The sequence below is a fragment of the Choloepus didactylus genome, chromosome 6 (genome assembly GCF_015220235.1).
Source record: "Choloepus didactylus isolate mChoDid1 chromosome 6, mChoDid1.pri, whole genome shotgun sequence".
NCBI classification, from domain to species: Eukaryota; Metazoa; Chordata; class Mammalia; order Pilosa; family Megalonychidae; genus Choloepus; species Choloepus didactylus.
Window position 1 is genome coordinate 27,641,438 of NC_051312.1, and position 72,089 is coordinate 27,713,526.

Genomic DNA, 72,089 nt, shown 5'->3' on the forward strand with positions numbered 1-72,089 from the left:
CTATTTCATAATACTCAAAGACAAAAATGTTTTCATGAAGGTGTACTCAAAAAAGTCTTCTCTTTAAGCATTCTTTAATGAAAAGACAGCTAGATTAGAGATTTATGAGAAACTCTCTGCCTAATTCAATTCCTCCTTTACAATTCTCTCTCCTCTAATGTGTGAGAATATTTAATTAACCTTGAGGAAAAAATGAAAACCACCATCAAGCTCCCCTAAATATCATTCATATCCATTATTAAATAACCAGAGTTTAGTCCAACCAACCTACCTGTGGAACAGGCATTACTTTCCATGTTTTTGAAGATTCTGTGTTGGAAAATGTTGCAAGATTTATGTATTTTTGTGTGTCCCTATGTTCCATGTTCCTTTAGGTTTCTTAAACAACCATTTATTTCTGTGGCATAGCAAAAAGTTATCAAAAAAATTACCCTATCTTGGGACAGAAGAAATTATTGATATCTATGCAATATGAACAGGGATAAAAATCTATGAGATAGGGTAACATCATCAATATGGCAATGTAAATAGCTACTGAAACTTCCCCCAGAGATTCAACAAAAAAAGGACAATTATGAGTTGTTCAGAATACTGAAGAAAGATATAGACTGGAGAAGGACCCTGGAAATGCTGAGTTGAAGAAAGAGAAGAAATAATCATGTAGGAATCTTCTGTCCCTGACCAGCTGGAATTCTGCCTTCCCTCTCACTCAATCTCAGCATAGGAAAGGCACAGAAACAGCAGACAGGACCCCTCCCACTGGGGATACAGACTATAAAATCTCTCACAGCAGTGAGACAGACCCCTACTATTTGAAGACACAGGTGATGGGGGAGGCAATTTCATGCACCAGGCCAGTGAAGGACAAAGTGTCTGAGAAAATGTAGACAGAGACTGTGTTTCCAGCCCTGGGTCTAAAATTATTTTACCCACCCTTGAGGGAAGCTGAAGCAAGTGGCTGTTTCCTTGCCTGGGGGATGGCTGGAGGACTGGGTCATCTGGGGGAGTCCTCTGATACAAGTGGAGCCCCACATCAAATCAGATTTTGCCTGGCAAAGGGAAGGCATAGAATCCCACAGATTCAGCTCAACTGTGCAAACACAGCCTGTGCTCAGAAGCAAAGCAACTCCTGAGGATGAGTATGTTACCAAACAGCACCATCTGCTTGATGTACTGGAATGTGCAACAGAATTGAAACACTTTTTAAAAGATGCTGCAGACTATTTCTTAGGTTGAGAGGAGATGGTCTACATGGACTGCATGCAAACCTGACCATGTTTTGGCTGAGAAATACAGATGATCCAGCTGTTAAAGCAAGCTGTAAAACAAACCCAGGACTTGCTGGCCAGTGGAAAACATAGCACCACTGGAAGCATGCAGTTTTTTAACACAAAAAGTGAACTTGCCACAGTGCCTAGTGTCTACATCCAACTCCTGTGGCAGGCCACTGTGGGCACCTGATTTTGGGGGAAGACTGTGGTGCAGAGCCAAACTAACAACTGGCCTGTGAGAGAACCAAAAAACAGATAGAGAACAAAGATGACCGATAAGAAAATCCTAGGCAAAAGATATAAAATGACCTCCAAAATAAACTAATACAGAACATCAGATTCCTAGACAGGAAAAAATCATAAGTCATATCAGGAAACAAGAATATATGGCCCAATCAAAGGAATTAACACATTAAATGAGATTCAGGAGATGAAACAAGTAATCAAGATATTCAGACAAATCTTCTAAATCAAGTCAAAGAATTAAAAGAAAATGTGGCAAAAGAGATATAAAGAAGACACAGGGTTTCCATATAGAAGAACTCAAAAGCTTGAAAAACAAATTGCAGAACTTATGGGAATGAAATAGAAGAGATCAAAAAAAAAAACAAAAAACAATGCAGGCATAGAACAGCAGATTTGAAGAGGCAGAAGAAAGGATTAGAGAGCTAGAGAACAGGACATCTGAAATACTACACACAAAAGAACAGGGAAAAGAATGAAAAAATACAAGTAGGGTCTCAGGGAACTGAATGACAACTTGAAGCACATGAATATATGTGTCATGGTGTCTGAGGAGGAGGAGAGAAGGGAAAAGGGGGCAGAAAGAATAATAGATAAAATAATCAATGAAAAAGTCCTAACTCTCATGAAAACCATAAAATTACAGGTCCAAGAAGCACATAGTACCTCAAATAGAATTCTTCCAAATGTACCTACTCCAAAAAACTTACTAATCAGATTTCCAAATGTCAAAGACAAAGAGAATTCTTAAAACAGCTAGAGAAAAGCAATCCACTCCATATAAGGGAACTTTATAAGACTAAATGAAAATATCTCAGCGGAAACCATTGAGGCAAGACGACAGTGGTATGACATATTCAAGACACTGAAAGAGAAAACTACCAACCAAGAATCATAAATCCAGGAAAACTGTCCTTCAAAAATGAGCAAGTGTTCAAAATATGTACCAATAAGGAGACACTGAGAGAGTTAATGAATGGGAGACCTACTCTACAAGAAATACTAAAGAGAGTGCTGCAGACAGATAGGAAAAAAAAAAAAAAAAAAAAAAAAAAAACAGGAGAGAGAAGATTGGAGAGAGTACAGACATGAAGATTAGCAGTAAAGGTAGCTAAAAGGGTAGAAAGGAAAAAAAAAAAAAAAAGATAAGACATATAAAATCCAACAGGAAAAATGGTTTAAGAAAGTAATGCCTTTGCAGTAATCACATTAAATGGTAATGGACTAAACTCCCCAATCAAAAGACATAGATCGTCAGAGTGGATTTAAAAAAACAGGATCCATTTATATGCTGTCTACAAGAAACTCACTTAAGACCCAAGGACAAAAACAGGTTGAAAATGAAAGGTTGGGAAAAGATATTTCATGAAAGCAACAGCCAGAAAAGAGTGGGGGTAGCTATGCTAATTAATATCAGACAAAGTAGATTTCAAATGTAAAACTGTTAAAAGAGACAAAGTAAGACACTATATATTAATAAAAGGGAGAATCCATCAAGAAGACATAGTAATCATAAATATCTATGCACTGAGCCATAGTGTCACAAAATACATGAGACAAACACTGACAAAACAGAAGTGAGAAGTAGACACTTCTACAATAGTAGTTGCAGACTTCATTATACCACTTTCATCAAAGGATAGGGCATCTAGACAGAAGATCAATAAGGAAACAGAGACACTGAATAAAATGATTAATGAACTAGATTTAACAGTTCAATAGAACATTACACAAAACAACAGCAAGATATACATATTTTTCAAGTGCTCATGGATCATTCTCCATAATAGACCACATGTTGGATCACAAAGGAAGTCTTAATAAACTTAAAAAGAGCAAAATTTTACAAAACAATTTCTCAGATCATGATGGAATGAAGTTAGAGCTCAATAACAGGCAGAAGACAGGAAAATTCACAAGTATAAGGAGGTTAAACAGCACACTCCTAAACAACCCTTGGGTCATGGAAGAAATTGTAAGAGAAATTGGTAAGTATCTTGAGGCAAATGAAAATGAGAACACAACATATCAAAACTTATAGAATGCAGCAAAGGCAATGCTGAGAGGGAAATTTATCACCCTTATTGCCTATATTAAAAATGATGAAAGAGCAAAAATTGAGGACTTAACATCTTCCCTGGAAGAACTTAAGAAAGAACAGCAAACTCACCCAGAAGCAAAGAGAAGGAAAAAATCACAAAAATTAGTGCTGAAATAAGTAATATTGAGAACACAAATCAATAGAGAAAATCAACAAAACCAGGAGTTGGCTCTTTGAGAAAATCAATAAAATAGGTGGGCCCTTAGCCAGGCTGACAAAGAAAAAAAAAGGAAAGGATGCAATAAATAAAATCATAAATGGGAGGGGACACATAACTAAAGACTCACAGAAATAAAGGAGATAATGAGAAGGTACTATGGACAACTATACACTAACAAACTAGGCAACTTGGACAAAATGGACAACTTCCTAGAAAAGCATGAACAACAAACAGTGACACAAGAAGAAACAGAAGGAAGATACAGGGGCAAGATGGCAGCATAGAGAGGTGTGGAATTTAGTTAGTCCCCTAGAGCAACTAATAAACAACCAGGAAAACTAGTGAATAATCTGGAACAACTGCTGGGACACAACTGTGACTATCCACACATGGTACACCAAAATGGATTGGGTGGAATGGCTGAGATCTCAGCATAAAAGCTGTAAGTAAAAACTGCAGAACCATGCTGGGAGCACCCTCCCCCATGACAAGCTGAGCTGCAGGACCTTCCTGTGGTAGAAACAAGCATTCCCACATCAAGTGACTATATCCCAGCCCAGCTCCAGCTGGGGTTGTAATTGACAAATGTGGACAGCAGAATACAAGCTACAAACATAGTCAAACCCCATAACAAGCAGCAAAGTGCCCAGAGGTTGTTCCCAGTGGAAAGGAGTTGGGGCTGATGGAAAAAAAAAATGAAGAAAAATGCAGAGGGTTTTAGAGACTGACCTTAGCCATAAAATGCCTGTGCCCTGGGAAAGGGAGCACAGAAGACCAGGGGCTCTCTCTGACCAAAGGGCAAAACTGGGGGGTAGGGGGGCATGGACTGGCTCTGAAAGGGTGTTTTCTTTTTTTTCTCTCTCTCAACCTGAGTGGCTTAGTGGAGAGAGCCTCAGTCATTTTCAGTATGCAGTTCTCTGACCCAGACAGGGGTGGAGTTAACACAGTCAGAGAGGACAAAGGAGTATTTCAAATGCAGAAGATAGCTCCCTAGCAGGTGTATCTTCCTCAAGAGGAAGGAGGCAGGGCTCCCCTCTAGTGCCAGCCCTCCCTACAGAAAACAGACCCCAGGGCCTAGGTGAAAACTGTCAAAACAGAAACAACCTAAGCTAAGAATTAAAGGGACCACAAATCCTTAATACCAGTTGGGAGTGACAGGCTGACAGGTGCCACCTACTGGGCAGGTTAGGAAAAGCAGAGCAGCTAGAGGCCTTACAGGAAACTGTCAAACTTCTAAGATGCACATTCAGAGAAATTTGACAATGAATACAGCCCCATTCTCAGACCTGAACCCATTCTGTCCTGAGAAAATCTGATTGGGGTGAACAAGGAAACCCGATGCTTAGACGACAGAAAACTTCAAATTACGTTAGGAAAAAGGAAGACATGGCCCAGTCAAAGGAACAAACTTACATCTCAATTAAGATACAGTTGAGATATTGTTTCACTTTAATGAAACAATCAATTAAAGATTTTCAAAGAAATATGCTAAATCAACTCAAAAACCAAGTCAATGAGTTCAGGGGAAATATGGCAAAAGAAATGAAGGATATAAAGAAAACACTGGGTGAAAATAAGGTAGAAATTGAAAGTTTGAAAAACACTACTGGCAGAATATATGGAAATGAAAGTCACAACAGAAGAAATAAATAATCATAATGGAGACATACTACAGCAGATTTCAAGAGGCAGAAGAAAGCACTCAGGAACTGGAGAACAAGATAACTGAAATCCTACACACAAAAGAACAGATAGGAAAATGAATGGAAAAATATGAGCAATGTCTCAGAAAATTGACAACATGAAGCCCATGAATGTACATGTCTTAGGTGCCCCAGAAGGAGAAGAGAAGGGAAAAAGGGGCAGAAGCAATAATAGGAAAAATAATCAATGACAATTTCCCATCTCCTATTGAAGACATATAATTACAGATCCAAGAAGTGCAGCATACCCCAAACAAAATAGATCTGAATATACCTATGCCAAGACACTTATTATCAGATTATCAAACATTAAAGACAAAGAGAGAATACTGAAAGCAGCAAGAGAAAAGTGATCCATCACATACAAAGGAAACCTGATAAGACTATGTGCAGATTTCTCAGTAGAAACCATGGAGGCAAGAAGGAAGTGGTGTGATATATTCAAGATGCTGTAAGAGAAAAACCATCAAACAGGAATCCTATATCTGGCAAAACTATCCTTCAAATATGAGTGAGAGTTTAAAACATTCTCTTACAAACAGACAATGAGATTTTGTGAACAAGATACTGCTTTACAGGAAATTCTAAAGAGAACACTATAGCAGACAGGAAATGACAGGAGTGAGAGGTTTGGAACACAATCGTGGGTGATGGTAACACAAAAATATAAGTAAACCGAACAAAGATGACTGTGAGTACAGATGAAAGAGGAAGGTTAGGAGCATATGGGACACCAGAAGGAAAGAGGAAAGATAAAGACTGGGACTGTATAACTCAGTGAAACCTAGAGTGCTCAACAATTGTGATAAAATGTACAAATATGTTTTTACATGAGGGAGGACCAATGAATGTCAACCTTGAAAGGTGTTAAAAAGGGGGTTTTATTGGGGAAAATACAATCAATTCAAACTAGAAGCTAGAATTAACAGAAACATTGTATTATGCTTCCTTTAATGTCACAAAGGCAATATACCAAAGCTAAATGCCTATAAGTGGGGGATATAATGGAGGGGTATGGGACTCTTGGCATTGGTGATGTTGGTCTGACTCTTTTATTGTACGTTAGTTTAATTCTATTTTTCCTTTTGTTGCTTTTTAGCTGTCATTTTTTTCTTTTTCTTTTGTCTTTCTACTTTTTTTGACTCTTCCTCCTTCTTTGTGGAAGAAATGGAGATGACCTTGTACAGATAGTGTTGATGGTGGTGAGTGCATAAATACATGATTATACAGGGAACCATCAATTGTTTACTGAAGACAGAATGTATGGTGGGTGAACAAAACCATCTTTAAAAAAAAAAAAATCATGTTGATGAAGAAACCTTGATGGCACTATGTTGAGTGAAATATATCAGACACAAAGGAACCAATATTGTATGGTCTCCCTGATATGAACTAATTATAATATGTGAATTCATAGACATGAAATATAAGTTACCAGGATATAGAACAAGGCTAAAGAATGGGGAGTGGTTGCTTGCTATGTTCAGAATGTTTAACAAGGTTGAATTTAAGTGTTTCAAAATGGACAGAAGTGACAGCAGCACATTATTGTGAGAATAACTAACAGTGTTGAAAGGTGTGTGAATGTGGTAGAAAGGGGAAGCTTGGAGTCAGAAGGAAAGTTGGAGGTTAAAATATGGGAATGTATAAAACAATGAAACTTGTGTTGGACAATGTCCATGATTAACTGTACAAGTATTAGAAATCTCTTTCATGAACTATAACAAATGTATGACACTGTAACTAGAAGATAATAATAGAGGGGTATATGGGGGAAATATACCTATTGCAAAGTATGTACTACAGTTAGTAGTATTTGAACATTCTTTCATCAACAGTAACACATGTTCTGTACCAATACTATGAGTCAGAAATGGAGCAGGGATGGTTAGGGGTATGAGAGGATTTGAATTTTCTTTTTTGTTTTTATTTCTTCTCTGGAGTAATGACAATGGTCTAAAAATTGAAAACAATATTAATTGTGGTGATGAATGCACACCAGTATGATAGTACTGTGGACAACTGATTGTGCAATTTAGATGATTGTATGGTATGTGAACAATCTCAATAAAATTGAATTTAAGAAAAAGGAAGTATAGAAGACCTCAATAAATGAATCACAATTAAAAAAAATTTGAATCAGTCATTAAAAAACTCCCAGAAAAGAGAAGTCCAGGACCAGATGATTTCACATATGAATTCTACCAAGCATTCAAGAAAGAATTAGTACCAATCCTGCTCAAACTCTTCAAAAATTTTGAAGACAAGGTTAAGCTACCCAACTCATTCTCTGAAGTCAACTTCACCTTAATACCAAAGCCAGACAAATCTACTATAAGAAAAGAAATTAACAGACCAAGTTCCTTAATGAATATGAATGCAAAATCCTAAACAAAATAATTCCAAATTGAATCCAGCAGCACATTAAAAAAATTATATACCATGACCAAGTAAGTTTTATTCTAGGTATGCAAGTCTGGTTCAGCACAAGAAAATCAATTAATATAATACACCCTATCAGTAAATTAAAGAGGAAAATCCACATGATCATCTTAATTGATGCAAAAAGGCATTTGACAAAATTCAGCATCCTTTCTTGATGAAAACACTCAAAAGGATAGGAACAGAAGGAGACTTCCTCAACATGATAAAGGGAATATATGAAAAACCACAGCCAACACCATACTCAATGTGGAAAGAATGAATACTTTCCCTTTAAGATCAGGAACAAGACAAGGATGCCCATGGTCACCATTGTTATTGCACATTGTGCTGGAAATTCTAGCTAGAACAATTTGAAAAGATAACAAAATAAAAGTCATCCAAATTTTACAGGAAGATGGAAAACCTTTACCGTCTGCAGATGACCTGATCCTACATGTAGAAAATTCTGAAAAATTTACAATAAAGCTACAAGAGCTAATAAACAAGTACAGCAAAGTGGGAGAACACAAGTTCAACACACAAAAATCAGTAGTGTTCCTATACACTAATAAGGAGCAATCTGAGGTGGAAATGTAGAAAAAAATACATTTACAATAGCAACAAAAATAATCAAATGTTTAGGAATAAGTTTAATGATGGGCAGAAAAGATCTAAACACAGAAAACAACAAAAGAAATTGGAAAAAAAATCCAGGAAGACCTAAATAAATGGAAGGACATACTGTGTACATGGATTGGAAGACAAAATATGGTTAAGATGTCAATTCTCCCCAAACTGATTTACAGAGTAAGTGCAATACCAATTAAAATCCCAGCACCCTACTTTGCAGAAATAGAAAAAACAATAACCAAATTTATTTGGAAGGGCAGGGTGTTCTGAATAATTAAAAATATCTTGAGAAACAGAAATGAAGTGGAAGGTCTCACACTTCCTGACTTTAAAGCTTATTATGGCTACAGTGGTCAAAACAGCATGGTACTGGCATAAACATAGTTATACTGACTGAAAGAATTGAATTGTGTGTTCAGAAATAAATCCTCTTATCTATTGACAATGGATCCTCAATAAGGTGCTCAAGTTGACTCAACAGGGACAGAGCAGCCTCTTCAACAAATGGTGCTTGAAGAAGATATTCACATCCAGAAGAACAAAACAGGACCCCTGTCTCACACTTTGTACAAAAATTAAGTCAAATGGGTCAAAGACCTAAACATTAGAGATAAGACCATAAAACTTTTAGAGGATAATGCAGGGATATATCTTAAAGATCTTGTGATATGAGGTGGTTTCCTATAAATTATACCCATAGCATGAGCAATAAAAGAAGAAATAGATTAGATCTCCTCAAAATTGAAAACTTCTGTGCATCAGAGGACTTTGTCAAGAAAGTAAAACAGCAGCCTACACAATGAGAGACAATATTTGGAAAGCACATATCAGATAAAGGTTTTATATCCAGAATATACAAAGAGATCCTGCAACACAAGAACAAAAAGTTAACCAGCCCAATTTAAAAATGGGCAAAAGACATGGACAGACATTTTTCCAAAGAGGAGATACAAATGTCTCAAAAACATAATAGAAGGTGTTTAACTTCATAAGCTACTAGGGAAACATAAACTAAAATCACAATGATATATCATCTCACATCTACTAGATTGGCCATTATCAAAAAAACAGAATCTACTAGTGTTGGTGGGAATGCAGAATAGTGCAACCACTCTGGAAAGCAGTTAGGTGGTTCCTCAGGAAGCTAAGTATAGAATTGCCATATGATCCAGCAATCTCATTATTAGGTATATACTTGGAGGAACTGAAGGCTAGAATATGAATGGACATTTGTAAACCACTGTTTAGGGTGGCATTATTCACAATTGCAAAGTGATGGAAACAGCACAAATGCCCATAAACAGACAAGCAGATATACAAGCTGTGGTGTGAGCATACAATGGAATATTATGGAGCTGTAAGACTAAATAAAGTCATGAAACATATAACAATGTGGATGAATGTTGAGGATATTATGTTGAAGGAAATTACCCAGAAACAGAAGGACAAATACTGTATGGTCACACTAATATGAACCAGCTATAATGAACAAACTTTGACAGTTCAAATTAAGAAAATGGGTTATCAGCAAGTAGAAAGAGGTTAAAGGTTGGGCCTTTGAAGGGGTACAGAATGTTCAACAGGATTGAGTGTAAAGATCCAGAAATGGATAGCACAGTATATGTGATGGGAGCACAATATTGGAAGTATAATGAAAAAAGCTGAGTGAGTATGGTTGAAAGAGTAAAGCTAGGGGCATGCATGTCATAAGAAAAGATAAAGGATAAAACTGGGACTGTATAACTTAGCAAAAACTAGAATGGACAATGATGGTGATTAAATGGAGAAATATAAGAAAGTTTTTATATGATGAAGAACAAGTGAATGTAAACATTGCAAGGTGTTGAAAATGGATGGTATATGGGAAAAAAATACAATCAATGAAAACTAGGGTCTATAGTTAACAATTATATTGTGATATTCTTCCATTAATTCTAGGAAAGGCAATACACCAAAGCTATTGTCAACAGAGGGGGATATAAAGGAGGGGTGAGATTCTTGTTTCTCTGTTTTATTTTATTTTACTTTTTACTTTATTCTCTTTTATTCTTTATTCTTTTATCTTTTTTTGCTGAAGAAATGGAATTGTTCTCATTTAGATTGTGGTTGTGAAAGAAAAATTATGTGATTATATTGGGAACTACTGATTGGCCACTCAGGATGGATTGCATGGTGTGTGAACAAAGCTGTTGAAAAGTAAATGAAAATACACTAGTGCTGTGAAAGATAAGAGAGATATACCTATTCACTGATGGTAGGGAAGTAGAATGGTGAAAATGGTGAAGTTCCCATGGAGGGCAGTGTGGTGGTTCCCCAGAGGGCTAAGTACGGGGTTGCCATATGACACTGCAACCCAGTTATTTGGTATATACTTGGAAGAAATGAAAGCAGGGACATGAATACACATTTATACACTGGTGCTTATGGTTGCACTATTCACAATTTGCAATAAACGCAAGTGGCCTAAGGGTTCATTGGTGGGTGAATGAAAGTACAAACTGGGGTATACATACAATGGAATATCAAATGGCTGCAAGAAGGAAAGAAGTCTGAGGCATCCAATTAGGTGAATGAAACTTGAGAACGTTATGTTGAGTGAAATAAGCCAGAAAGGAAGGGACAAATATTGCAAGACATCACTAATATAAAATTACTATAATGAGCAAATGTTGAGAATTGAATTTGAAAGCACAGGTACCAGGGGATAGAATGTGGACAGAGATTAGGCAATTGATGTTGCAGGAGTGTGGAGCTTCAGTGAGGCTTGTAAAGATACAGAGTAGGCAAAAATAGCCTTGGGTTAAAATGGAATAAATTGTTCATGGGGCTAACTTCCCATTTCAATGAGCACCGGGATGCCAAAGTGCAAAGTTCATCAGTGGGAAAGATTCGGGCCTTGACCTCATCCATCAATAGTTTTGGAGCTAGGTAGCTGGAATCTCAGGGGTTCTTCTCTGCAGAACTATGGTACTGGGGTTGGACGGGCCTAGGTCACCCATTCCTGATTCTATAAGTGGTCCCAGGGGCTGGGGCACCACAGGAGTTGCTGCTGCCTCTGCAGAGTTGGGTACCATGACCAACAAGCTGTCCCACCTTGCCTTCATGCTGGCAGCTGCCCTGGACTGGAATGACGTGGGTTTCCATGGCTTTAGCATCCACATGCCACAACTGGACATGCTGGTGGGTGCTCCTGGACAATTACTACACACAGTCGCTGTGCGCACCATCACTGAGCCAGCTGCTCACCGACAGGTACCAGATCCATATGGGTTGAGTTTGCAGCACCAAATAATCTGGCCTTTTCAGCATAGCTGTGTTTCTCTGGATGAAAAACTCATGCCCCAGCTTCTGAAAGAAGCAGGCTACATCACACACATGATCTGAAATTGGCACTTGGGACTGTACCGGAAAAAATGCCTTCTAACCCATTGAGGATTTGGTACCTACTTTGGATATCTCCTGGGTAGTGAAGATTAATATTCCTGTGAGCCGTTGTGCATTAATCAAGGCCCTGAATCTCATATGATGTGCTCTTGATTTTCAAGATGGTGAAGAAGTTGCAACAGGATATAAAAATATGTATTTAACAAACATTTACTGAAAGGTCTGCAGCCCTAATAGCCAGTCATTCACCAGAGAAACGTGTATTTCTCTACATTGCTCTCAGGTCTGTGCATGAGCCTCTTAAGGTTCCTGAGGAATACTTGAAGCCATACAACTTTATCCAAGATAAGAACAGGCACAGTATGCAGTAATGATGTCCCTTATGGATGAAGCAGCGGGAAATGTTACTGCAGCTTTAAAAAGCCTTGGGCTCTGGAACAACATGGTGCTCATCTTCTCCACAGAATGCAGCTTGAGGGAGGTTGAAGAGGGAAAGGGAGACTTTTCTGACTACTCCAAAGAAAAACCAAACTTGCTTGATATGGTGTTATATAGCCTTCTTCCTTGGTGTCAGAAGGAAATATGAGAAAGAAAGTTGTTACCATGATAACAAATAGGATTATGGGATCCTCGATCAACATATTATCAAATGTTTAAAATGTATAACATATTTTCTTTGGAATTTTAATTATTGGCATTTATATAGGTCAAAGATATTCTCAAGGCTAATGTATCTATTTTCAGGATTCTTTTTTAAGATTGTAAAAACTTTTCTGTGAGAAGTTCACTATTACTGAATTATTTCTCCATAAAGTAGAAATAATCTGTTCCCAAAAGGAGGTCTTTTAAAATTTATAAATATATTTTAAATACACCCTGTTGTCAACCAAAAACAAAAAAGAAAATCTACAAGATATAGTATTGGAACACAATACAATTCTTTCCAGAGTTCATGATGAATTGCAGAAGAGCATTGTAAGCCAGTGTTCACATTGCCATTATGAAATATGTAAATATGTCTCACAATGTTGCCAATCTCATATTCCAAAGCTCATAAATTCCTATAGGAAGTAGTGTCTGAAGTCACACCAGAGTTCCACCAAATACCAGAAAGGTGTGGGAACAATAACTGTACTTTTGTAAAAATAACAATATTTTATTATTATTTAATTATTATTAATTAAAATTAATAATAATTGCTCCCATTAATGAGCACTTTCTGTGTGTTATATTCTGTTCTAAATACAAGAATTGACTCACTTCTTCCTTGTAAGTGTTTTGGTTTGCTAAATCTGCCAGAATTCAATATACCAGAAATGGGTTGGATTTTACAATGAGGGTTTATTAGGTTACAAATTTACAGTTCTAAAGTCACGAAAATGTCCAAATTAAGACATAAACAGGAGAATACCTTCTCTGAAGAAAGGCTGCTGGCATCTGAATTCCAGTAAGGGATTAAAATCCGTATTGAATTGGTTGGGTCACATCTTAATTAAAACAACCTAATCAAAAGATACCACTAATAATAGGTTTACGCCACAGGAGTAGACTAAAAGAACATGGTCTTTTCTGGCATATATGACACCTTCAAGCCAGCTCAATAAGAATAAGTGAAATAAATGTTTTTTTGTTTGTTTTATGTTTTTCATATCCCCTTTATAAACAAGATGACAGAGGCACAGGCAGATGTGAATTGCACAGAATCATTCAAGAAATCATTGGTAGGAAGAGTCCACCTGCTGCTTTCTGGTTTGTAACACCCATATGACTGCATGAAGAGCAGAGGGACAGAAGGGAGCTGGGGTAACATATTCCTACTGGGAATTTTCAATACAAGGGGCCCTTAAATTGGAATGCTTCAAAGATCTCTCCCAGGTCTGGTCCTTTGATGACATATGCTGTCTACCTAAAACAGTAGTGTTCACATCACAGTCTGTGTGCCCTGGATGTACCAAACAGTTCAAGAATTTCATGGACATAGGTATAGGTAGAACTATGTCCAAATTCTTAACAAAAATATATGTATTTTCCTGAAATCAATTTTAGAATGTCCTAAGTTGGGGAGTGTTTTGGTTTCTCCTTTTCTATCTAGCACATTTTATAAATCCTCTTCTCTAAATTTATGAAATAAAGATATTCTTCATATCCATTCACATGGATAAGATGTGAATTGCCTCATGAGAAAAGTATACAACAGAAATAAAATTCTGACAGTCAAAGCAGAAATGTTTTCATTCTGAAATTCTCTTTAATTAAAGCATCCCAAATCATTTGATGACTTCCTGTTTCTTCCTGGCTTTTTTTAAAAATTTCTTTCTATTGGGGATTGAATCATGTCCCCCCAAAAAGGCATGTTCATGTCCCAACATATGGTCCTGTGTGGGTGAACCCACTTGTGAACAGGAACTTTGAAGATCTTATTAGTTAAGGCATGACCCAAGTGAATGAGTGTTGTCCTTATCCAATATGACTGAAGTCCTTAAAAGCAAAAGAAATTGGACACAGAGGAGAAAGCCAACATGAAAGCTAAAGACCAGAGATTGCTGGCAGCCAGCCCAGAATCCTGCAGTCTTCAGGAAGAGGACATTTCCTTACTGACATCTGGGTTTTGGACTTCGCCTATCCTCAACAGCCAATTTTGAGGTATATATCACAGCGTCTAACAATTTTAGAATTAGATACACATGTTTTATTCCCTTTTGGTTGCAGTTAACAGATCATGTGCTTTCCAAATTGCCCCGTGAGCATGCAAAACAGCAAAAGCTTACCTCCAGTTTGTGTACACGGTGACTCTCTGTACTGCACTCAGCTGTAGGGCTTTTGGGAGGGCAACTAATTCCACCCTTTCTGCTGAAGTTCCAGATGGAAGAGGATTTGCCTCCAGCATCTCTGTGAGAGTGTCTATTGAGTATCCTGCCTTCCATTTACACTGGTCCATGTAACTACTCCCATCAGTGAATGTTTCCAGGTTTTGCCACTGATCATATGCTCCCTCCAAAAGGCTGTACTTGTTCTTCTAAGGCGATGCCATGCCTTTCATGGATGACTAGGTCAAACTCTTTCATGGGTTCAGGAAGCACCAAGGCTGAATCTGACATCAATGCGTCCTCCAAATTTTAAATGCAACCATGCATTCCAGTGTCTCATCTAAAGAATCTTTCTCAATTTCCAAAATTGGGTATCCACAGTTGACAGCAGCCAGTCATACCCAAAAACCTTCTTAGTTCCATTTTGTTCTTTGGTGTGGTTACTCACCATAGGGTCTCCTTTCTTCTAGGCAGCAAAGCACTTTGTCCTTTAGACCGTTAGATACCTACTTTGAATCCTGGGTATTAGGTTTGTGTAATCTAAACCTTTTTCTCAGATACCTCATATCCTTTCTTGGCTAGCCTGCTCAGCGTTGTTATAGTATTAGTGTCTGAGGCTTCTCAAGTTTTGCTAGCTATATGGATATCATCTACATATTGGAGAAAAAGTCCCTCATGAGTGAGCTTTACTCCTTGGATATCTCTGGACAAGGCTTGTCCAAAAAGTCAAGGCATTTTCGAAACCTTGAGGCAATACAGTCCAACAATATTGCTGTTTCATTCCTGTGTTGGGTTCCTCCCACATGAAGTTAAAAAGTTTTCAAGAGTCCTTATCTAATGGGATGCAATAGAAGACATCCTTTAAGTCTAAAACTGTAAACCAAGTATATGTATCAGAAATATTGATGAGGAAATTATACAGGTTAGACAATACTGGATGTATATCTTCCACTTTTTGATTTATAACTCTAAATCTTGGACAAATCTGTAATCTTGAATCCCTGGTTTTAGCACTGGGCAAAATTCCAAAAGCCAACACATTAACATTGGGAATGTGTTAGTCTGGCTCCTAGGATGAGGTGGTAAATGTGGGAGTACTTTAAGGTAAACACAGACCCTGTGAGATAGTGGCCACCTACCAGCACATTCTTTCTCCTTTTGTGCTAAGCATATGTAAACCTTAACTGGAGACAGGCTGGCTAAAGTGTGTAAGTTTTATGATACCCAGGTCACCTCTGCTGGTATATCTGTTCCACAGGGATGGCACTTTGATAAAAGAAATCTGTAAAGACTATCTCCCTGCACATGCTGCACATTGAGACCTGCAGGCCATGCAGGATTGAAGCCCACTATTGGAATTGACCCTATGTTGCCTCTTCTCTGTATGAGTAAGCATTGTCCCATACAGTACCTGGATTAGTTGTGCTTTTGCAGGTGGCCTTGACTCCTGCAAATCACAGAGTATGTTGGGACAGCTTCTCTGGGTGCCAGGCACAGTTATGCTCTTTGCTACCATCCATGCAATGAGTCCCCTCCCCTGGAGGTGGTAATAGGTTTTTCTCTCTCTGCCTGACAGTTTGAAGCAGCAAGTAGAGTGCAGAAAAAATGCAAATAACCTAACTTAAAAATGACCAAAGGGATGAATAGATATTTCTGCAACTAAGATATGCAACTGACCAATAAGCACATAAAATGATTCCCAACATTATTAACCACCTGGGAAATGCAAATCAAGCCACAATGCCACCTGTTACCTCCTAAGAGGAATAGAATTAAAAACAGAGGTATTAACAAGTGTTTGTGGGACTGTGGATAAATCAAGACCCTCATAGACTGCTGGTGAAAATGTAAATTAGCTTGGCCACTTTAGAAAACAGACTGGCAGTTCTTACAAAAATTAAACATAGAGTGACCGTATACTGCATTAATTCTACTCCTGGGTATATGCCCATGAGAAATGAAAACATATGTTCACACAAATGTGTCTACAAATATTCATAGTGGCATTAGTTACATTAGTCATAAAATGGAAACAACTCAAACTCCCATCAACTGACTAGTGAATAAACAAAATGTGATATACTCATACAATGGAATATTATTTGGAAAAATATGGAGTTGGATACTTGCTATCACATGGTTGAAACCTGGAAATATCAGCTAAGTGAAAGAAGCCAGTCATAAAGGACCAAATTTTCTGATTCCATTTATATTAAATGTCCAGAATGGGCAAATCCATAGAGAAAAAAGAATAGATTATTTGTTGCCTAGGTTTGGTGGAGGAAATTGAGGAGAAATGAGGAGAGGCTGCTAATGAGGATAAGGTTTCTTTATGGGTCAATGAAAATGTTCTAGAATTTGTTGTGGTGGTGGTTGTACAACTCTTTGAATATACTAAAAGCCATTGAATTTTATACTATAAATGGGTTAATTGCATGGTCTTTGAATTATTCCTCAATAAATATGTTATAAAAAATAGAACTAACAAAAGGAAAAATGTCAATTTATCTGGCTATTTCTAAACCTGATATCAAGAGATTAATCCTGCAAGAGACAGGAACCATTTTTATTCAAGCAGGTATTATATTTCTTTATGGCAAGAAAAAAAAGAAAATTTACCAAATTTGCAAGAAATAAAACCCTCAAAAAATCCTTGTATCACTATAATTTTAAATCAATTATTTGAAAAATAAGCTCACAAGTTATATGGAATCAATGATGGACGTGATTACCAAGGAATTCTATGATAAGGTGAGTTTTAAAAATACCAGAATTTTCTATGATAGAATTAAAAATTCTATCATAGAATTTTTAGAATGAATTCATAGAATGAATTTTTGTTTTACCTGCTCTATGGTTCACAGTTTATATTGGTCTGAATGATAAACCAATAGTTTTAATTTTGAATTATATAAATAGAATATACATCTGTACTTACATTTTGCTATATGTATTATTTCACAAATGTTGGTGGGGTTGGAGAATATATCATAAAAATATTTTAATCCTTTTCATCAGGTAAGACTGTGTAAATACCATGTAAACTTCTGCTCATATATGACACAACAGTAATGGAAGAAACACCACAGGATATTGGGAAGAGCATGTCCCTCAGAGCTCCAGAGTTTGCCATTCACATACACAGGAGATTAAAGTTTCTCCTGTTTTATTTTTTTATTGTGGTAACATGTATGCAACATAAAATTAACCATTTTAACTACTTTCAAATGTGCAATTCAATTGTGTTAATTGCATTTACAATATGTGTTACCCTCAACACTACCCATTACCAAATTTCTTCCATCACCCTGAGATCTGTTTACCTCCTAGCATTCCTGTTCATCTTTCCCCTTGTTTACTCACTCTCCAGGAAATACAGGGATGCATGTATTACAAATCTGTCATTTCCCTTATCTTCCTTTTCCTCAGCATTTCCTTTCCCCAATTAAGAAATCATTTGTAGGTAAATTTGCCACTTGAGATTATGAAAACTATTGTGGATGATTAGATATTTTCTTGAGTTATACTAAATTATTTTAAAGATAAATTTTATCTTGCAATCTCAAGCTTCCCATTAGTATTTCTGCTCTCTCTTTTTTCCCTGTCTTGTTTTCAGGAATTCCATCAATGACAAATTATATAGACGGACTAGAGATATTTATTGTCTTGTAGTTATGTATATCTCTGAGCAGTATGGTTTTCCATTTTTTTTTTTCTCTCTAAGCACTGTGATGTCAGATTTTGGATTTTGCATGAATCATGGCAATATTCAACATATTGGTTCAAGGGAGAGCATTTCTTTTCTTTAAGGGAAAGAGTCTCGTAGTGGGGCTAGTGTGACAGATGACTTTCATTGTTTAAGTGCTCAGAGTTCCCTTAAATTAATCTCTAAATGGTTGTAATTCACATAACAACATTTTAGATCCAGGAAGCAGAAATTGATGGGAAGAAATACTCTACTTACAGACCTCTCTTTGTTTAAATACATTTTTATTGTGACATTTAACATATATACAGAATAGCAATAACTTTCAAACTATGATTTAACAGGTAGTTAGGGAGCAAATTTCAGAGAATGTTATGGGTTACCATTCCACAATTTTAGTTATTTCCTTAATGTGATACATAAAATTAATACAGACTGGGACTGCACATACATAAATATTAAAGACCCATAGAACACTACTACCACTGTCAGGTGGGACCCACAGGTGGAGATCTGTGTCTGACCTCAGCACAGTGGATATTGAGAATGGCTACAAGAATGAGCAGGTAATATGCAAGAACAATTAAAAGGGTTGAAATCAAATCAAAAGCTGCTAAGATAAGAATTATCAATTCATTTTCTTGTGTATTTGAGCACAGCAGAGAAAATAAGGGCAGACATCACAGAAGAAATGACTGACAACATTGTAGCCACAGAAGCACAAATTAAAAATCTTGATGGTAACCAGAAGGTAAATAAATGCACTGTAGATATAGGGGATTTCCACCAGGACCCAACATAACCTTTGTGACATGCTGGCTGAGTAGAGCAGAGGGTTACACATGGCCACATAGTGGTTGTAGGCCATTGCTGAGAGAATGAAAAGTTCACTAATGATGAACATGATGAAAAATGCTAGCTGTGTGGCACCAAGATAATAGGAGATTGTATTTTCATCCACTACAAAATTTACTAATATTTTGGGTCTCATGGTCACTGAATAACCAAAATCATTGAAAGCCAGGAATACAAATAGGACATGGGTGTATGTAGCCTGGAGCCCATCTTGGTGAGGATGATCATGACCAAGATGCCCACTACTGAGATCATGTAGATGATGAGGAATAGCCCAAAGAGTGGAGCCTGCAGCTCAGGGTTGACTGCATTCTCGAGTCAGAATGAATTTACTCAACACTGTTCCATTTTGTTTTTCCAACAAGTTTTATCAGGAAAAAAATATGGAATGCTGCACCAATTTGCAAGTTATCTCTGGAGAGGGGCCATGTAACCTCTGTATAATTCCAATTTGATTACATGTGCTGCTAAAGAACCACCATCTCAATACATTTTGTTCTCTTTTTCATTTATCATTTGAAGGTTGCTGATAAAAGAAAACAAGATATTTCTTAGAAAATAAGATAATGGATTATGCTTAGTCTCAATTTGTTTTGTCAAATCCAAACATTATTACATTTCACCTTCTTTTGTTATAAGTCATAAGTATTTCCTGATGATTTTTGGGAAAACTTGCATGCAAAAAAATATAAGAAAATTTTCAAGATTTTTATTCTCAGCAGCCTCCATTAATTAATATTAACATTTTAAGTCACCATTTAACAATTGTAATATTTATCCTCACATGTCAATATAAATATACTGTTTTCTTTATCTCACTGAATTTTTATTCAAATTTCATTGGCTACACAGAGGATTTTATTTCATGACAGAGGAATAAACAAAACGTCCAACATCTATATGATACAAATAGAATCATTTGAACACCAAAACAAATGAAAATAAGCAAAAAATGCACATTGGATTTTAGGTAGCAATATGGAACAACTACATCCAGAAGACAAGACAACCATATAAATTGTTACAAAACCATGAGATTATCTCCTTTTGCTTACTTCAAGGAAGATAATCAAATCAATGCAGTCAAACAATGGATCCTAGTCAAAATATACTGTATTATTAATATGAACCAGTTTTGAGAAAAATTAGCCTCATGAAAAAGGAAGAATGCTACTTCACAATGGAGCAGACAGTTACACTTGGAAATCTCTATCACTGATGCAAGAAATTTATGTTAATTGGTGTATCATCTGGTATAGACAAAACTGGTTTATTTAGACAAAATCAGATGCTACTGGAACCTGTAGATGACTGATTACAAAGTCTGTTGAATCTGAAATTAAGCACACTAATGAGAAGAGAGTGGATTCCCAGGTTTGGAATAGGGGCATTTGAGAAAATCCAGATGACTGAGTACTTCAAATCAACACACCTCCTAGCAAACACAGTCAAGTCCAACTCTAAGACACCCCAAGGGAGAATACAAAGGCTACAAAAGGAACAAAGTGTTTACACAAACATGTACATTCACATACACATGCAAGAACACTGCAACATTTATTCTAAAGTGGGTAAATAAGTGAGTAAAATGGAGTTCTTGTAACTGCCCTGTGTACATAATATTGTTCCCCCTTCCACTCAGCATACTCAACTCTCTTTGCTATTTTTTGTTTTGTTTTTAGATTTTACAGTATTCTATTTTATCACAAAATTTATTATATTTACAAACCATCTGTCCCCTGCAAGGAAGACAATTATTTTACTGCTTTGCTCATTAATTTATTTACAGCATTTGGAAGAGGGCTGGTACATAAAAAGCCACCTGTAAATATGTGTTGAACTTATTTGTGCTTGCTATTCCATCTGTAGGCACACAAAATAAGGCTTAAAGTCCATAACTTAATTAATAGGTGCCATATTCTACAGGGAATATTAAGTAAAGATATCATATGCTTTTTCCCAGCTCCTATGTAGGGCATATTTTACATCTTTGTTTCTCAAGTTATAGATCAAGGGATTCAACATGGGGATAACCAGAGTGTAAAATATGGAAGCCAGTTTATCAGTGTCAAAGGAATGACTGGACTGGGGCTGGATGTACATAAAAATTGAAGTCCCAGAGAACACTACTACCACAGTCAGGTGGGAGCCACATGTGGAGAAGGCCTTGTGCCTGCCCTCAGCAGGGTGCATCCTGAGAATGGCTATAAGAATAAGCAGGTGAGACACAAGAACTATTAAAAGGGATGAAATTGAATTAAAAACTGAGAATATCTGAATTATGAATTCAATTTCTTGTGTGTTTGAGCAAAGCAGGGATAACAAGGGGAGACTCTCACAGTAGAAATGACTGATTACATTTTGGCTACAGAAGGATAAATTAAAAATCTTTATAGTAACAAGAAGGGAAATAAATGTGCTGTATAGATAGCACAAAGTACCCAACATACCCTTTGAGACATGATGGTTGTGTAAAGCAGAAGTTTACAGATGGCTACATAGCAGTCATAGGCCATTGCTGAGAGAATGAAAAGTTCACTAATGATGAACATGATGAAAAATGTTAGCTGTGTGGCACAAAAATGATAGGAGATTGTGTTTTCATCTGCTACAAAATTTACCAACATTTTGGGTCCCACAGTTGAATAACCAAGATCAGTGAAAGCCAGGTATCTTAGGAAAAAGTTCATGGGTGTTTGTAGCCTGGAGTCCATCTTGGTGAGGATGATCATGCCCTAGTTGCCCACCACTGAGATCATGTAGATGACTAAGAAAAGCCCAAAGAATGGAGCCTGCAGCTCAGGGTGGTCTGTGATTCCCATCAGAGTGAATTCATTCAGAACTGTTTGATTGTGTTTGTCCAACAGGATCTATCAGAAAGCCTATTCTGGACAGAGACATCAACATTATAGCCTTCATTTATTATCACCCAGGAGATATTTTTGTATACAAAGCTAGTATGAATAAATTAAATTCAAAATTTCCAGTTTTAGGATATTTGAAGATAAACTCAGTTCTCACAAATAAACCATACAGATATAGAGATAGAGATAGAAATAGGTAGAGAGGATTGGGGGAGTTGGAAATAGAGAAAAAATTGTTGTTGGGTATGTATGATTATAATAAACTTTTGTTTTTCATTTATGTAATGACAATTACATGATGATATTTAGGGAATTACAATTACAAAATATGCATGACACTATTGTCAATGAAATAATGAAAAAATAATACACAAAATTCCAAAAAAAAAAAAATCATGGAAACATTTAGAACCCCTTGATATGTACATAGTCTTACATACAGGCTGAAACAATACACACAATAGGTATATGACAGGTGCATGTATAAGATAAGGAAACTCCCACGGATCAGAGTGAGGATCATTTGGAAATATACAGGAGATGTAAGATAGATGGATAGACAAACAGATAGATAGATAGATAAAATTTCTATATACCACCATTTCTGCCATATAAAAATGAGTGCTTTGGGCATATGATGGAAGTTTTCTGTATCTCTTTAACTACATCTGCAAAATCAACACTTTCTTGCAGGGCTGTTGGGAAAGACAAGTGAGGATTAAATGTTTCCCTGTGTCTGTTGTTACCTGGAAGTAGCTCTCAAATATCAGCATTTTTATTGTGTTTTGTTTTCATTTTTTTTAAAATGGTGACATTAAGTCACTTAAAAAGGCATTTATTTTATTTCTGTTTATGAAATTTTCTGGTGTGACTTGACTTAATTTTCAGGGTTATGATGCCAATAGGGTTGAGAAGGGTGTTATCCATGTAACTGACTACAGCAGCTCTCCTCCATCCCTGATTCATGACCAAAAGTCAGACCATCTCAGTGTCATTCTTTATATTATTTTTTTTACTTTACTGATAATATTTTAATATAACTTTATTTAAATATAAATTGAAAATAGTTTAATAGTTAAAATAGTTCCTCCTCCTTTAATCATTTTCATTATAATGGATATATGGAAATTTGTTTGTATAAATCAAATACACTTTATCATGGAAGAACCTTGGATAAAAATGAAGAGATTTGAGGAAATTGGGAGAAAGTGAGGACATTGGCATTGGTTTTATATAATGACATTTCATAAAAATTACCTTTGATAAAAGAAATTCTCTATTGGTAAAAAATAGGTTAAAATTTGCTATATTACCCCAGAGCAAAAGGGAAAAATAAAGTACACTGAGGATGAGGTATTCATGGATTACTTGTTATTTTAAATCTTTTTCCACATTAAGATCACATAGAATTTTTCCATAAAGAATTCCTCTGCGTTATAATGCAGATGAACATAAATATCATCAAATAAAATGTAACTATAACCCTAATAAATCCCAAATTGAAAACTGAAATGACAAGATGAGGACAACAGATGAAGGTAAAAGAATTATTGGTTTAAGAAATTTTGACCATTAATACTTCCTTTAAAAAAATTAAAAATGAGAATGTTCCTGGTTATAAAGAAAATAACAGTGCCAGCAGATTTTAAGTAATCTCCAGGCAATCAAATACAAAAATACAATTTACACGAGTAAAGTATAAAAATGATTCATGGATAGCACACTAATCTCACATAAAACATTGCTTTAAGTTTCTGACTTTCTTATATCCTATCCTGTCCCCATGCACACACTTTTCTTATGTCAAAAATATCAAATTGAGCATCAGTAGATACTGCACTTAGAAAAATTACTGCCAGTAACTACCATAAGAAGCATCAAAAATCTTGTTTGGTTGCAATGATGAAACATTTAAGAAAAAAAATATTATATTGGTAAGTATTGATTTTCCTTTAAGGTAAGGGAAGATAACAAGCTTTATCTCACCAGCATTGGAATTTTATGGAAAGCACCAAATTAATTTTTTATGGTTTGCTATCTTTGTTGAGTATTTAATTCTTATTTTCATACATCTTCTTACATTTATTTCAATATACATTATTAAATTAATTTTGAGAGGGATGTTGAAGTGCTTAAAGCCATTAAATGACAAAAAAAATTTGGAGGGATCAAAATGAAGGATAGAATGCCTAAAACATTAGGATTCTGTGATAATTATTATTAATTATGCTTTATTTGCTCTCAGTTTTTACTTCCATTATTATAACTTTTTACATAAAGCATAAATATTATTTAAACAATATAATGATGATGTTTTAAAGATGCTTATGAGAATGTAGCCTCCACAACCAATGTGAAAGTGTTGAAAAATTAATATGAAGAGAAAAGGAAAGAGCTGCTATTTCTCTCTGGCATGACTGAGTAGTAGAATGAACACAGAAATGAATCAAAATCCTGATATTTTACCATGAATTTGCCATCAAATAAAAATGGGACCTTGCAAATGTCACTGAAACATTGTAGATAATGGTAAAGTATGACATCAGATGAAATACTGTATGTTTTTACCTGCAATGAATCCTCTGTATTTACTCCCCCATGTGCTTCTTAATATGGTACAGTGAGAACAATTTATGGATTTTTTCATCCTTTTAGATTCTCCCTTAGGAGAAGTTAAGCAATTTGTTGATTATCCTTGAAGCATTTGAATGTTTCACAAAATGCCCTGGGGTGTCTACTAACTGTTCAGGGCAATTTGTTCTCACCAGGGAGCAAATATTTATTTATTTATATATTTATGTATTTATTAATTTATTTATCCCATGAGTTCCTATTTTTTCTTTTGGTTAACTTTCCCTCTTAACTCAAAATATCATATTTATAATGCTGGCTAGTCAATATTCCCTAATTTCTACAATAGTCTCCTCAAATAGATGACACAATGGAGAAGTGTTTAAATGCTTCCTTATTGAATTATTTAGAATATAAATACAGTAGAAAAGTATTTTTAAAAATTTTTAATTACTGTTCTTACTTTTTCTTTAACAGAAATTCATTATTCCTACTTTGCGTTTCATAGCATGTGGCCGCCACCATCTGTCTGTTTAGGACTTCTCTTTTATTATATTTTTCTTTCTTACATTTCAATATTTCATGTTTTCAGTTCTATCCAATCCCTATTCCAATTGTAAAATGTAAGATTTTATATGTATATATTTTACTATGCATATGTTTTTGTGCTGTAGATCTTATTGCTTTATTTAAATTGCTTTAATTACTTGAAAAGTATACATTATGTTCCATAACATACATCTAACGAAGTTCAAATCTACCATTAACAAAGTTAAGGCTAGATTTTCTCCAACTCTCCCACTCTCAGCTATAGCCAACAATACACCAATGCATAGCTATAATGAACAGTCTGGTGCTTATCCCCTTAAAATATTGTGAACCAAATTCCCTGTGATATATTCATCCCATTTTTTCTTGTGTGTGTGCATGTTCACAAATATACCATCCTTTTCAGTTTTCTGGAAAAGTTTTTAGAGAATCTGTTGTTTTTCCTCAATGTTTAGCAGTTTCCAATAAAGTCACTGGAAATGATTTTGTTTTGGGGGAGGGAATATTCTATAAATAGATGTTTTTATTTTGATTTTTTTCTTTACCCTTGAATTTTTATTAGTGTGCTTCTTAGTCCCTACATACATGGAAATATACAGTGCTTATCTTTTAAGGGTCTCAACATAAAACATAGACTGAATTTATTTTGCATAAGCACACACTTTGTGTTCCAGTTTGCTAATGCTGCCATTATGCAAAACACCAGAAATGAATTGGCTTTTATAAAGGGGGTTTATTTGGTTACAAAATTACAGTCCTAAGGCCATAAAGTATCCAAGTTAAGGCATCAACAATAGAGTACCTTCACTGGAGAAAGACAATTGGCACCTGGAAAACCTCTGTTAGCTGGGAAGGCACATGGCTGGTGCCTGCTAACTCCCAGGTTGCATTTCAAAATGGCATTCTCCAAAATGTCAGGGTCAGCTTTCACTGGCCATCTTTGAAATGTCAGTCTAAGCTGCAGCTGTGAGCCCCTTCTGTCTGAGCTTTAAAGCGCTCCAGTGACTAAATCATGACCCATGCCAAATTGGTAGGGCAACACCTCCAGGGAAACAATCCATTTTCCCATAGTTACCCAGAGTTTGGTGGGTCACATCTCCATGGATACTACCCAATACAAATATTCCAAATCAATCAACACTAATATGTCAGCCCCTACAAGATTGCATTAAGGCACATGGCATTTTGGGGGACATAATGCAACCAAACAAACTGGCATACTTAGTGTGCCTAAAGTTTTATTTTACCTTTACTTATTCTAGATTTTTATTTATCTTTCTGACTCATTAACCTATATTAGATTATACTGATTTTCTTTTATTATTAAAAGCTTTATCAAAAATTTTTTAAAAAGACATTTCAAACAAAAGAAAACAAAGGAATAAGAAAAACAAATATCCTAAAATAACTACATTGCCTCCAATATTCTTCTACCATACCCCAAGAAAATTAAAGAACCAAAGTCATTCCTGAGCATTCCCATATCATTAATATTTCCCTCAATATCTTATCTGTTCTTATTAGATTTTCATTCCCCATTCATTAGTTGCTGTCTATTTCTAGGTTCTGTATATTCTACAATAAAAGACACTTGTTTTAGGATTTTCACAAAGTTCACATTTGTGGTGTTATACAATATATCTCCTTTTATATCTGACTTATTTCACTCAACATTATGTCCTTAAGGTTCATCCATGTTCTCATACGCTTCACAACCTCATTCTTTCTCACTGCTGCATAGTATCCCATCGTATGTATGCACCAGTTTACCTATCCACTCATCTGATACAGGACATTTAGGTTGTTTCCATCTCTTGGCAATTGTGAACAATGCCACTATCAACATTGTTGTGTCACTGCTTTCAGGTTATCTGGGTAAATACTGAGAAGTGAAATTTCTGGATCATAGGATTACTCAATACCTAGTTTTTTGATGAACACCAAACTGTCTTCCAGAGTGGGTGAATCACTATACAGTCCTACCAGCAATGAAGAAATTTTCCACAACCTCTCCAACATTTGTAGTTTCATGTTTGCTTAATGGCAGCCATTCTTATTGGTGCGAGATAATAACTCATTGTAGTCTTGATTTGCATCTCCCTAATAACTAGTTAAGATGAACATTTTTTCATGTGCTTTTTACCCATTTGTATTTCCTGTTTGGGGAAATGTCTTTTCATATCTTTTGCCTATTTTATAATTGACTATTTATACTAATGTTGTTGTGTTGTAAGATTTCTTTATATATGCAAGATATTAGTCTCATCAGAGAGATAGTTTCCAAATATTTTCTCCCATTGAGTTAGCTGTCTATTTATATTGTTGAAAAATTCCTTTGAGATACAGAAGGTTTTAATTCTGAGGAGTTCCCATTTATCTATTTTTTTTTTTTCTTTTGTTGCTTCTGCATTAGGTGTAAGGTCTAAGAAGCAACCTCCTAATACTAGGTCTTGAAGATGTTTCCCTACATCCTCAGTACAATATATTGATTTTCAATATATTCTATAAAATCACTTATGTACCAGTTTCTGACTTTTTAATTTTCTTTATATTCTACAAAGTTATTAAAATTTTGTGATATACCTTATATGTCTACCTAATAATGACATAGAAAGACTGACTTTCCATTTATATGATTAAAACTTTTACTTCTCAGTATGTTGTTCTCTTCTTTGTTCATATGTTAAAAACAATAAGAAGACAAAATAAGATACTATTTTTAAGTAGTGGTAATTGGGCAATATTTATAACCATTTTTTCACAAATTTAGATATTAGAATATTTTTTATTCTTTCCTTAAAAAAGTTATAAATATTCACTGAAGAAAATTTGGGGTGGCCATATAAGCGAAAAAGGAAAAAAAGTTAAAAGAAACCTAAGAAATTTCCATAATTTCAGCTACCACCAGTAACTAATGTTAATATTTCCCTGAAGCTCTCTCCAAATTACATTTTTCCTTGGGAAAAAAATTATATTTCTTGTATTCATATTACCCTAGCATATATTTATATTTATATTTATATATATATATATATATGTATTTATTTATTTATTTATATATGATTTATGTAATTTTATCTTAATTTTCTAAAAATTAGCTTTATGAAATATTTAGTAATATTTATGGCATCACAACAATGTATTATACACTTTCATTTATTCAAATGAGTTACATTAATTCAACATTTATTGACTATGCAGATAATTTTATTCCATGATGGTGGACCAAGAAAACAGTCCAGATTCCAAATCATGTAAATGAATTCTTATGAATATTAAACAGATTATACTAAACAAAAAGTACATGGGGAAATTTATGGAGGCAAATGGAGAAACTATATCCAATGGATGACAAGTTATTAAATGGTACATATTATAACCTACTCTCACTAGAAATACACCATAATCTAAACCATGGAATTATCTCCTTTCACTTCCCCCAAGTAAGATTATCAAATAAACGGTAACCAAGTATCCTAATCAAAATATGGTACATATTCTTGTGAACCCAATTTGAAAAAATTGAAAAAATCACATGAAGAAAGGCAAGAAACACAATTCATCATAAAATAGAACTGTTGCACAAAAATATAATAACCAATTAGAAAAAGACATTTAAAAAATATATTGTTTACCAGACAGATAATGAATGGTAAAAATACATGCTACCACCAGGTAGACAGGGACCAAAATCATATTGAAAGAAAAAAATTGAAATGTAAAACCTTGGATCATTCTATCACTGATCTCAATAAATTGTCCTTAATTGGTTTATCCACTGATACAGATAAAATTGTTTGATGGTGTGTGTGTGTGTGTGTGTGTGTGTGTATGAGAGAGAGAGAGAGAGAGAGGGAGAAAGAGTATTGTGGATTACAGAATTGCAAAGTACTTTGAGTTAACAGATTCTCTTGGTGTCATATATAAAATTAAAGGCATATATAAGGAAAGAGTGGGACCCTAAGGCTTGGAATAGGGTCAGCTGATTATGCTCAAGTGACTGAATACTTCAAATACTCATGCTTTACTGAACTTCCTCGCAACCACATTTTAGTTTGATTCTAACACATCCCAGGATAGCTTTCAATTTGAAAATATGGAAGGAATTTCTCTATCTTTATGCTTCTACTTAATTAATTCTTTCTCATCCACTTGGAGACAGAAAAAAAAAGTTTAAAGGATGACTGATATAGGATATATTGCCTATTATATAACTTATTACTTCCATATTATACTGAATTTTAATATTACATGTGCACACACTTTCAGGTTTTATGTACAACATTTTTCACCTCTTTGTTCCTCAAACTGTAGATCATGGGATGCAGAATGGGAATTACCAATGTGAAAAGTACAGATGCCATTTTATCAGTATCAAAGGAATGACTAGATTTGGGTAGCAACTACATAAAAAATAGAGTTCCATAGAAGACAGCCACCACCGTCAAGTGAGATCCAGAAGGAGAAGTCTTTGTGCCTGCTCTGTAGAATTCATACTAATTATAGCCATAAGGATCCACATGTAGGACATGAGGACTTTGAGAAGAGATGACACAAAATTAAAAGTTGAAAAAATCAGTACTATCAATTTAATTTCATGTGTGTTTGAGAAGAACAAAGATATCAAGGACAGACTATCACAGTAGAACTACCCGATGACATTATAGACACAAAATGAAGAAAAGAAAATTTTATACTGTTCAGAAAAGACAAAATGAGACTGTAGGGACTGTAGAGATAAAGAATCACCACCAGCAAGTGACATGCTTTTTGTGACATGGTGACTGTACAGAGCAAAGGGTGACAGATGGCCACATAGTGGTCATAGTCCAAAATGAAAAAAAATCACTTGTGATAAACTTTCTGAAGAAAGTGATTTGAGTAACACACCAATTAAAGGATATTGTTGATCTGCAAGAAAATTAAATAACATTTTGAGTTCCAGAGCTGTTGAATAACCAAGATCAGTGAAAGCCAGATCCAGATGTCTGAGAAAAAAGTACATGTATGTTTGTAGCTTGGAAATATCATTGTGAGGCAAATCAAGCCCAATGTATTAGTCAGGGTTCTCTAGGGAAACAGAACCAACAGGAACTATTTATACTTACATCTGTAAATAATCTGAAAATTTTATGAGAATTTTCTTACACACCATGGGGATGAATGGGCAAGTGCAAATTTTGTAAGACAGGCTGCAAGCTGCGAAATCTGATGAAGGCTTTCAATGAATTCTCCAGGGGAAGCAGTTGGCTGAAATAGAGATGAAATTCTCTCTTCTAACTGCTGATTTGCCACTTCTCCTTTTAAGGCCTTCAACTGATTAGATGAATTTTTTCTCATTGTTGACTGCAATCACCTCAAGTGATTATAGATGTAATCAGCCATAGATGCAATCAACATAATGATTATTTAAGTCCATGAAATATCCTCACAGTAACAATTAGGCCAATGCTTCCTTGACCAGACAGCTGGACACCATAACCTGGCCAAGATGACACACAAACTTAAGAATCACACCAAGTTACCCACTATTGAGACCATGTAAACAATAATGAGGAGCCCAAAATAGGCAGCCTGCAGTTCAGGGCCAACCGTGATTCCCATTAGAAGGAACTCATTTCACATTGTTAAATTTGTTTGTCCATTCAGTCCACTCTGAAACCTATACTGAGAATAGACATCAGAATTATTATTTACTCATTATATATAGATAATATTATATATAATGTAGTATAATACATATATTTGCATAAAATATCTTCAATTTCAGAGTTTTTTACAAAACTCCCTCCTCCAATATTGAATGTAGGGAAAATAGCAACTTTTTGTAAACTTATAACATCATCAAACTAAATTACACATCAGTTTGCAATATTACATAAGTAATATATAAGTAAACAATATATTTGAATGAAGTACATTGATAGTGTAACATACGCTGATATAAGTACATCATAAATAGAATAAAATCTAAGGCCAGCTATAACTGAAAACACATCATGAATTTCAACCAATAATTTTACTGTTTGTGAGGGAAATTTAGTTGGAATATGAAAATCATATTGTGTGACAGGCTTATCCCAAAACTTTTTGCTAGTTACAAAATAAAAATCATACTTTTAAGGAGATATTCCTATTAGAATACTAAACAAGGGGTTAACTTATATAAAACAGCCAGCTATCCTGTCCCTCCTGGTGAAATAGTGATTACCCAGCATAATTATGAAATGTTATTGACAAAGATTTTTATTCTGGATTTAATTAGCACTTTATACTTTACTTTCAGTTTAAAGTCAATACAGTACATAAGGAAACAAGGTAAATATCACTAGAAATAATGCCAAAACATTTGAAGATAAACAAGCTTTATTACTGCAAACATTTAATAGTATAAATAGTGTAAATCCCCCTGGCAACATGGAACATGACTCCCAGGGATGACCCTGGACACAGCATTGTGGAAATCAGAAAATCCTTTTGACCAAAAGGGGGAAGAGAAACGAAACAAAATAAAGTTTCAGTGGCTGAGAGGTTTCAAATGGAGTCAAGAGGTCAACAAAGATGTCCCTTTTTAGCTTTTAGTGTGTTGGAATGGCTAGAAGGAAATACCTAAAGCTGTCAAACTGCAACCCAGTAGCCTTGATTCTTAAAGGTGATTATATAACCATTTAGTTTACATGGTGTGACTATGAGGTTGTGAAAACCTTGTGGCTCACACTCCCTTTATCCAGTATATGGACAGAGGAGTAGAAAAATGGGACACAAATTAAATGAAAAATAGGGTGGAATGGGAGGAATGGAATGTTTTAGATGTTCTCTTTACTCATTTTTATTTTTATTTATTTATTTATTTTTTATTTTTTGGAGTAAGGAAAATGTTCAAAAATTGATCTGGTGATGAATAAACAACTATATGTATGTACTATGGGCAATTGATTGTACACTGTGGATGATTGCAGGGTATGTGAATATATCTTAATAAAACTATATTTAAAAATGAAGCAATCAGAGCAGAAGAGTATTTATAGGTTTTAGTCTTGTATCCTTTAGGTGACAAATGATTACAGACCCTTGAGTGGGGAAGCCCTGGACCAGGAGATAGGTGCTCTGAATTTCAGTCTGAAACTCTGGTAAATCACTGAATTTATTTGGAGCTTAGATTTATTTGAATATAGAAAATCAGGAGGGAAAGCAGAGGATTTTCATAGTTCTCTTAGCTCTGAAATTCTCTAATTCTAAGTTGTTACTCACCCACATACCTGTGCTCTCTTGTTCATTTGCTGGTTATTGCATTGCCTGAATCTCTGGAAGAACTGCTATTTGCCTAAAGGAAAAGAAAACCAAATGTTAGCTGTATCATCGACTAGTTCTTCAATTCAAAAATAAAGTTTGTTGGAGGGGATGGCAAGATGGTGGCATAGAAAGGAGTGGGCTTTATTTAGTTCCCTGGAAGAACTAATGAAAAACCAGGAACAACTAATAGTTTAGAATAACTGCTGGGGGACAGCCATGGCTATCCACACATCATACACCAACCTGGATTGGGAGGAATGCCTGAGATCACAGCACAAAATCTGTTAAGGAAAAACTGCAGAATTGTGCCAGGAGCCCCCTACCCCCATGGCAGGCTTAGTCACAAAATCTCACTGAGGTAGAGAGCAGCACTCTCCTAGCAAGCTAATATAGCTCAACTGAGCTCCAACTGGGGTTTTAATTAGCAAATGTGAACAGCTGAATACAACTACAAATGCCCAACCAGCAGAGATTATATAAGCCACTAAATAGTTGGGTGTTTCTTGCATTATATTGATAAATTTTCATGACCAATTTTAGACCCTACTCCCCTTGCTTTTACTTTGAATTGAACTATCTCACTTTTGAATGGGCTTATCTCCAACAGTTAAAATGGTTCTAGACTAAGAAAATATTTTATAGCCATCATATTAAGTAAAGTGATTCATTTGAGAATGAAACTGGAAAAGCTAACATGATCCATTCTTAACCTATTTGTACTTTCTTCAGTTACTCAGAATACCTATCACTTATAAACATGGGAGAATAAAATAATTACAAATAAATACCATATAATGATAATTAAAATGTAAAAGGATATATGGAACCAAATACTATCCCAACATTTAATGATATCAGAGCATAAAAAGCCCTGAATAATTTAAGTTTATAATAATGTAAAAGACAATTCTATAAATAGGGATAAAATATCAAGAAAATCCTACATAACCAAAATTAGATGGATAGGCATCAGAAAGATAGGAAAAATAGTCACAGAAATCAGAAATAAGCTAGAAATGAAACAAACAGAAATCTACAATAATTTAATAAAATTAGAGAGTATTCACCATAGAAATCATAATTAGGGAAGAAAAAATGAAAAGGACAAATATTAAGAAAAATAATTTGAAATGAGGTAAAGATTTAATAATTTGAGAGAAGCTGACAGAAAGAAAATGCCAAGCTGTAACTTTTAAAATATTAAAAACTTAACTAGTAATTATAAAGTGAGCACATGGAAAATTTTATTTGCCGTTATGGTAATAAGAGATTCTTTAAGATTATGAGACTGATTCAAACATTTAAGTAACAGATTTATAGAATTCATTTTAAAAGATATTACAAAATAAGATTTTACTTGAAGTTTTTATTACATATTTTATGTATATAGATAAATATATGTGTCATAAGCGTACATGAATTTTCATGAACTGAAAATTATCCTGTAAAAAGGAACAGGAAAAGGAAGCAGCATAATATCATCACTTATGCTTCCTTTTACTCAGGATTGAAAACCTGTGAACAATCTATAAAAAATCCTTTTATCTGATGACTTGGATCCCCTTGATTCTCAGGAAAAAATTGAGAATTTTGTATGAGAAGATGCACTGCCTGGCTGGATAGATAGGGGCAGAGACAGGACAGAATAAAGAAAAGGTGACTTAAGGGCAGAACCATGGAATCAGAGGTCTCCACTGAGGAAATCTCAGGTCAAGAGAGAAGAGTTTTTACCAATTTTTTGAGTAGAGCAGGATTTCTGACCCAGGGCATAGATATGGTGGTAGAACATGGCCCAGGTTTTCAGGGAAAATTTAGCTGTCACCCAAATGCAGGTGAGAGGATTCTATTCCTGAGCCTTCACACTGAGTCTGTCCACATTGTAATCATCAGAGAGGGTGGGGCCATGACTTATTGTTTGCAAATAGCAGGACAACTGTCCAGGTGCATGGAAAGGATGGGGCTGCCACACCAGCAGGCCCGGAGGACAAAGTATTGATATACACATGACTCTCACTCCTTAAAATACAATAGAATTTGCCGTGTTGTATTTCAAACTTGCTTGAGAAATTTAATCCCTTTTTCCCTCTAATTTCTGTCTTCTGGAGTGAGAATATCTTCCCTAAACCTGTCTCACTATTGTATTTTGGTATCAGGTAACTTGTTTACTAGATTTCATAGATCCACAGACTAGAGACGAATTTTGCTGCAGGATGGACCCCAAATGATTTTGATGAGATTTCAGACTAGAATTCTTACTGAATAATTTAAGGATATTGGAAAGCATGAATGTACTTTTCATATGGGAAGAACATGTTTCTTGGTGTTCCCCAGGGCAGACTCTGATAGGTTGAATTATATATTCCAATTTAGAATTAGTCTTAATCCTAATCCTTATTCTTGAGGGCATAAATCCTTTTGTAAGTAGGACCTCTTGAATACATTATTTTCATTTAAGGTATGTCATAAATGAATGAATTTGGGTCTTAATTGATATTTCTGGAGACTTTATGAAGAGAAGACACTGAAGGCAAGAGATTGGAGAAGGCCACACAGGAAGAGGCTGGAAATACATGGGAACATGTAGAGCAGGCACAAGGAAAGAAAGAGAGAGATCTCTGTGTGAAAGGAAGCAGAGATGCATGCCTAGGATAGCAGCAAGCCAGCACCAGAATGCTGCAGAATTTGGGAAGAAAGGAAGCCTTGTTAATATCTTGAATTTAGACATGTAGCCTTTATACCATGAGCCAATATATTCCTGTTGTTTACCCAACCCATTGTATGGTATTTCTAATAGAAGTCCTAGCAATCTAAGAGTGTTCTTACAGAACTGACATGATATGTTATAGGAATTGGTTGATAAGTGTTTGTGGGACTTGCCAAGTCTGTATTCCAGAGGGAAGACTGTGAGTTGAAAGTGAAGTTGAACTTTGCAGTAGAAGATAGATGGCTAAAATAGAAGCAGAATTTCTTTCTATCTTTTGAAGTCCTCAGTTCTGGCTTTTAAGACCTAATTCAGATTAACTGAGGTGACTCCCCACGTTGTAGTTGACAATTTCTTTCATTGATTATATATGCAGTGTGCTGTCAATGCAATCAACAGATTATAGATGCAGTTTCATCTATGAAATACCCTCACACTGAAAATGAGTTCCATGTTAGCTTGACCAAAGAGAACAAGGCACCATAATCTGCCTAAGTTGAAACATGAAGTTAACCATTACATTCTGATGCTCACCAACTTGGCACTAATACACATCTACTTAAACTATATGTAATCCCCAAATAAAGACAATTACATATTCTTACTTTTGTTTAGGATGATATAACTGTCCCACATGCAATGGAAAATGCAGGAAAACCCAGAAGAGGGTGCTAGTCCTTGAATGATACTCTTATATTTTAATTTTAATACTATGACATATAATTAATATCAGTTACATTTTATGATAAGGAGGCAATAGAGGGAAGGAAACAACAAAATTTACTTCCTAGGTTAATATATATGCATACATATATATAAGTATATATGTATGTATATATATTCAAAAGAAAAGAAAATACTCAACAATTACAGTAATTTTTTTCTACAACTGGCCACAGAGCTATGCCTAATATTTATGGCATGGCATTATATATTTATACCTTCATCCACAGACCATTCTGTATATACTTTACTCTAAGCAAGTTCCTCATGATCATGGTCCTTTGCTGGGTGGGGAGACCCAAACCTTCATTTCTGAGGGAACTAGACCATTAGTAGTCCTATCTGGCTTGGGCTGATGAAATATTCCATTGACTTTAATAACAGGGCAAGGCATTACTGACAGATGCACTAAAGCATCTCCTATATTCCAGACATACTCTTCATTACATCCATTAGCACTGCAACTTCTCCTTGGTAAGCAGGATCAATCTCCCCAGGCAGTACATCTAGGAACATCTAAGTCAGGAGAGCATAAACTGGCAGGTACATGAAACAAAAATTTTGCCAGTGGATCAAAAGGGAAAAAGTGACTGTTGCCACTCACTTTTCCACCTTGTGATTCCTGGGCTTGTGAATCCTGGCTTTGGGAGAAATAGCATCATACATGAACATTGAATCAGAGCATATACAGCCCATGAAGAACATTTATCCAACACTTAAATGCACTGCCGCCCTGCTGACATTGTGATTGAGCCTTCAATATATGATCACATGGTCCTATCAATATAGTTGATTCAAGATGATAGAGAACATGGTAAAATCAATGAATCCCGTGTGTATGGGCCCACTGGCCACACTTCTTACTTGGTGAGAAGTGGTTTCCTTGAGAAAAGCAATGTTAGTGGAATATCATGGTGGTAAGGCATTCTATAAACACATAGAGGGTAGTTTTGGCAGGAACATTGTGCATAAAAAGAGAAATCAATATCCAGAGTAAATAGCTTTTCTAGTAAATATAAAATGTTTCCCCTTCTGTGAAGAAAGTGGCCCAATGTAATCAATGTGCCACCAGGTAGCTGGGTGATCACCTAATGGAATGGACATATCAGGGACTGGGTGTTGGTCTCTGTTACTGATAGACTGGGCGTTCAGTAGTGGCTGTAACCAGGACAGTCATGGAGAGTGGTAATACATGATGTTTAGCCCATGAATACCCTCCATCTCTACCACCCTGGACATCTTGTTCATGAGCCCACTAGGCAATGACAGGAGGGCCTTGGAAATGAAGCAGACTGATATAGAGTATGGGTAATCCTATCCACTTGATTATAAAATCCTCATGTGCTAAAGACACCAACTGCTGAACATTCACATGGGACACAAATATGTTCAGGATTTTACTAATTCAGAAAATCCTATCCACATATCTCTCCCCAGATCATTTATTCACCAATTTTCCAACCATATTCCTTCCAAACCCCGACCATTCAGTCAAACTATTGGAACAGCCCATGTATCTGTGTACAATTTTACCTCTGAACTTTTCTCCTCCCAAGAAAAATGAACTACCATGTATGTTGCTCAAGGTTCTGCCTACTGGGAGGATTTCCCTTAAGCACAGTCCTTCAGGGATGTCCCAGAACAGGGCTGTACTGATACAGTTGTCCACTTCTGGGTCAAGTTTGCATATCATGCAAAACCCCTTCACCAAGTCTTCTTTTCTCTTTTTGTAAGGAACTCCCCAAAAATACATAGCTGTGGGTTGGGAGAGATAAGGTAATATGGCAGGAGTGGGGCCATGAGCATTTGACCCACTTCTTGACCCATGAGCATTTGAGCTACTTCTTGCTCACTAGGTCCATTCAGCATAAAGTTATCAATGTAATGTACCAGAATGATGTCTTATGTAAGGTAATACAATTATGATATCTGCAGACAAGATTAACTCATAGGGCTTAATATTTGCTATATCTCCAATAAGAATAGTGAAAGTGTTCTGCTGGCCTTGCCAGCTTAAAGCAAATAAGCAGATATTAAAAAAAAAAAAGTTATGCCAAATCATTAGCTGCATTTGAGTAGCTGGGGATGTGTTAATATGTTCAACCAATGGTACTATTTCTGAAAAAGCTGCTGTAATTAGAATACCTGGTTTAACTTATGATAATTCATTGTCATCCTCAAGGCCAAATATGACTATTGCACAGGAATGTGATGGAGTAACCACCTTGTATCCTTCAAGCCCTTCCTGGTGGCACTAATCTTTACCACATATGTGTGCATCTATTTCTGAACTCTCTATTTAGTTTCATTGATCAAGTAATATATCTTTGCAACAATACCATACTCACTTGATTATTTTAGTTTTTTCATATATCCTGAAATCAGATTATTTAAGCCCTGTAACATTATTCTTCATTTTCTAAATAGTTTTGACTATCTTAGTTCTTTGCTTTTCTATATAAATTATAAAATCAGCTGGTCTATTTCTGAAAAAAAAAGCTTTATTAAATTTTAATTAGGGGTTGTATTGAATCTATAGGTCAAATTGGGATTGCATACAATTGATAGACCATTTGCACACAGAGAACTCTCTACCAGTGTCATATTTCCTTATTTCCATATTTCATTCAGATTCTGTGACCAACTTTACCAATGCACTAAATTTGAATCTCTTGGTATGGGACCCGGGCATTCATATATCTTTCATACTTATTATAAGGGTTTCATAAGATATAGCCAGGTACTGGTCTATTTATTAGTACATGAGATCCTAAAGACAAAGAAAGACTATATAAAACTTAATACATGTGACATTTTACTCTACCAGGCATCTCAAATCCTAATCTTCTATCATATAAAATATTACAGTTATCTGTCTAATGACCCAACTTTCCTGTTAATACTTCTTACCCAAAAGTGTTTCTCCTCTGTGAGAATATCAATGAGCTTAAACTATCTCTCCTGCTACTTAGAAGAATAATACTTTAAAATATAAATAAGAAACATAGTAATTTTATTAAACAACTATAATTTGTATCATAGGCTTTTCTTTCATATTATTTTGTTACATATATATTTAAGGAAATTTTGAGGAATTAAAGTGGTTATATTCCCAGTAAGAAGAAACTGGATTACATGGAATTTAAATTACTAATCTAATGCTACATAGCTAATACATATTAAAGCTTGTACTATGTACCAGAAAAATAATCATTTGATTACTTTTCCAATCCATGCCATATGTTTATTCCACTGAAGGTCATTTTTATATTAAATGACAAAGTGCATTCACATAGACATTTATATCATACAGTTAATTGTTTCAGAAAATTTCACTTGTTTGTTATGGAAAAATATCTCATCTTGTTGCTTTTATTGTGCAGAAGAGAGTTATTGTGTTTTCTCCTTGGGTATCTCCTGCAAACTCCAAGAATAGCTCGTACATTGATGTAAGTATCCAAGTGCATAATGTTTTAAGAACAATATTTTAGAAAATATAACCCTCAATCTCAGTCTAGAGTATGTGAGTTAATATTTAAATTTGAAATACTATGTTCTAGTTCTCAAAATTGGATTTTAAAAGTTTTAATTGCTTTAAAAATAATTGACTGAAGGAAAAGTACTTTTTTCTGAAAAAAATAGGAGGGTGGCTTTCCTTTACCTGAGAACAAATTGTAGATATTGCAAGTGCCTTCCTGAGTGTTATCTTGTGGAGAGAAATTATGTTAATTATTTATCTAAATCCCTTTTAATATTGCCTGGCATCCAGTAGTGGCTGAGTAAGTATAATACAGTTTTTACAATTATATAACATGGATCATTTGCAAACAAGCTATTGTTCATATCTTGTCATTTTCTATTCCATTCTTATTTTCTTTATCATTATTTAAGTAGTTCAAATTTTATAATACATAGAATTTTTCCATAGCACCATGAGCAAAAGGATTATGTTTTAAATATATTCAGGCCATCTCTTAAGTAAAATATGTAAGCTATCCACTGTTACAAACAGGAAATAGAGGGACAATGCAAATAATCTACTGCTTTCACATTTCCCAAATGTTATATTATATTTATTTAATAACAGCTTTAATGTTTTCTAGAATATATTACAAGAGGGTAGGCTGGTCAGAATTGAATTAGAACTGAAGCATGCCCTAAACTTAATATTGTCTGAAAATGTGGAGGATATGTTGACCATCGTTACCTACACAAACCAACAGAACACATTTTCAAAATCATATAAACATACATAAATGAAAGCAAGGCTAGCATAAAGACCAGAAAAAGAAAAGAGTCTAAAATAATGGAATAAACTCATTGAATGTATAAAATGAGAGATTAACCAAAAAGTAACATTATTAAAAACAAATGCTTAGTAAGGCATCTGTAACTGGAAACATAACTAACAGGGATTGCAATAATTACAGATTCTAGACAACAGAGTTCAGAGCAAAAATAAGACATAATATGGTAATTTATATGGATATTATATATGATAAGCTAAAACATTAATATTCAGAATGTTAAAGAAAAAGTAATGTACTCTTTATATGAATAATGTAATGAACAATTATTAATTCATAGAAACTCATTAACAGTTTACTTCTAAAACAGAGGTTGAACTTTAATTACTAAAAAGTTCTTTAGAAAATAATCAAATTAAATTCTACAAAAAATATTAATATAAGCCAAAAGAATACAAAAGAGATAAATTTGAAAATACAAAGTAACATTGCCTAAGTTTAAATAGAAAATAATGAAATATTTGAAAATGAGGAAAAACATCACTTCTTATATACACATTGAATAACAGAGAAAACTTTGAAATTACGGATTATGCAGATGAAATTTTTAAGGGTAATTGTAGTAACCTACCTGACTAAAATTTATGAGATGTCAAAAAATTTGGTCACATTACCAATTCTCAAGTTTGCAACTTTTCTCTATTTAAAATTTTTAAAGAAATGAATGAAGAATTTAACTCAAGAATATATTTCTTTTGTAGGAACATAAAAAATTAAGGAAATCAGTAGAAAGGAAATGATTTTTTAATCATACTGAAATTAAATAAATACTAATTATTGAAGCTTCTTGTCATTATCAACAAGTGTTAGAGCTTTCAAATGGCTTGCAGGTAGACACAAAGTGATGTTACTGCATGCAGTTATTTAATCTCATGAATTTTCAAAACTTTGGGTCTTAAAGATAGAAATATCTCAACCTAAAAATGTTCAGATCATGGTCAAGTAGAAAGTTCACCTGGAAATTATGCCTCACAATTATATCAAAGAGCTACTGTGAACATAAGCAGAGTGGATTGTCTCATGCCTTTCACCCTGATAATGCCACAGAACCTCTAATATTGAATATTGCTAATAATGCGACACTTGGTCACCTCTGGGACTAATTTCCAAAGTAGATTATTTGGCATGATTCCAATGATAAAAATGTTCTGGGACTAATACATCCCTGTTGGGTTTGTAACAGACAGTGCCTTCTCCATCAAAATCTACAATGTTGACCATCATATTTTGCCATTCTTTTTGATGCTCTAATTTATGACTGGGAAATGGAGAATGTATTTCCAGTGATATACTTCCTCTGTTCCACCAGAGATTGAATAGCACATTTTCCACAATGAAACATTTTTATATTTAAAAGCATGACACTATCATGGCAGTAAACATTGTATATTGCAGAATAAATAGAATACAAAAAAAATTCAAGGAGGAAAATGAAATTTTCTCATAAATGTCATTAATCTTTAGATGTATTCCCTCCAAATTATTTTTCTTCTGGCATATAATTCTTATTTTTAGGTATACTTCTGTATTTACATAATTTTATCTCACTGTATTTTCAGCAATATACCAACTTTATTATTAGATATTTATAATTCGTTTTGACCTATGTTATGTGAGACTTTTGTAAAGCTCACAATCTCATGTAATTTACATTGGCTGGTTCAGATTAACTAACTTCTTTCTAGGAATGTGCACCAACTGATGAATGGTCATTTTAGAGGCACCAAAAGGAAAACATGGTGGAGTTTCATCATTCAGTTTCGCCACTGTCACCTATTTCACTGACACAGCAGATGTATTGTTGTATTCAATAACAACATGCTTGTGCAACTTCTTGCAGCATTTTAGTGTACTGTCTTTTATTGAATTTAAAGAAACATAGAATAAAATAAAAATCAATGTTGCATATTTTATGATTAATTTAATGAACAAAACCTCACTTCATTTCTTTATAACCAGGTGAAATGTCCTGTGAATCTTATGATAATTCAGGATAATAAAATCAGCTTTTATGTAGTTGTGATTGTTTGCAGCTGTATGTACACCAGAAAAGATCATGTACTCAAAACTATTCCACTCCTGTGGGTGTGAACTCATTGAAGAAGAATCTTTTGGTGAGCAGGATTTTAAGTTGAGATGTGACCCACCTCAATCAAGCTGAGTCTTAATCCTCTGACCAGAGTCCTTTATAATAGAGAAAAGATGGAGAGGTGATACCGAAAAATGCTCCAGAGAAGCTGAGAGACAAGGACACACACAGAAAAGCTCAGAGAGGAAGTATGCTGGTTTGAAACTGCTATGGATCCCAGAAGAGCCTGACATTTTAAGCCAATCTTGTTGGGTGGAACTTTTGTTTGAGTGTTTCCATGGAGATGTGACCTATTCAACTGTGGGTGATAATTCTGATTAAATTATTTCCATGGAGGTTGGACCCCATCCTTTCAGGAAGGGTATTAATTAGTTCACTGGAGTATTTAAGAGAGAAGCTAAGAGCCAGTACAGACCCAGATGAATGCTCATGTTTGGAGACACTTGGAAATGTGGACAGATGGACATTTGGAAATGCTAAGCTAAGAGATGCAGCCCAGTGTTTACCCCATAAAAGCTAAGTGAGGCCCCCAGATGCTTAGAGAGACATGCCCTGGGAGAAAGAAGTAAAGATGCACAGAAGCTTAGAGAGAGGAGCAAACACAGAAGGTCAGAGATGTTTTGAAATACAACCCAGAAGCAAAGGACTAGCAGAAGCCAGCCACATGCCTTCCTAGGTAACAGAGTTGTTCTGGACAACATCAGCCATTCTTCAGTGATGGTATCCTCATGTTGATGCCTTAGTTTGGACACTTTTATGGCCTTGGAACTGTAAATTTGTAACCTAATAAATCCCTTTTATAAAATCCAATCCATTTCTGGTATTTTGTGCAATGGAAGCTTCAGAAAATTGGAAAAGGAAATCACCAAAGCCTGATGCTGGATGTAACAAACCCTGGGAGAGAAGGGAGAGACCAGCAGACATTGCCGAGTGCCTGGCCTTGTGGCAGAGGAGTTGAGGAACACTGGAAGCTAATCTTCAGTGAAAAGGAATTCTCCTGTTGATGCCTTGATTTGGACATTTTCACAGACTCAAAATTTTAAGTTAATATATCCCAATTGCAGAAACCATTTCTGGTATATGACACTTCATCAACTTTAGCAAACTAAGCAGAGTAGGAGGGAGAATAAAAGACAATTATAAAAGTAAATGAATGAGATGATTCTACAATGATTCTGAGATTCCATTACATTTTCAAGGTGCAGTAGAATCCCCACTAGATGTGTTACTGGCAAGTGTGGCATTATCTATAGAGCAGATATTTGAAGCCACAGCAATAATAAGATTTGAAAAGAAATATAGAACTCCCATTAATACTTAGGATGTAGGAATCTGCAAAGAATATTTATTCAAACTTGACAATTTTAAAAAGACAATAATCTTAAATACCTTAACTTCCATGAGCCCACCAATAAGATAAGGTTGGAGACATCTAAAAAATCAAGTATCAAGTAGGGACAAACCCCTTAAGGAAGAGGAGAAGGGACAAATGAACTGATTCACTTTTGACAGAGGGTGGGAGAAAGACATGGCTACTGTGCAAGCAGATTGGGAGAATACAGAAAATTTTATATTTGGCTTGTTAAAGCCAAGTATGGCCTACAGTGCAAATTGGGAAAGGCACTGAGCTCTAGAATCAAAGGTTTTGCAATCACTCTCAATAACTTTTCTGCACATCTCTACCAAATGATCAGGAGAAAAACTCGGGCAGACTGCAAGAAGTTCAGACAAGGTTACTATGCAACCCACAAAATACCAAATATCTTCCTCCTTTATTAATAAATGAGGAAGTGGTATTACATTAGCAATTACAGTTTTATTCATACTTTAGTCTGCCAAACATTAGATAAAATTCATTGAGATTCCCAGTCCTGAAATTGAGCCTGCTTTCTGACAGCATCTGATTAAAAAGCAAGCCTTGGCTTCCTTACACTCTCTCCCTAATTACCAAACCAGAGCCTAAACCCTATAACAGGCTCTTTTAAAAATCATCCTATTTAGCAACTGCACATTTTCCCATGACTTGTGTTCTCCCTCACTGAAATGAGAAATAAAATCACATTGTTTCAACCACAGGTGTTTCTGGTGGTCTATGACTAAACAACATTGACAACTACTAGGTTAAAATATCTAATGGAGAAGATAGACAACATTCATGGATAAATGAAGGATTGTATCATAGGAAGAGAATCTATGAGGTACTGTCCAATGAAATGCTAGAAATAAAAATTTTGCAATGCACACACATAACACACATAGCATAAGAAACTAAAAACTTCCATCAATAGTACCATTGGTAGTATCAATAAAGATGAGGAAAGAGTCAGTGAACAAGATGAGAAGCCAATAGAAATTAACCAACAGAAAAAAATTTAAAAGCTAAAATAGTGTGGAAAAAAGCATGAAAGTGCTATGGTACAATATTAAGCAGTATACTATGCATATAGTTATAGTCTACAACAAGAATGGAAAGGGAGTGCTTGAGAAGAAATGTTGAAGGTGTTAATGGCCATAAATTGTCTGAAAATAAGGAGTGATATCAAACCTATTGTTCAGAAATGTTAAAGAAAAGCAGGAAGGTTAAATATAAATAGCAAATCAACTTAACTAATAAAACTCATCTAGACTCTTTGGTCTTATGGCAGAATGATCAAGATCATCAGTAAATTATGAAGGCAGTCAGAATAGTATGTATCACATACAGAAGACAAGCCATGAGAATTACCACAGACATCATAAAAATAATGATCCATGCCAGGACAAAATGTAAATACATGTTTACAATATTGAATGATATTAACTACATTTGCAGTAACCCAATGAAATAGTAGTCAAAATATAGAAACAAAGTGAAGACTTTCAGGAAAATTAACACACACACACACACACACACACAGAAATAATTTATAGCCACCAGAATTGTGCTTCAAAAATTTTCCAGGCAGAAATAGAATGATAATAGAATGAACTTTAGGCCTACGCAAAGAAATAATGTAAAAAGTAAAACTGAAGGTAAATCTGTGCTGGTTTGGAACGGGTATGTACCCCAGAAAACATCATGTTCTTTGAATCCATTCTTGTGGGTGCAGACCTATTGTTGGGTGAGAACTTTTAATTAGGCTGTTTCCATGGAGATGTGACCCAGCCCATTCAGTGTGGATCTTAATCCTTTACTGGAGTACTTTAAGAGAGCTCACGGAGACAAAGAACTTAGAATACAAATTTCCCAGAAGAAGCAAGAAGGGCCCACAGAAACTGAGGGAGCCATTTTGAAACCAGGGCCCAGGAGGGAAGGACCAGCAGATGTTGCCATGTGCCTTCCCATGTGACACAGGAACTCTGGAAGCTGGCAGCCTTTCTTCACTGAGGTATCTTCCCCTTGGTGCCTTAATTTGGACATTTTCATGGCCTTAGAACTTTAAATTTGTAATCTAATAAAATCCCATTGAAAAAGCCAACCTATTTCTGGTATATTGCATTCTGCAAACTTTAGCAAAACTGAAACAATATCAAAAATTAGATTTTTAAAAATTTAATTGCTTTAAATATAATTGACTAAGGGAAAACTTCATTGATGAATTGCAGACCTTGAGTCACCTATAACAGAAAAATATTTGCAAAAATAGTACAAAGATTGGGAAAGACAAACTAAATCTCTCTTATTCAAAGATAAATGATCCTTAAAGCAATCATTGTGAAAATAAAAAAAAGACAAAACTGCCAAATAAGGAATGAAATAAAGGATTACGCTACAGTTACCCACTAATATTAAAAGGATAGGATTAAAATGTTATAAGTATCCTTTTGCTGTTAAATTGCATAACATAGATGAAATCTACACTTCCTTAAAGATGCTCACACTAGAAAAATGGGCAACCTGAACAGCCCTATATGTTTTCATGAAATTAATTTTTTCCTTAAAAATATTCCACATGACATTATTTTCACAATGTGAAAACTGAAAGGTGGACTGAGTGTTATGTGAAATCTCTTCAACCATGCAGAAAAGGACAAGCTCTTGGGAGACAGGAGAGCAAGAACATAGAAGAAACCTGGGTCCCACATCACCTCATGGAAAAGGGCTACCCACCAATCCTATTCAGCAATAGTCTTCATTGTTACTTCCAAGGATGATACTTTCCCCTTTGTTGCACCACAGTGTTTCTGAATTCCTTTCTCACACAAAGACATCCTGAACCTAATACATTTATCTCTGAAGCCCAATCACATCACTTGATAAATCTTTCCTTTCTTACAAATTCTTTATTTCTGTAAATTCTGTAAATTATTTACAACATTTATTTAGTATTGCCAAAGACCCACTGTCTTCTCTCAGCATATCTAAATAATGCCTGCCAGCAATATACTCAAAGACCCCTATTGTTTCCATTTTTTTTTAATTTTATAATAGTTTTTACATTCACAAAAAAATTGCAAAAACAATTGCAGAAAGTTCTGATATACTTTACACCCAATCCTCCCTTTTAAATTAACAGTACATTTATCACAATTGATGGGCCAATATTATGGTTATTGATTGCCAGTAATGATCTGTTTACTTTTTAAAATAAAATAAAGCAAATATTCTATTTTTTTTCCTAAAGGTAGTATATTTTTGTATACAAAAACAATTATGTCATTGACTGGTGATAGAGAATGTGAGCTCTAAAGACAGACAGCTGTTGACTGACTGTGAACAAATTCTGTAATTACTATACGCCCTAATTTCATCACTCTGGAAATTTCAGCTATTCAAATACATTTATTCAGGCACTCTTCTAGTTGCTCTGGATACAGCATTGAAGAAAATAAGTAAAAATCTGTGTTCATGGAGCTTTCATTGTGGAGGAAAACAGAGAAGAAACAAAAGGCATTAGCAAAATATGTAGAATGTTAGATGGGGTAATGCTATGGAAAACAAATTCAGCAAGGGCATGGGAGAAAGGCAGGTGCAATTTTAAACAGGGTGCTAAGGATGTTCTCATGAGAAAAGATCCATGCAGGTATCTAGGGGAATGGAATTTCAGAAAAATGAATAAGTTTAGGCAGCATCAGGACTAATAGGTATAGGGATGTGCAAGGAGACCAGGTTGGCTGTTCCCAAATGAGATTGAGAGACTCGGTAATAAAGGATGAGTTGATAGGAGCAAGAAGGAGGTGCAAGATCATTTTGGATATGGAGGATCTTGTAAAAATATTGAATTTTACTCATACAATGATGTGAAATGTGTAGTTTATTCAAAGAAAAGTTACATAATCCAGTTTACCTTGATTATCACTCTGGATCCTATATTACGTTCAAGGGAAATAAGCCAGAAAAGACAGAAACAATCTAGAAGCCTTTGTAAATAATTTAAAGACTGAGATGTTGTTTCTTTGGGCAAGGGTGGTGGAAGAGGAGATGTTAAGAAGTAGTTATGCTCCAAATATATTCGGTACATAGAGTCAATATGATATGCTGCTGGACTGGATGTGAGGTGTGTGACAGAAAAAATTCCAGGTTCATTCTTACGACTTTGCCTGAACAAGTAATAGGATGGCTTCGGATTGAGATTAAATATAGACATTGCAAGCACCTATCTGACAGTTATCTTGCGAAGATAGCCAGGTTAATTATAGATGCCAAACCCTTTGATAATAGTCAGGCACTCAGCATATGCTTAGTAAATATAATTTATGTTTACAATAAATATACAAAATCAATCATTTTTAAACAAAACTCTCATTCATGTTTGGTCACAGAGTATGCCAGTCTTACTTTCTTTGCCATTATTTAAATAGTAGGATTTTTACAATACAAAGAATTGTAGCATAGTACCACAAACAAAAGGAATTCAAATGTGGTAAGAAGAACAATTTTAGGTCATGTATATATATTAATGGAAAAAAATAAGAAAATGCAATACAAATGTTGAATACTAATGTAAACCATGAACTACAATTAGCTGTAGAATTAAAATAATGTTATCACACTAATGCATGGTGTTAGTAACAGGGGCATTTATTGGAGATCTTCAGTTTATGCAGGATTTTTCTCTAAACATTCAGCTTCTCTAGGAAAAAAAAATATAGAGGAGCAAGCATGCTTTGGGGAATTCTGAGCAAATTTCTTTTAAAACTTCAGACAATGTTTTACATATAATATGCTACGTACTGATATAAATAGGGATAAGAGAGCAAATTCAAAGTTCTAATGTTTTATATTGCTCAAAGTTTATATCACACACATATTTAATAACCACATAATTGTTGTTTGGAATATGGTATGAGAGTAGGGTATTCTTAATTTAATAAAAACTTAAGCATTTCATGAACTTGTTGTTTAAAAAATTATAGAATCTATTGATCATCATTGCCAACTCACATCAACAGCATACATTTTCTAAATCAATGAAAGCAAGGTCAGAAAAGTTCATAAACAAGACCAGAAAATGTAAAGAGCCTAAATTATAAGAATAGACTCAATGCATGTACTTTTTAGTTTAAAAAGTATACTCTTTAAAAATAAATGCTTATCAAATATCTCTCACTGCTAACAATATGAAGAGGAATTGCAAAATTATAGATTCTGTATAACATAGACTTCATATAAAACATCAATGAAATAATTTCTATGGTTTATATGATAAATTAAAATTTTCACATAAATTAAGATTGTAAAGGAAAATAATACAGATTGTAATTTTCTGAATAAATTAAAGAACCTTGATGAACAGATGAAAAGTTGTTAAACATTTTCATGTCTAAAACAAGAGGTTGAACTTTACTATAATCAAATACTTGGAAAGTGGGAAAAATATTTTCTTATATAAATTTTGAACAGTCAAAACATTTTAAAATGCAATCCCAGATTTTGTAGTGGAATTTTGACAGGAAATTTTAGCATCCTACTTCATGAAAATTTATGAGATGTCAAAAAATTAGGATTCATTATGAATTCTTAGCCTCATAAATTTTCTCCATTAAAAACTGTGAAACAAATAAGCCAAGCCTTTAATTCAAGAATTTAATTATTTTTAAATAGCATGACAAACATGTAGAAATCAGGAAAAAGCAATGAATATTTTTAATTGTACTGAATTTAAACAAAGAAATAATAACTACTGAACCTTGTTGACACATCACACAATCTCAGGGTTTTCTAATGGTTAGCAGGTAGAGAAATAAGGATATTACTGCATGCAGATTTTTAACCTGATGAATTTAGAAAACTTCAGGTATTAAAACACTACAGGAATGGAGTCTTGATCTCACCCATGTACCAAGAAAATATTCATCTCCCAACTTTAAATGATAAAGTAATTCCAAGTATTATACTAATAAGTATAAATGAAAAATGCCAGACAGTAATAAGAAAAGAGAAAAAAGTGTGGAACACACACACACACACAGAAGTATTAATCTAGAAGACAATGAAAAATGGTTAGGATATTTCTATTTTCTTTAATATTTTAAAATACTTACCAAATTTTCTTCAATGCTTGTATATACTTTTTTCCATAACTGGATTTTATCACAATATTTTACTTTGCTCTAAACCAAATGGTTGAAGTGCTAGTTTCCCTACTTACTCTTTGTCTATCATTAAGATGAACCAAAAGTTATGAAACACCAGCCAATATTTTCATAACAAAACAGTGTATTCAAATTTTGCAAGAATAATTATTCTGATGATGATTGTCACAACTTAGCAGTACTGTATTACATACTTCACATTCATCTTCTGATTATTTTTATTTACAATAACTCTATGGATTTAGAATTTTTTTTTTTTTACAGTCTAAGAAACTCAGACTTAAACTTTTGGTGACTTACCAAGGGAAAGTCTGCTAAAAATCTAACTTTTAGAATATAAACCCTGGATTGTCAAGTCCAAAGCATCACAATCTTTACAACAGTTTTTACTACAGAATAAATGGAATGACTTCTGAAATTTATCTCCATAATGAAATTCTCCAAAACTGAATTATGCATGGGGATTTCTATGATACACTTTGAAAGATGACACCACATTTTCTTTATAATAGTTATCCTTAAAACATATATTTAGATAACAGAGCATATATATCATGGCTTCCAATTATTATGAAGAGTTCTAACATATTCTTGAAATATTCTAGATCACAAGTGATGATGTAGAGAATAGCCCAAAAGAAATACAAATTAATTAAATGATGCTATTATTTATAGAAGGAGACTAAGTAAATGCCCAAAAGGAAAGAAAGAGAAGATAACCTGGGATGTTTAACACCACTCATTTCAATTACTGGGAGCCCTGTATCTTTTTTCTGACACTAATAAGAGCATTTTTAACTTCTTTGTTCCTAAGACTATAAATGATTGGATTCATCATGGGGATCACCATAGTATAAAATACAGAGGGCACTTGATATTTTCCCAAGGAGTAGGAATACTTTGGTTTGAAATAAGCAAAAACTGTAGTGCTGTAGAAGATGGTGACTCCCAGTAGGTGGGAGGCACAAGTAGAGAAGGCTTTGTGCTTTTCTGAAGTGGAATTAATTTTCAGGACAGTAGACAAAATGAACCCATAGGACACAGAGATTGTGATAAGAAACCCCATAATGTTTAAACTAGCAAAAATGAGTATCATGATTTCAGGGTAACGAGTGTCAGTGCAGGACAAGGCTAAAATTGGGGTTAAGTCACAGAAAAAATGATAGATTACATTGGATTGCAGAAATGCAAACTGATCATGTAGACAACACTGACTAATAATTCAGTAAAGCCAATCACGTAGGACCCAGTGATGAGGGCATAGCAGAGTCTCATCGACAAAACAACTTGGTAGTGAAGGGGATTGCAGATAGCTACATAGCAGTCATAGGCCATAGAAGAGAGAAGGAAAAATTCGGTGACACCTAGGAAGACAAAAAAATATAACTGGGTGAAGCAGCCCATGAATGAAATATTTTTATTGGAATTCAGTAAGTTCTCTAAGGTTTTAGGTGTGACGACTTGAATAACTGAGATCAAGGAATGACAGATGCCTGAGGAAAAACACATGGGTGTGTGAAGTTAGAGATCCAAGTGAATTATCAGTATCATCCCTGCATTCCTGAGCAGGTTAATCAGGTATATCAGGAGAAATAACATAAAGAGGACCTGCCAGATCTCTTCAGAGTCTGTCAATCCCATAAGGATGAAGTCAGGCACATTTGTATTATTCTTAATTCTCATAGCATTCAACTGTTGTAAACTGTTGAGAGATCAAAGGTGATACTTAGTATAAATGACTTCAAAATTGTAATTGCTTTTGTGAACGATCTGGTATTTAAACAATATTGTAGTGATTCTAGAAATTTATAGTAGAGTAGTTTACAAAATATGGAAAGAATCTGAGTGTGACTGCCAAATATATTAGGTATAAATCCTCATTTGATATTCTATATTAGAAGCTCATATAATTATTGCATAATTAAAATGAATTGACACTGATATAAATACTTCCCTTTGTTTACTTATTTTTCTGGAAGAAAATATAATACCATGGATTTTACTATTATACACACTTTTTGCAAAAATAACATTGATACAGAAAGTTAACAACCATTAAATGTTGTTGGCTCTGAGATTCTATGAACATTATTTAAGCCCAGAGATCATGTTCATAACACTCTATTCCTATATGAAATTAACTTTGGAAAAACTGAATAAAATGTACCAGATATATAACCAACAATGATAGATATTTATGCATCATTTACTGCTCTTTTGAATCCAAAATCATTTAATAGAAATGAAAGACCAGAAATTAAAGCCTTAAACTACTTTACTGAGGAATATTAATATTACAGAACACATTATTAATTTTCAGAAGATGTGTTTTTTAGATATTATTTAAAATCAAATTTCTTCCAAAAATTATATTTTCAATATATGGTCCTTGCTTGGTGACTCTGGTTCTCTCAATTCTTATTTCCATTTCTATAAATCCTGGTATTATTTAGGTAAAGACTGCAAAACATGTATGTACATATGCATATTTTTCTGATAATATCCCAATTTTCAATTAAATAAACTAAAACACTCTAAGTATAATATTTACGATGAGTCAAATTTGGTGAAAATATTCTTTGATTATTATATGTCTTGAAATGTATCAACCTCAAATTTTCTCACAAATAAATATATAAACTATTTAAGGAGTCTGAAATTTCAGCAATATAACATTGGTAATCCTTGGAGATAACTTACATTTAACTTTTTGTGGATTAATTTCTCTTTTTTTCTCAGAGGCAAAATATATCAGTCTATAAATTCTGTTCAGATCCTGGTCAGATGGAAAGTTCACCTGGAAATTATGTCTCACAAGTATACTGGAGAGCTACCGGGAACACAGGCAGAGTAGCGTCCCTTCCTTTTCACCCTGATGATGTCCTGGCACCTTTTATATTGAATATTGCTGCAAATGCAACATTTGATCATCCCTGGGATCAATTTTCAAGGTAGATTGCTTGGCATGATTCCAAGGATAAAATTTGAAGGACTAATGTATCATTGTTAGGTTTGTAATAGAGATTTGCTATCCTCATAGAAACCACATAATGTTGAGCTGCATATTTTGGTTTTCTTTCTGATTCACCCATTTACTACTGGGTGCAGAAAAGATATTTCTAGATATATACTTAATTAAGCTTTGGCTCAATGACTATACCATTAATCACTTGGAATGGAATAACACCTTTTTCAAAATGGCACACTTTTATATTTAAAAATGTGACACTATCAAGGGAGTAAAATTGTTTATTGCACAAAAAATAGAATACAACAAAATTCAAATAGGAAAATCAAATTCATTAATAAATGTTAATCTGTATTTTCTTCTCAGTATTGCATTTATGCATGTAATGCATATTTTTATGTATACTTAGTTATTTACATAATTTTTATCACACTGTATTTTCAGCAACATTCCAATTTTATTATAAAATATTTATAATACAGTTTGTACTGTTATATGAGATTTTTCTGAAGCCCACAATTTCATGTATTCTGTATTGGCTGGTGCAGCATAACTTGTTTCTTAGGAATGTGAGCCAGCTGGTAAATGGGTGCTTTTGAGTCAACAAAAGGAAAACATGGTGGGTTTCACAAATCAGTTTTTTCAGTGTCACCTTATTCATCTACACAGCAGATGTATTGTTGCAATCAACTATAACAATGTGCAACTTGTTTCATTATTTTAATATTGTATTTAAAGAAACATGAGAGAAGAAAGTAAAAATCAATGCTGAGTTGAATAAGCATTTTATAATTAATTTAATGGCCAAAACATCCCTTCCTCTCTATGTAGCCAGGTGAAATGTCTTGCGAATTTTAGATTAATTAACAATAATAAAATCAATTTCATATAGCTTTATAAGCAACTCATACACGGAAACCTGTTTACATGTCATAAATTTAGGAATTAATTTTATGCTATGGATCAAGTTGTTAAAAATATAATATGTATTTGATGAATTTTGAAAGTACAATTCTTCTCTTCATTCAAAATTCAGTGATACTGAGAAAGCTTCTTTCGAGATCAAAGAGCCAGCATCAATATATTTCACAATAGTTGTCCTTGGTAGTTAAGGCAAGTAGGGACTGATGGTGATTTTCTATGACAATTCCAGCTCAAAATTGCTTCTTAGGAATGTGAACCAGCTGGTGAATGGGTGCTTTTGAGTCAACGAAAGGAAAACATGACTACCCCTTGCAGAACCATCATGAGTTACTTTTTCCTCACAGCATTGGAATCAGTTTTTCATAGTTATTAATTCTACTTAATAATATAAACAAAAGTTAAGGAAATGATGATTCTCAAAACTAATTTTTTGACTAACCATTATTGCTGGATCATTATTGGAAAGATTTCAATATGTAATCAATCACTAACAGTAAAATAATTTGGGGGGAGGATCAGGAGTAGGAAACAGAAAGGAAACATGACTTCTTTGTCCTATATGTCAACAAAATTAGAACTTTATCACTAACAATTATTCAATGTCATTAATTAAAAAAATAATAGAAGAATGTTATATCTTAAGAAAGGGGCTTTCCACCAAGAAGAAATAACAATCATAAATATTTATGCACCTATCCACAGTACCCCAAAATACATGAGAGAAACACTGGTAAAACTGAAGGGAGAAATAGATGTATTGACAGTAATAGTTGGATACTTCAATATATAGCTTACATCAATAGATAGAATATCTAGACAGATCATCAACAAGAAAACAGAGAACTTGAATAATCTGATAACTGAATTAGACTTAACAAATACAGAACAATGCATCCAAAACAGCAAGATATGCATTTTTCTCAAGTGTTCATGGATAGACCATATGTTGGGTCTCAATAATTTTTAAAAGCTTAGAATTATACAAAGCTCTTTCTCTGAACATAATGGAATGAAGGTTGAAATCAATAACAAGCAGAGAAATGGAAAATTCATGAATTTATGGTACTTAAACAACACATTTTGAAATAATCAATGGTCAAAGAAGAAATTGCAAAGGAAATCAATATATATCTTGGGAGAAATGAAAATGAGAACAGAACTAAGGCAATGCTGACAGGAAAGTTTATATCACTAAATGCCTACATTAAAAAGGAATAAAGTGCTAAGATCAAATACCGAGGTACACATCTGGAGGAACTGGAAGAGGAACAGCAAACTGATCCCAAAGCAAGCAGAAGAAAAGAAACAACAAAGATTGGAGCAGAAATAAATGAAATTGAGGGCACAGAAAACAATGGAGAGAATCACCAAAACCAAAAGTTGGTTCTTTGAGAAGATCAAGAAAATTGACAAACCCTAGCTAGCTGGCAAAAAAAGTAATAAGATACTGTGGAAGAAGGGAGCCAACTATGTCTCTCTGTTCCTGCAAGAAGTTCTTTATTGACTTTTTAGTACAACATTATATAGCATAAGCATTCTTTGGGCTATGTAATTGTTTTCCCTTTTCCTCAGGCAACTGTGTTTATTCTAAAATCACAAGACTAGCATGTTTACAATCTTTGGGTGCAAGCTTAAGGACAATAGTAATCTCAGGGAATGATCTCTTCTGAACCAGGTGGGAAAGCAGGGACATGGAAGGAGCCCAGCATTATTCTCTAACTTAATTGCCTGCTGTCAGGTGCAAAATGCTTTGGCCTTCTCCTAACTTGGTGCCTGCCTTCAGGCACACAATGCTTAGGAGGTGGCCTCCCTGACTTGCCAAGCCAGGGAACCTTCCATGCCTCCACATCTCCCCCCTTTTGATTATGATTACAATTTTGTGTAATAACATAAAACTCATTCATTGGGATATCATGGGGGTTCCAGGAATGGGTGTGATGTTTTCTTAGGCTGGTTCACTCGCACCAGAGTCCTAAAATTAAAACAGAAAATACAGCACAAATTAGAAGCCATTTGGCAAGAGAAGGTAGAGAAAATATGTGACTCCAGGAGCTTGGGTCTAGCCATTGCAAATGATTTTGTAGAGTACTAATAGCATTCATATGCTCTTCATTGATTTGTGTGGCATGGAGCACTTCTAAAATTTGTGTTTTTAGATTATTCACATCACTAGTTAAATTATCATGAAATGCTCCCCACAATTGTTTTTTGACATCATTCCAAGTGTGGTGTGTATGATTCCATTGCAAAGGGGTTACACAGATGGATATTATTTGCCAATCACAACTTAAGGTAAGGTGCCAGGCAAAGACATCTTGCCATTTGCCTACAAATTCAACTGCAGCCTCTAGGGCTTGAAGTCAGGTTAGGATTTTCTGATCAATGCTTTGTTGAGTAATAAATTGTTGACTAACATTTTCAATAGCAGAATTTATGAAGTGAGCTGTTTGCACAGTTTGGGAGATAGCTACTATAGGACCACTAGGTGGCACATGCACTCCGCCTAGCCAAGTGGTGACATTGTGGGAAATAGGGAAAGTGGAATCCACCCAAGTTACTGGGTGGAATAAAGGGGGGTCTAAAATGTACCCAATATAGGTGGGTAGAGACACATGGGGATAGAAAGGAGAACAAGGAAAGGAAGATTAAGGTTACCACACTCTGGCAGTGGATAGTAGAAACCATTGCCAGTAACAGTGTTTCTGGAGTTACAGGGGTGCCAGTTCCTGCAGCACCACCACAGCCTTTAGTGTGGTTTTCTTCAGGACTCCCCACATCACCAATGGGGCTTGTTGGGTTTTTGACAGCCTCATCATCAGTGGTGTGGTCTCATCTATCTGTAAGTTGTGGAGTTCAGGAACTGAATTTGGCTTCATCCATGTCATGCCATGGTTTGATGTGTTTTGTGGGAACCTACTGGAAACGTGCTGAGGTGGAAACACAAGCATATCACTGTTCCCAGGTTAATAAGGGCACTGGTCCTTCCCAGTGTCCAGTTTGTCTATTTTTCCAAAGCACAGGAGGCTTCACCATTTCTGTATCTTTTGTTTCACATGACACATGGAAATGGCACTGGGCTGCTGTCAGTCCATCTTCTGTGACATTTAAAAAATTAAGGAAAAAGAGGACTTTAACTTTCTTGTGGAGGGATCCATATTCCCCCATTTTTGTTTTAAAAGACAGGTTTTTAGTGTGCGATGAGCATGTTTGATGATGGCTTCTTTGGTAGGATCAAAAGGAATACCTGTAATATGCTGGATAGACTATTGAGTACAAAAAATGTGGAAGCAAGAAGAAGTATAGGTAGGGCTATTGTTAGTTTGAGTTGATGAGGCTGACCAAGGAGAGCAAAGGCATGTAATAAAAAAAATGGCACTTTTCAAAACTTTTGCAATTTCTTGTATTCATTTAGGCTTCATTTTACATTCTTAAACAATCAGTTAGTTAGAACAAAGCTATTTTCTTTTCCCTTTTAATTAGAAAACATTCTTTATACTTTTTATACAACATGCTATTACTAAAAATTAAACTTGTTAGACTAATGCTAAATATTTAAAACACTTTAGTTAATGCATTGTGAAACAGTAATAAACAATCTTTTGTCAGGGATTAATGGAATGTATAGGTGTTACATTGTTCCATTACAGGACACTGAGAATTGTTAGGAATAGGAATTTGCTTTTTGTGTTGCTCATCCTGCAAAGGCAAAGGAGGTGGAGGTAAAGGAGGAGAGGGCTAAGCTATTTTCATTACCTGTCTGCCACCTTTATTGGCTGGTGGTAGAGGAACTGATGGTTTGGGAGATGGAGGACAACTAGTAGAGGCATCAGTAATGCTTTCCCCAGATATTTCAGTTTCAACAATATGAAGAGGAGTTAGGGCAGTGCAGACAAGAGCCCACATAGTAAAGGTTTTAGAGGAGACTTTTTGTCCTTGTTTAAAGTTTCACTTCAGATTGTGTCCAATACAGTCCCAAACATTAAGGTCTAACGTGACTTCATCAGGAAAACAAGGATTATGCTGAACAACATCATGTAACAACGAATGCAGTTTTCTCAGAGACAGAAGCTTCACTAGCCTACAGCAGCCATTGCAGGGTTAACACATACAGACACTGGGGAACAGTAAGAGACTGACCTATATCATTGAGTGGTTGAAACTACTGAACCACCATGAAATAAAATCACTTGTACTTACTGCATAGCTTCCAAATGTTGTGTTCAGGATTGGAATGCCCCATGTTGGACATCAATTGTGAAAGAAGGGAGCTGACTCCATCTCTCTGTTCCTGCAAGAAGTTCTTTATTAGCTTTTTAGTACAAGATTATATAGAATAAGCATTCTTTGGGCTAAATAATTGTTTTCCCGTTTCCCTAGGCAAACATGTTTGTTCTAAAATCACAAGACTAGCATGTTTACAATCTTTGGGTACAAGATTGAGGACAATAGTAATCTCAGGTAATGATATCTTCTGAACCAGGTGGGAAAGCAGGGGCACAGAAGGAGCCCAGCATCATTCTCTAACTTAATTGCCTGCTGTCAGGTGCACAACGCCTCGGTGCCTGCCTTCAGGCACACAATGCTTTGGCCTTCTCCTAACCTGGTGCCTGCCTTCAGACACACAGTGCTTAGGAGGTGGCCTCCCTGACTAACTTACCAAGCCAGGGAAACTTCTGTGCTTCCACAAGATAGAAGTAAATAAAATCAGAAGTGAGGGAGAATATTACTACTGACCCCACAGAAATAAAATCCTACCTAAGAGGATACTCTGAACAATTGTACACCAAAAAACTAGATAATTTAGATGAAATGGACAATTTTCCAAAAACACACAAACAGCCCACACTGACTCCAGAAGAAATAAAAGACCTCAACAAACCAACAACTAAAGAGATTGAAGCAGTCATCAGAAACCCCCCAAGAAAAGCCAAGGATCAGATGATATCATGAGTGAATTCTACCAATGATTCTTAGAAGAGTTAATACTAAACCTGCTCAAATGCTTATACATGAATAAAGACTTGGGAAGACTACTTGACTCATTCCATGAAGCCAGCATCCACCCTAATACCAAAGCCAGATGAAGATACAACAACAAAATAAAATTACAGACCAATTTCTCTAATGAATATAGATGTAAAAACCCTCAACAAAATGCTTCCAAATTGAATCCAGCAACTCATTAAAATAATTATACACTATGTTAAAGCAGGTTTTAACTAAATTATGCAAGGGTGAGTCAACTCAAGAAATTCAATTAATATGATACACCACATTAATAAATCAAAGGGGAAAAAAAAAACACATGACTATCTCAATTGTTGCAGAAAAGGCATTTGACAAAATCCAGCATCCTTTCTTATTAGAAACTCTTTGAAAGATAGGAGTAGAAGGAAATTTTCTCAACATGATAAAGGGTATATAAGAACAACTCACCTCTAACATTGTACCCAATGGTAAAGGAGCGAAAGCTCTCCCACTGACATCAGGAACAAGAAAAGCATGCCCACTGTTTTGACTGTAATTCAACATTGTGATAGAAATTCCAGACAGAGCAATTAGGTTAGAAAAAAGAAATAAAAGAAATCGAAATCAAGAAGGAAGATGTATAACTTTCACTATTTTCAGATATTACCCTATACCTAAAATGTCCCAAAAAAATCTGCAACAAAGCTACTAGTGCTAATAAATGAGTTCTGCAAAGTGGCAGAATACAATAATAACATGCAAATATCAGTAGTGTTTACATACACTACTATGAACAATCTGAGGAATAAATAAGGAAAAAAATTGATTTACAATAGCAACAAAAATAAACAAATACTTACGAATAAAGCTAATGAAGGATGTAATGGGTCTGATTTAGAAAACTACAAAATATTGATAAAAGAAAACAAAGACATAAATAAATGGAAGGACATTCTGTGTTCATGGATTGGAAGATCAAATATTGTTAATATGTCAATTCTTCCCAAACTGATTTGCAGATTCAATGCAATCCCAATAAAAATTCCAACAGCCTACTTTGCAGAACTGGAACAGCTAATTACCAAATTTATTTGAAAGGGTATGGGGCCCCAAATAGTGAAAAACATGAAAAAGAAAAACAAAATGGAGGACTCTTACTATGTGACCTTGAAGCATTTTGTAAAGCTACACTGGTAAAAACAGCATGGTACACACATAACAATATTGACTGATGGAATTGAATTGAGAGTTCAGAAATAGACCCTCACATCTAAGGTCAGTTGGTTTTTGACAAGGCTTCCAAGTTCACATAACTGAGTCAGAGTAGTCTCTTCAAAAAATGGTGCTGGGAAAGGTGGATATCCTTATCAAAAAGGCTGAAAGTGGACCCTTAACTCAAACCTTATAAAAAATTGACTCAAAATGGATCAAAGATTAAAGCCAGAACCATAAAACTACTAGAAGAATTTGTTGGGAAGAAAAATCAAGATCTTATAATGAGATGATTTCTTAGACCTCACTCTCAAAGCATGAGCAATGGAAGAAAAAATAGATAAATGGAATCTCATCAAAATTGAATAATTTGGGGTTTCAAAGGACTTTGTAAATAAGGTGAAATGGCAACTGACTCAATAGGAGAAAATATTTGTAAACCACATGTCTGATAAGGGTTTAATGTCCATATAAAGAGATCCTACAACTCAATGATAGACAAAAATCCCAATTAAAGATTTGGCAAAAGATAAGAATAGACCTTTTTCCAAAGAAGATACATAAATGGCTACAAAGCACATGAAAGATGCTCAACATCATTAGTTATTAGGTGAATGCAAATAAAAACCACAATGAGATATCATTTCACACCCACTTGAATGGCCACTATTAAAAAATCAGACATCTACAAGTGTTGGAGAGGATGTGGAGAAATAGGAACACTTACTCATTCACTGCTGATGGAAATGCAAAATAGTACATTCACTGTGGAAGACAATTCGGGGATTTCTCAGGAAACTAAATATAGAACTATTATACAATTCAGCAATCCAAATACTAGTTATATATTCAGAAATAATGAAGGCAGGGACATGAACAGACATTTCCACCCCAGTGTTCATAGCAACATTATTAGTAATTGGCAAATGATGGAAACAACCCAAGTGTCCTTCAACTGATGAATGGATACACAAATAGTGGTACATACATATCATGGAATATTACTCAGCTGTAAGAATAAATTTTTTCATGCATGTGACAACATGGATGAAACTTGAGGACATGCTGACTAAAATAAGTCAGACCAAAAAGGACAGGTATTGTTATGACATCACTAATATGAACTAATACAATGAGCAAACTCATGGAGTTAATATCTAGAATATAGATCACCAGAAGACAATGAATGCAGAGAATGGGGAGTTGGTGCTTAATTTGTGCAGAATGTGTAATAAGATTGTAATTGTTTGGAAATGGATAGCGGGGATGGTCACACATTATAGTGAGTGTAATTAACAGTGATGATATGTGCGTGTGACTGTGTTTGAAAGGGAAAGTTTAAGGTCATGCTTGTCAATAGAAGAAAAGTCAGAGGATGAAACATGGGACTGTGTAACATAGTGAACTCTTGTGGATGATAAGTATTATAAAAAGTAAAAAATATAAGAAGGTTCTTCTGTGAATTAGAACAAAAGTATGATACTATTACAGGGTGTTAATATAGTGGGATACATGGGTAAAAATACATCTAAAGCAAATTATGGACTGCAGTGAATAGTATTATATGACTATTCTCCCATCCACTGCCAAAAAAAAAAAAAAAAAAAAAAAAGCAGAAACATTTATGTTATATGAAAGAAACCAGACACAAAGTACTACATATTATTTGACTTCATTAATATTAAATGTAAATGTAAATAAATTTATAGAGATGGAAAAAAGTGTTTGCTCTAACAGAAATATATTAGTGATTATGTAGGGCTAGAGAAGGATAGATGGATTGAGAGGTGATTGCTTAGGAGTCTGGGGTTTTTCTTTCTGGACTTATGAAAATGAGTACAATCATAATATGCAGATGAATGCACAACTCTGTGATTATACTAAAAGCCATTGATTATAAAAACAATGAGCATTTCCTGTACTTATTATTATCTACAAAATTATAGAATCTGCTGACCATTGTTGCCAACACATGTCAACCGGATACATTTTCTAAATCAATGAAATGTACACAAATAAATCAAGGCAAGCACAGTTCATTGAAAAACAGAAAATATGAAGAGCCTAAAATATAGGAATAGAAACAACTCATGTATGAGATGAGAGGCTAGTCAGAAAAGTATATTGTTAAAAAATGAATGCTTGTGAAAGACATCTCTTTTGTTAAGAAAAAAAGAATTGTAAAAATATAGGTTCTGGGCCACGTGGATTTCACAACAAAATAAGCCTAACAAAATAATATGTATGGTACTATATACATGTAAAATAAATTAGCATTATCACATAATGCAGATATTGGTTATTGGAATAAATTAATGAACTGTGGAATCAATGAAAAGTAGTTAAACATTCTCATGACTAAAACAGAGGTAGAACATTATTAAAATCAAATACTTGGAACATGGGGGAAATACGTTCTAATAAAAACTTTGAATAGCAGGAAAATTTAAAACTGTAATCCCAGATTTTGAAGAGGAATTTTTAAAGGATATTTTAGTAACCTACCAAATGAAAACTTGAGATGTCAAATAATTAGGATTTATTATGTGTTCTTAGCTTTACAAATTTTCTCTATTAAAAATTTAAAATAAATAAACCAAGCTTTTAATTCAAGAGTTTGTTTATTTTTAAATAACAAAACTGTAGAAATAAGGAGAACAGTATTGATTTCTATCATATTGAATTTAAACAAAGAAATAATAACTACTGAACCTTGTTGACACATCCCAGAATGGAAGGGTGTTCTAATGGTTAGTGGGTAGACACAAAAGAGATATTACTGCATGCAGAGTTATAACCTGATGAATTTACAAATCTTCAGGGTGTTAAAATATTGCAGGATGAGATTCTTGACTCTATCAAGATTAAATGGCAGAGGAATTAACAAAGATACTAGAGATGAGTGAAAACTGAAAGTTGCAAATCTGCTAAAAAGCTGGTAGAACTAGAATCTAATGCAGTATTGTACAGTCAAAAGCAGGCAAAATTTACTGCTGTGCTATGGAATTTCTCTACCAAATAAATTGAATAACCTCTGAAACTGCTCTCCATTACAAAATTTTCTGAATTGAAACATGAAGGGTGATTTCTATATGGTACCATTTGAAAATGACACATTTTTTATATTAGTTCCCCTTAAAAGCACATATATTTAGAAAACAGATACGACATATATTTCATGCTTCCAATTACTGTGCAGATTTCTAAAAACATTTTCTTGGAAATTCCCCAGATCATGTGTGGTCAAGTAGAAGATGACTCAACAAAAGTGCAAACTAATTAAAGAATGCTACTGTATTTAGAGAGAGACTAAGTAAATACCCACATAGGGAAGAAAGAAAAGAATAGGTTAATTGTCCAGCATCACTGTCATTTCAACTGCTGGGAGCACTCTCTCTTCTTTATGACTCTAAATGAGAGCATTTTTCACTTATTTGTTCCTAAGAATATAAATGAATGGATTCAGTTTGGGGATCACTATAGTATAAACCATAGAGGATATTTGATCCTTTCCCAAGGAGTAGGCATTCTCTGTTTTTAAATAAGTAAAAATCATAGTGCCATAAAAGCTGAAGACTCCCAGGAGGAGGGAAGTACAAGTAGAGAAGGCTTTGTGCTTTCCTGAAGTGGAATTAATTTTCAGGATGGTAGACAGAATGTAATCATAGGACACAGAGATTATGATAATAAATGCCATCACAGTAATGACAGAATGAATATCATGATTTCATTATCAGGAGTGTCAGTGCTAGACTTGGCTAAAATTGGAGTTGTGCCACAGAAAAAGTGATAGATTACATTGGAGATGCAACAATGCAAACTGTGCAAGGAAAGAACATTGATCACGGAGTTAGCAAATCCAAACATGTAGGACCCAGTGACAAGGGTAGAGCAGTCTCATAGACAAAACAGTTTGGTAGTGAAGAGGATTGCAGATAGCTACATTGTGATTATAGGCCATTGAAGGGAGAAGGAAACACCCAGCGGCACATAAGAAGAGAAAAAATCACATCTGAGTGAAGCAGCCCATGAATGAAATATGTCTGGTGAAATTAGGTGAGTTCTTTAAGGTTTTATGTTTGATGAATGTTGAGTAACTGAGATCAAGGAAGGACAGAAGCCTGAGGAAAAAGTACATGGGGGTGTGAAGCTGGAAATCCAAGCAAATTATCACTATCATGCCAGCTTTCCTTAACAAAGTCCACAGAATTCCCCAGCACAGTATTCTGAATTGGTTGAATCCAGAGACAGTGCTCAACACACCAAATTCCTATTTAAAATTAATTTCTGGAAGGAAAAGATATAGTGCTAGATATATAATAAATAATGATAGCTTTACTGCAACATTAACTGTTCCTTTCTTAAAAAAATCAGTTTTATTGAGATATATTCACATAATATACAATCATCCATGTTGCACAATCAACTCTTCACAGTACCATAATATGGTTGTACATTCATCACCCCAATCTATTTTTGACCATTTTCCTTACACCAGTAAGAATAAAATAAAAATAAAAATAAAAGTAAAAGAACACCCAAATCATCCCCCCATCCCACCCTACTTCATTTAGTTTTTGTCACCATTTTTCTACTCATCCATCCATACACTGGATACAGTGTGATCCACAAGGTTTTCCCAATCATACTCTCACCTCATGTAAGCTACAGAGATGTACAAGGCTACTGGGTTGCAGTTTGATAGTTTCAGGTATTTACTTCTAGTTATTCTAATACACTAAAACCTAAAATGGGATATCTTTATAGTGCATAACAATGCCCACCAGAGTGATCTCTCGACTCCATTTGAAATCTCTCATCCACTGAAACTTTATTTTGTTTCATTACACTCTCCCTCTTGATCAAGAAGATGTTCTCAATCCCATGATGCCAGGTTCAGATTAAACCCCAGGAGTCCTATCCTCTGTTGCCAGGGAGATTTACATCCCTGAGTGTCAGGTCCCATCTAGGGGGAAAGGCAGTGAGTTCCCCTGCTTAGTTGGTTTAGCAGGAGAGAGAGGGCAACTTAGCAAAAAATAGGTACTCTGGGGAGAATCTTAGGCACAATTATAAGTAGACTTTGCTTCCCCTTTGCAGTAACAAGCGTCATAAAGACACACCCCAAGATAGAGGGTTTGACATACCAACTGCCAGTCCACAATGTTTATGAGAACATCAGCAACAATCCAGGTGGGGAAATCCAACATCTCTGAAGTTTTCCCCAGCTCCTCAGGGATGCCCTGCATATATATTTTTGTTCTCTGTCCAAATTACTTTGGGATGTATCACTATTTCACACTAAACTGTACAAACCTATGAGATTTCATATCCTATTCAAAGTTCCATGTATTTATGCTGTTTGAATAAACTGACCATACAAGTTAAATTATTTAGTGTACTACAGAAAATATAGATCCTGCCCCAAATAAGCATCTCCTCCCTTGGTCTCACATGGAAGTTGAAGTTTTACAACACAATCAGTAATGTCCTTTACTCTTTGGCCTGATTTCCCTTAGTCCTAACCAAATCTGCTTCATTCATATCTCTAATTGAGGTCTGCACTCTTTTTCAACTTTTTTACAGTTGCTGTATGTGCTAATACTGACATTCCTATCTTCTGAGCTCTAGCTCTGAGTTTCAGGTATCACACAGGTATCCAAAGTTCCAGAGACTGACCAGGTTATATATGAATGGATCAGTATCTCAGAATGGATCAGAGACAGCCATTACAATTCAGGAATAGATGTGTCTGCTGTAAGAGCTTACAATCTAGGGACTATTAGAATAAGCATTCCCCTGATAAACTGTGCTCTAAGATACAATTCTGTGTTTACATGTTATAGTTAGTCCATTTTATGAGGTATTATAAGGTTTGTCTTTTTGTTTCTGATGTACTTCACTCAAAATGCTGTCTAAAGGATCCATTCATCTCATCTTGTGTCTCACAGCTTCACTCCTTCTCTCAGTTACTCAATATTCCATTGTATGCACACACCACTGTTCACCATTCTGTTCATCAGTTGATGTACCCCTAGCCCACCTCTACCCATTGCAAATCATGAATACTACCTCCATAAACACTTGTGTGCAAATGTCCTTTCATGTCCTTCCTCTCAGATCTTCAAAGTTATACCACATAACATGTTTGAAGGAGCTTATGGCACCCATATACTTTGTTTCTTGTGGAACCACCACACTGTCTTCCAGATAGGCTTTACCACTATACTTCCCCACCAACAGTAAATAGGTACATACCTCTATGCATGCATTTTCCTGCACTTTTATATTTTTCCAACAATTTTGCATCTGCTTTTTTCCCTCTCAGCACTGCCTTTACTGCATCCCCTAAGTTTTGATATATCGTATTTTCATTATCATTTGCCTCAAGGTAGTTAATAATTTATCCTGTATTTTCTTCCTTTACCCACTGGTTTTCTAACACTGTTGTTTAGCTCTCATATATTTGTAAATTTTATGACTTTCTGCCTTTTATTTATTTCCAACTTCACTCCATTATTATCCAAGGATGTGTTTTGTGTAATATCAATATTTTTATATGTGTTGAGACTTGTTTTGTGACCCAACATGTGGTCTGTCCTAGAGACTGTTCCATGGGCACTTGAGAAAAATGTGTATCTTGCTCTTGTGGGGTGTAATGTTCTATAAATATCTGTCGTTTGGTTCATTTATCGTACTATTCAACATCTCCATTTACTTATTGATCCTCTGTGTAGATGTTCTATCCATTGAAGAGAGTGGTGTATTGAAGTCTCCAACTATTACCATAGAAATATCTACTTCTCTTTTCAGTGTTCTCAGTGTTTGCATCATGTATTTTGTGGCATTTTGGCTTGGTGCACAAATATTTATGATTGTTATGTTTTCTTGATGAATTGACCCTTTTATTAATATATAGTGTCCTTATTTGTCTCTTTTAATTGTTTTATTTTGAAGTCTAATTTTATTTGATATTAATATAGCTCCTCCCACTTTCTTCTTGTTGTTTGTGTGAATTACCTTTTCCCAACATTTTCACTTTCAGCCTATTTTTTCCCTTGCATCTAAAGTGAGTTTCTTGTAGACAGCATATAGATGGGTCCTGTTTTTTAATCACTTCTATCTTCTATGTATTTTTATTGGTGAGTGTAATCCATTAACATATTGTGGTATTACTGTAAGAACAGTACTTTCTTCTACCATTTTGTCTTTTGGATTTTATATGTCTTATTGTATTTTTTTCTCTCTCCTTTTACCCTCCCTGATATATTCCATTCTACACTCTTCTCCAAACTTCTCTTTCCTGACTTTTCCTATCATCCTGTGGCACTCCCTTTAGTATTTCTTGTGTCATAGGTCTCTTCTTTAAAAATGTTCTCAGTGACTGTCAGAAAATATTTTAATCTCTCCTTCATTTGTGAAGGACAGTTTTGCTGGATATAGATATCTTGGTTGGTAGTTTTTCCCTTTCAGTATCTTAAATATATCATTCCACTGTCTTCTCACCTCCATGTTTTCTGCAGAGTAATCTGTACATTGTCTTATCAAGCTTCCACTGTATGTGAAGGATTGCTTTTCTCTTGCTGCTTTTAGAATCCTCTCTTTGTCTTTGACATTGTACAATCTAATCAATAAGCATATTGCAATAGGTCTATTGGGATCTATTCTCTTTGGGGTATGCTGCACATCTTGAATCTGTAATTTTATGTCTTTCATAAGAGTTGGGAAATTTTTAGTGAATATTTCTTCTCTTATTTTTTCTCCCCCTTTTCCCTTCTCTTCTCCCTCTGGGACACACATAACACACATATTTCTGTGCTTCATGTTGCCATTCAGCTCCTTAAGACCCTGCTCATATTTTTCCATTCTTTTCCCTATCTGTTCTTTTGTGTGTATGAATTCAAATATATTGTCTTCCAGTTCACTGATCATTTCCTCTACCCATTCAAATCTACAGTTGTTTCCATCCATTGTGTTTTTAATCTCTTCTATTGTGTCTTTCATTCCCATAAGTTTTACCAATTTTTTTTCAACCTTACAAATTCTTCTTTATGGTTATCCAATGTCTTCTTTATATCCTTCATCTCTTTTGCCATATCTTCCCTCAGTTCATTGAATTGATTTTGGAATTGATTTAGGAGATTTGTTTGAACATCTTTAATTAGTTATCTCAACTTCTGTATCTCAGTTGAACTATTAGTTTGGTCCATTGGCTGGCCATATTTTCATGTTTCCTAGTATGGCTTATTATCTTAAGCTGTCTAGAAATCTGATTTTCTTGATTAGTTTATTCTGGAGTTTATTTTCACTCTTTTGCTTAGGGTTTTCATTTTGGTTGGCTTTGTTCTCTATCCTTTTGTGTTCAGTTCAACTTATTCTAGATCTTGAACTTTGCTTCTGTTTAGTTGATCAGAATTTTTCACCTCCTGTTTTTATGTTTGCTGCTCTGTTTCTGTGTAACCTTTTTGTGAGATGTTCCCCTCAGATGTAGTAAACCCCAATCAGGTTTTCCCAGTCCAGAGAGGCCTAGGTCTCTTAAGGAGGATATGGAGTTTCCCTGAGAAGGAGACACTACTGTGAAGCCTCTAGAGTCTGTGCTTTTCCTGTCCTGTCCAGCAGGATGCACTTGTTAGTCTGCAGCTCCCCACTAATAGAAATATGTGTGGTGTCTTTAGTTTTCTGCAGACTCTGTCCCTGTTGGGGGCATGGCTGACTGAAGCTGGTTTCTGTTTTCCAGCCCCCGGGGTCTCAGTGCTTTGAAGTAGGGCTGCCACCTGCACTTGAGGCAAAGGAAAGAGTAATAGAGATTTCTATATCAATTCCAGCCCAATAGGCTGCCCTACTCTGCAAAATCACCATGAATGAGTTTCTTTTTTCTTTTTTTTTTTTACCAGCATTGAAATCTTTTTTTTTTTTTTTTTGTAACTATTGTGGAATTTTGAATAATATAAGTAAAATTTATATTTTAGAAGACAGAATAATTTACAAAATCAATTGTATGACTAATTTTTTTTTTGCTAATTATTTCTGGGATTCCAATAGATCAACTCCAATAGAAACATAATTTTGGCAGAAGATCAGGAGCCAGAAACAGAAAGGAAGCATGTCTTCTTTGTCTTATATTTCAATAAAATTAGGATGTTATCCCAGAAAATTCTTCAATGCCATTATTTATTTGAGAAATTTATTGCTGCATTTAACTGTCAATTATTTTATGTGTTTTGAAGCCCTGTTAAAGATTTTTATATCACTCTGAAAAACTGACTATATTATTATTTTATACTGCCTGTGCTAGTTTGAATCTGTTACTGACTCCCAGAAAAGCCACGTTCTTTTAATCCAAAATTTGGGTGCAGACCTGTTTTTCGTAGGGCCTTTTGGTTATGTTGTTTCCAATGAGATGTGACCCTGACCATTCAAATTGGGTTGAGTTATCTTGCAGGAGTCCTCTGTGAGAAGATAAATGGCAGAGACATTTTGGAGAGAAGCTAAAGGAAAAGCTAAAAGATGCAACCCAGAGTTTTCCCCCAGGAGAAACAAAGATGGCCCACAGAAGCTGAGAGAAATCAGAGACATTTACACAGAAATGCCCCAGGAGAAACAAGAGAGAGATGAGAGAAGCTAAGAGAGACAGAAGCCCAGAGACATTTTGGAGAATACATGGAAACAAGAACCTAAACCCAGGAGGGTACCAGTGCACTCCAGCCATGTCCCTTCCCATGTGACAGAGGAAACCAGATGCCATCAGCTGTTCTTCCAAGAAAGTATCATCCTGTTGATGACTTAATTGGGACATTTCCATGGCCTTAGAACTGTAAAATTGTGAACTAATAAACACTCATTGAAAAGCCAATTAATTTCTGAAATATTTGGCAGCTTTAGCAAGCTGAAACACTGTTCCTGAAATAGAGAGGTCCACTTTTTCTAACAGTACTATGCTGTCACAGTAGTTTAGTGCTTTTATAAAGTTTTAATACTTTATATTCACAAGGTATATATTTATACATATGTTTACTTTTAATCTATTACTTATAGACATAGCTGGGTCCTACTTTATAGTTGAATCAATTAATCTGCCTTTTAATTGGAGTGTCTAGGCTATTTACACTAAAATTATTATTTATATTCTATTTTCAAGTTATGTTATCCATTTTTTGGACTTCTGATCCTTTCCCAGTTTCCTTTCTGTTAATAAAATATTTTTACTAGAAAGTTTTATTCTTCCTATTAGATATTTTTCACCATACTTCATTTCATTTTCTTCTAGTGATTGCTCAAGGGATGAAATTTGCATCCTTAAATTACTTTAGTGGACATAAAAGTAATATTACAGCTTCCAGTCATCCAAGATGACAGCATAGATGCTCCAAATATCCTTCCATTGGCAGAAACTTCAAAAACCTTTGGAAACCTAGCAAAACCTGGCAAAAACTGCAGAAAAGAGTTAAATGATATCAGTAACTGAAAACCTGCTGAATAAAGAAAATGCAACTTGAAACAAATAGGAGAAGTTGGCCTCCCCCCCGCCCCACCCTCTCTCATGAACTGTCAGGAGACCATCTGAACTCTTGTGGGTTCCTGGCTCAGTTCTGCAGGAAGCAAAGTAATCTCTGTGTGCATTTGGGATGCATATATTTTGTTTTCCATCCATCCAGTGGTATTCTGAAAGACAGATCCAATGCAATCATACCTGAATTGCTCTCCCAGAACTTGCATTGAAGGCAGAAGCAGATCCTAGACAGGTGAAGCATTATAAGAAACAATCATCAAGAGGGACTATAGCAAAGACTAACTGACTTTTAGACATTTTTTGAACTCCTGTGACTTTGGATAAGGCATTACCTTTCCCATAAACAGAGGAATTTCTGAGGCCATGAGCACCAGCCTAGGACAAAACATAAGTTCACAAAAGGTGATCCCACACTTTTGCCTCAGTTTGATATTTTAGATAGGAAGTTTAAACTTTGAAAGAAAATCCATACAAAAGAGCCAATTTTTGATGATAGTAAAAAGTTTTTTGCATTGGTTTGTATGTCATTGTTAGTTCTGGTCACTTGAGGAGATACCTGTCTTATCATTAGCTGTATACAAACATATGAAATAGACAGCTCAGGGACTGAATAAAAGAGTTAAAATATTAAACTATTAAAAAGTATAAGGTGCAACAGAAGTTTACAAGAAAAACAAGGGAAAGAAATTGAGGGAGACTCCAAAGAAACATGATACAAATCCAGAAATGATCAATGAAGAAAATCAGACTTTGGGCATACTACTCAAATACAAAAAAAAAAAAAAAAAAAAAAAAAAAAAAAAAAAAAATATGATTCTCAGTATGCTTAAGGAGAGAAAGGAAAACACAGTGAAAGAATTAAAGGATGTGATAAAACAAAGAATGAAAAAAATGATGATTTCAGTAAAGAGATAAAATTTTAAAAGAACCACCCCCCAAAAAAACTGGAGCTGAAAATCAAGTAAGAAATAATTCTCTACAGAGTTTCAAGAGCAGATTAGAGATGACAGAAGAAAATATCAATAAACTCTGAGAAATAAAATTGAAGTGATTTAATCTGAGGAGTACTAAGTAAAAAAAAAGACAAAAAGAAGTGAAGATAACCTAAGAGACTTGTGGGACACCATCATGCCTATTAATATGTGCATAAGGGGAGACTTAGAAGAAAAAAGAGAGAATGGATCAGAAGAAATATTCAAATACATAATGGCAGAAAACTTCCCAAATTTAATGAAATTATGAATGTGCATATTCAAGAAACCCAACAAACCCCAAAGAGGACAAACTTATAAATAAACATGCATAAATGTATTGCTGTCAAACCGTTAAATACACAGAACAAGGAGAGACTTCTGAAACCTGCAATGAAAGAGCAACATGTTACATAAAATGAAGTGCAGATTTTTTATCAGAAATGGTTGAGGGAAGAACACTAGGAGAAAATGTTTTGAGTGCTGAAAGACAGAAAAACTGTCTTTAAAATGGTGGTGAGATTAGGACATGCCCAGATAACAAAAGCTGGTTGTTTTGTCACTGCTAGACCTGCTCTATAAGCAAGGCTTCAGGGTTTTTTTTTCAAACTGATAGGAAATGACACTAGATAGTGAATCAAAA

At 34.8% G+C, this 72,089-nt stretch overlaps 4 pseudogenes; 1 reads left to right on the forward strand and 3 right to left on the reverse strand.

The window, feature by feature from the left end:
- The first annotated feature begins 11,496 nt into the window (after nt 1-11,496).
- Nucleotides 11,497-12,502, forward strand: LOC119536812 (annotated as a pseudogene).
- Nucleotides 12,503-19,661: 7,159 nt separating this feature from the next.
- On the reverse strand, nt 19,662-19,760 carry LOC119538902 (annotated as a pseudogene).
- A 1,456-nt stretch (nt 19,761-21,216) lies between these two features.
- LOC119536813 lies at nt 21,217-22,921 on the reverse strand (annotated as a pseudogene).
- A 6,612-nt stretch (nt 22,922-29,533) lies between these two features.
- Nucleotides 29,534-57,691, reverse strand: LOC119536814 (annotated as a pseudogene).
- Between the last annotated feature and the right edge of the window lie 14,398 nt (nt 57,692-72,089).